The following is a 72089-nucleotide window of genomic DNA, read 5'->3' on the forward strand; positions in this document are numbered from 1 at the left end:
ACCTCATCACCTGGGTACATGGTAGATAAGTAAATAATGGTCTGCACCCCAGACGCAGCAAATCAGAAACTTGGAGGGCAGAGCTCTGCAAGCTGTGATTGAACAAGCCTCCCAAGTGAGTTTCATGCACACTGAAGGCTGAAACTCAATGAGAACCATTGTTTTAACCAATTAAAATACAATCTTCAGGTGGTTCATATACACTGCCAAAATTGAGAAAGCTTGAGAATCACTGAATAGTAATAATTATTTTCAGATAGTACTCGACAAATTTACAAAAACTGCAAACATGCAAGACCCGCCCAGCCATCCGCACATCCACTGGGATCCACTCCCATGATCACCCTCGAGGGAAATGAGACCCTCCTCCGTATCTTGCGGAGGCCTTGCAAGGTTAGAACGGGAGCTCACTTTCAAAATATGCTCTGTCTGAGCGACCGCAGCCACGACTTGCGAATCGACCTCCTTCCTATCTATTAAATCTCTAATGAGGTTCCAATAAGAGAAAACGGTCACAGGAATTTTTTCTGGCCCAAAAGTATTATAATAGTCCTGAAGACAATCCCCTACTCTACGCCATATTTTGATATCAATAGTTCCTTCCTGTGGGAACCAAGGGCAAATATCTTTTACAAAATCAAAAAATTTAAACAAGTCATTACCTTTAACCTTTACTCCTCGTATCTTTAAAGCCTCTTTTAATTGTCCTACATATATTTGATGCTGACTTAATTCTTGTCCCATTTCGGACGCCTCACTTACCTTCGATCCTGACGCGGCAGGTTCCCGCGGTGATCAGTTTAATTCCTTTTGTCTTTGTTAGCGGTCGACCATCCTTTGGCGTCCTCTTCCTCACAGTGTCCCTCGTTTCCAGGTCCCTGTTCGGGCGCCACGTCTCCCGGCCCGCGGGATAGTCGAAGCAGGCCCTGGAGGAGGGGGTGGGAATTTGGGGAACAAGAGATACGAGAAATGGAGACAAGACAGTGCTCTGATCAAGTCTCTCTCTTTTAATGGCGGTAATGCAGTGCCTTATATACACTTGGAGGGAAAAGGGTTGGGCCAAGGCGAAAATGATCTCATAGTGGAGGCGTGGCCAGATAGGTATTGGTTTCTCTGGTCGAACGTCATGTTGCACCTGCGCTGTCAGGTAGTAATTTTCACGGGCGCGGGAAAAATAGGTGAAGAAGAAGCAGGAAGAGCGCCATCTTTTATGAGGTATTAATACAGGGAGAAAAGGCAAAGATAGGGAGAAGGCGTGGGGTGGAAATGAATAGAGCTCAGGCGTTCCCAATCGTCAGCTATCATTCGCTATGGCCGGGGCGTGCAGCTCCGGACATCTTTCATCTGTCTATATTTACCTTTTACTCTTTGCATCTTTTGAAAAAATCAATGACAGATCAACAGAAATAGAAATAAAAATGCTGGGTCTTTTAAAGCCTTGGAATTATTGAACACGTAGTATCGACTCACAGGGTGTTATTAGGATTAAACCACATAATGTGCTATCACAGTGCTCTGTAACATCCTATTGAGCACATAGTACCTGCTTAATAAACATTGCATTAGTACATGTGCACATGTTGTTTTCCAAATGCAGACTTACTCAGAAATTGCTACCTTCTGTTTTCTCTGTAATCTTTAGAGTCAGCAAAGAATATAATACTTTAGAATGAAGAATGATTGTCTTCATTTGTACCAGAAGTATTTGTGTTGTGACAAGAGTGCTGGGTTATCAGCCCAGGCTTCTAATGAGTGTCACCTGGCCATTTTGCAGAACTCTCTTTACTTGTGCCCTGTCCGTGGATTCTGTTTATTGTTCTGGTGGAAGCCACCATGTTATTTTAATTAAGTGGTTCATGTGACTCTAAGGTGAGGTCAGAATCAAGTTTGAGGAATTCAAAATACATTCATGACAGTTAAGTTCCATCTTTGCATTAAAGGGTGATTCAAAAACCCGTTCTGTTTGGATTTGGTAGGGACAGGACAGCGTTGCCCGTATTTCCAGTACTGTAGTGGAAATTGCTGGTGCCTGTGTCAGGGGATGGCTCCTGAGGACAAAATAAAAGTGTATTTTTATCTCTGTGGAGCTACTCATTGTTTCTCAATCTCTTCTCCTATGAAGGACAGAAATGGGTGGAGTTTCTCTGTCTTGGTTCTTCTGCCTGTCGATGTGGTGACAGCAGGTAGACCTGTGGTGCTGACACTTTTAAAGGCATGTTCTCAAGATGCAGGTATAATTTGCCCAGAGAATTTTATCTGAGAAATAATCCTAGAGAAGGAGGAGAAAGAGGAAAAAATGGCCTTTTTTTTTTTTTTTTTTTTCAGCTAAATATGTCTCAGATCAAGATCTGTGTCCACTCTGCTTCCTCCAGGAAACAAGTTTGGTACTTGCAAACCTGTACTTCTCTACTTGTGTTTTTCCTCCCTAATGAGTTTGTCTTAACTACTTTAAAAAATTCTTACAATAATCAAAGTCTCTGAAAAATATATTTTTCTATATACCAGAGCCTTCTCTACATTATGGCTTCTTATATGCCATGCAGAAATCTCACTATGAATTTATAATCTGCAATATTAAAAATGTCCCTTTGTGGCTGTTGAACATGGGAAGGTGTAGATACTCCAAATTCCTGTTGGGGAAAACCTGGGGTTTTTAGTGAAGACAGAGAACATGTAATGTTGAGGTTTCATCTGTGTTCTTTATTATGTCTATGCAGTATAGGATTAAGAAAATACCCATTGAAGCAGTATGGTATTTATTACCCAGAAAATTATAAAAAATTTGATAGGAGATAACTGCTCTTTACAGTGCTAAAGAAAGACTATTTAAAATCACTATTAAAAATTACAGAACATGGGAGATACCTGTATCTTGAACTTTCCATAAAACTAATGTTTCCTTATGGTTAAATTCAGACTATAATTTACCTTTCAGGGGGCAGTGTCTCAGCAGTAATGCTGTGTCCTTCTGGGTGCATCAGGACATTATAAAAGTTTGTTCTAGTGTAGTTGATGTTAATAAATCACTTAGTTGATAAGCTCTCTGATACATGTTTTACTATAGAATTAATTATTTTTCTCTTCATTGTTAAGTATCTTTATGCAGCTGATGTGAACAAACCACCACATTTAATCTGGCAGCTGCCCTTCTTTCTTAGGTTTCCTTTGCATTTGTCTGTTTTTGGAAAATGAAGGCTCTCATCTTTATTTACAAACCAGAAAAACACAGGGTCATTCAATTACTGGATATTTGACAAAATAGTCTTTTTGGGCCAAAAACATTGGCATACTGATGAGCTTGTTAAAAATTCAGCAACTCAGACTTTATCCCTGATCTTCTGAAAAAAAAAAAAAAAAATCTGCAATAACAGGATCTCCAGCTTATTGTACACATAAAAATTTGAGTGATAGCTTCTAACTCAACATGTCTATTCCATCTGAATAATATACAAAAGTATGTCCATCTGAAAAATACACACAATTAATTCTTTTTTTTTTTTTTTTGGAGATAGAGTTTCACTCTTGTTGTCCAGGCTGGAGGGCAATGGTGCGATCTCAGCTCACCGCAACCTCCGCCTCCTGGATTCAAACGATTTTCCTGCCTCAGCCTCCCAAGTAGCTAGAATTACAAGCACAAAGCACCATGCCCAGCTAATTTTGTGTTTTTAGTAGGGATGGGGTTTCTCCATGTTGGTCAGACTGGTCTCAAACTCCCGACGTCAGGTGATCTGCCTGCCTCTGCCTCCCAAAGTGCTGGGATTACAGGTGTGAGCTACCATGCCCGGCACACGATTAATTCTGTATGATGTAAATGTAGCACTCAAAATTGTACATGTTAATGTTTATGCCCTCAATTTTATACTTTATTGTCCAGAAAAATACACTATATACACTGGTGTTATGGATCTTATAACACTTTGTTTTCTCAGAGTTAGAGAATACATTAGAGAATATTTCTAGTTGAAAACTATTTTATTGAATTATTTCAGTCACTCTTAGAAGTCAGAACCAGCTCTGTTTACTCTCTCCATTTTACGTTGAGTCAAATTAAAAATTATGCCCATGACCACTTGGTAAATAAGTGTGTTTGTGTGTGTTTTCCAGGGATCATTGACATTTCGGGATGTGGCCATAGAATTCTCTGTGGAGGAGTGGCAATGCCTGGACACTGCACAGCGGAATTTATATAGGAATGTGATGTTAGAGAACTACAGAAACCTGGTCTTCCTGGGTGAGAATAACTTTAATATGCAATTCCTAGTATACGCGATAGGTTTCATTTTGCTGCGGACTTTATTGGCCTGAACAAAGGAGGTTGAATGCAGGAATAAAGACAAAGACGGCACCAGGGGACTCCTTGCTTCTAGTGAACAAGGGCCGTGAACTTCTATAGCTCTTCATATTTATTGAGTAAAGGAGATAGGGAGAAGGGGGAGGTTGTGGTCAGCTGCTTGACTTAGTGACTGTATTCTTTGAACAGTACTCTCCAGATGTTCCAGTAGTTAACCTCAAGGAGGTAGTTAACCCAGTAGTTAACCCAGGGAGTGACTGTCCTCAGTGTACCTTCTGGCGGCATGAGCAGAAGCAAGTTTGCCCACATTCTGCATTCATGATAAACAATTTGCCTTTTGATTCATTCAAGTCCAGTGGAATGCTGAGTTGGTCACAGCCCTCAGGCTTTCAGCTCCCAACAGCATTGCTCTTTTTTTTTTTTTTTTTTTTTTTGAGACGGAGTCTGACTCTGTCGCCCAGCCTGGAGTGCAGTGGATGGATCTCAGCTCACTGCAAGCTGCGTCTCCCGGGTTCACGCCATTCTCCTGCCTCAGCCTCCCGAGTAGCTGGGACTACAGGCGCCACCACCTCGCCCGGCTAATTTTTTGTATTTTTTTAGTAGAGACGGGGTTTCACCGGGTTAGCCAGGATGGTCTCGATCTCCTGACCTCGTGATCCGCCCGTCTCGGCCTCCCAAAGTGCTGAGATTACAGGTTTGAGCCACCGCGCCCGGCCAGCATTGCTCTTTTGTATAATTTCTTTTTGGTAATTTATGCTTCAGATTTCTGTTTTCAAGAAAATCACAGGGAGTTTTCCATAGAGAAAAAAATTTCAAGATGTTTCATCTTGACCTGAACTTACCACATTCTTGAGCTCCTCTCTGTCCTTCACTTTAGATTAATGGTAATTTCAAAATTTTACTGGCATAAAATATTATTGCTCACACTTTAAAATCTAATTACCACCACCAGTTTTTAATTCAGTAGTACCAGGTGATAAAAGTAAGAACCCACAAAATTAGAGTATTTTCTAAATATTTAGAAATTTCTGTTGTAATTTAGTATTTTGGGATAAATGTATTAGAATATTGTGTTAAATCCTCTTTACTGAGCACATTATTAAGTTTTTAATTGGAGAATATGAGCAAGAGGCATGTTACTTATTTTTAATAAAACAGGTATTGCTGTCCCTAAGCCAGACCTGATCATTTTTCTGGAGCAAGGAAAAGAGCCCTGGAATATGAAGAGACATGAGATGGCGGAAGAACCCTCAGGTAGGTGAGAGTGAATACAACAGACAACGTGGATGACAGGTCCAAAGTGAAGAAGAAAGCAAGTCCCTAAAGTGATATGGGAAGCAGTGTTCCAAAAGAAATAGTTTCTGGAAAGCCTAATTTTTATTTTTATTTTTAAATTTTCTCTCACACAGGGGCATCTTCTCTCTTTTGCTTTTAAAATATCTAAGAATTCTTCTTTCCCTTCAGTAATCTTCCTTCAAGTTTACAGTGACAGCCAAAGTACTGTTCATGGCATACAAGAGAGTGTGCAATCTGAGTTTTTTCGTTTTTGTTTTTGTGGACACACAGATGTTTGCATAATTTTAAGACACTCCACGTTAGACTATCTTTTAAGTTCTCTTTTTCCATCATCTCTGAAATGTGTGAGAGTAGTGATTTCTGTATTATTGGGTGTTTTTTGTTCATTTTTCTGCACATTTCATCCTGTTTTTATTATAGTCTTGAAATATAGTTTGAAATTATAAAGTATGATGTCCTTCTGCTTTTTTCTTTTTCTTCAAGATTGCTTTGGCTATTCACAGTTTCTTGTAGTTTCATGTAAATTTTATGATTGTATTTTTCATTACTGTGAAAAAAAACCACTGGAATATTGATAGAAAGTTTATTGAATCTAGAGATCACTTTGGATAATATGGTGTTTTAGCGTTTATTCTTTGAATCGATAGAGAAAATGTATTTAAATTTATTTGTGTTTTCTTATTTTTCATTGATAAATCTTTCACTTGAAAAGTTTTTCAGTTCCTCGGTTAAATTTGTCCTCAGATATTTATTATTTTAGTGCTATTTTAAATAAGATTGTTTTCTTCCTCTATTTTATCAGATAGTTTAAGTGTATGGAATCATAACTTGTATGTTAATTTTATATTTTGCTAATTTACTGAGTGTATTTATTTGTTTTAAAAGGTTTTAATGTACTGTTTATGGATTTTTTATAGAGAACATTGCATGATCTACAAGCAGCAATGTTTTACTTGCCTTCAATTTCATTGACTTTAAAAATTTTTTGACTAATTTTTCTTCCACATACATGAAGTGCTGTGTTAAAATAGAAGCTTTGACGATGGGCACAATATACTTTTGCGTTGGTGTCTCAATTTGAAGGAGCAAACACCTCAAAGTTTTGATAAACTGGTTTCAGAGGGTAAAAATCTTCCTTTCTTGGGCCCCCAGGGTGATAGAATGCCCTCTGGGTTTGTAGTAGAGCGGGGTTGTAGCTTGGTCACAAGGCTGCTGGCTCTGCACTAGGGTCGGCTTATCATAAAGGACTTGGGTAGTTGTAATTCCCATTTTACTTTTGGACACAGTAAATATCCTTCAGGACTTTGCTCAGTAGGATAGATGCTAGGGCAGGTTTCTGCAGTCAGGTCTGCATATGGTGGGCTTTATATTAGGATGTGGATTAGTATGGCTTGTACTGAGTACCAGAGAGGATTTCTGAGGTCACTGTGGGTTTCTACATAGGCAGAACTGGCGATGAACTGTGGCTTAGGAAGCTGGAACTGAGTCATGGAACTGTTATTGGGACCAAGGTCTGCAGGCCTGCCAGCTTGGCTCTAAATGGGTATCTCTCCAGGCTTCTGGAAGACCAAGACCTCTCACAGACTGTGGCTGGGAGAAGTTTGGGATGCTTACAGAGTAAGTTCAAAATTCTCAGTGGGATGGAGTTGGGTGGGACATTTTCTGGTCTGTAGTCAAGAGCAGGGGTCCTGTAGTTTGCCACCTAAATGAAAGCTTGCCTTCTGAAAAGGGTGCTCCTCAATCTTGGGCTCAGCAAAGTTTCACAATTCCCTCCCTGGATCTCAAAGCTCTCTTAAAGGCACTTATTTCCGAGATGGGGTCTCACTGCATAACCCAGGTTGGTCGTAATATTTTGGCCTGAAGCAGTTCTCCAACCTTACTGTACCATGTAGCTGTCATTACAGATACTAACCATGATGCCTGGTTCTCTCATTAAGACATTTTTGTCATGGATGACTGACAAACTTTCTTGCTGTTGGGGGTTAAGCAAATAGGGCACCTTTTTCTTTTTATCTGCTTCTAGGAGTGTAAATGCTTTCTATCTATCTATCTCTTACAATCTTTGTCTTTTTGTGGCTGACATTTCATTTTGCATAACGTTATCAAGATTTATCTTTATAATTGGTAGACTGTTTTCTGGTTTTTGAAAACTGAGTGATATTCCAGTATTTTTATATTTCAAATTGTATTTACTGAATGATTTGGTGACGGAAATTTGCATTGCCTTTACCTGTTAGCTTACAGTAATAATTATTGCTATGCAAATGACTCCTCATATGACCATACATGTTAAAGTATATATATATATGGGTTGCATTCTATTTCATTAGTTTAATTTTCATCCTTATACCAGATTGTTTTAATTCTGTAGCTTTGTAATGTCTTTTCAAATCAGGAACTTTAATGCCTGCAGCATTCCTTTATTATTATTATTATTTTAAGATTGATGGGAACTTTATTGCCTTTGGGGTTCGATATAGTTTTGGGTTGCTGTTTCTGTTTCTTCAAAAATACAATGAGAAATTTGAAAAACATTTCATTAAATTTGTAGATTACATTGACCAGGATTGACCAGGATGAACATCTTTACAATATTAACTATTACAACCTTTACATAAGAGCGTGCTCGAGTGTTTTGTTAAATTCCCATGTGTGTGTGTATATATATATATGGTTTTGTTTTTTTTTTTTTTTTTTGAGACGGAGTCTTGCTCTATCTCCAGGCTGGAGTGCAGTGGCACGATCTCGGCTCACTGCAACCTCTGCCTCCTGGGTTCAAGCGATTCCTTTGCCTCAGCCTCCTGAGTAGCTGGGACTACAGATGTGTGCCACCAAGCCTGGCTAGTTTTTCGCATTTTAGTAGAGACAGGGTTTCACTATGTTGGTCAGAATGGTCTTGATCTCCTGACCTCATGATCCACCTGCCTCGGCCTCCCAAAGTGCTGGGATAACAGACGTGAGCCACCATGCCTCACATTTGTTTTTTTTTTTTTTTTTCCAGTTTCTGTCTATTATTGTTGTATACTTGCATTTGAGTTTAGTCATAGAAAATAATTCATAAAATTTCAGTTTTAAAAAATTTGGTAAGACTTCTTTTTTGGCCTAAGAGGTTGTCTATCAAGAAATATGTTGTATGAGCTATTGAGAAGGGTGTGTAACCTGATGTTGAGGAGTGCTCTCCATACCTCTGTGAGAAATATTTGTTTTATACCACCTTTAAGTAGTCTGTTTCCTTATTAATATTCTGTTTTGATTTTTTTAAAATTATACTTTAAATTCTGGGGTACATGTGCAGAGCGTACAGGTTTGTTACATAGGTATGCACGTGCTGTGGTGGTTTGCTGTACCTATCAACCTGTTATCTACATTAGGTATTTTTCCTAATGTTATTCATCCACTAGCCTCCCACCCCACCACAGGCCCCGGTGTGTGATGTTCCCCTTCCTGTGTCCCTGTGTTGTCGTTGTTCAACTCCCACTTATGAGTGAGAACATGCTGTGTTTGGTTTTCTGTTCTTGTGTTAGTTTGCTGAGAATGATGGTTTCCAGCTTTATCCATGTCTCTGCAAAGGACATGAACTCATCCTTTTTTATGGCTGCATACTGTTACGTGGTGTGTATGTGCCACATTTTCTTTATCCAGTCTATTACTAATGGGCATTTGGGTGGGTTCCAAATCTTTGCTATTGTGAATAGTGCTGCAATAAACGTATGTGTGCATGTGTCTTTATAGTAGAATGATTTATAATTTTTTGGGTACCCAGTAATAGAATTGCTGAGTCAAATGGTATTTCTAGTTTTGGATCCTTGAGGAATTGCCACATTGTCTTCCACAATCGCTGAACTAATTTACACTCCAACCAACAGTGTAAAAGCATTTGTACTTCTCCACATCTTCTCGAGCATCTGTTATTTCCTGACTTTTTAATGATCACCATTCTAACTGGGATGAAATGGTATCTCATTGTGGTTTTCATTTGCATTTGTCTAATGACCCGTGATGATGAGCTTTTTTTCATATGTTTGTTGGCCACATAAATATCTTTTTTTGAGAAGTATCTGTTCATATCCTTTGCCCACTTTTTGATGTTTTTTTTTTTTTTTTTTTGAGACGGAGTCTCGCTCTGTAGCCCAGGCTGGAGTGCAGTGGCCGGATCTCAGCTCACTGCAAGCTCCGCCTCCCGGGTTCACGCCATTCTCCGGCCTCAGCCTCCCGAGTAGCTGGGACTACAGGCGCCCGCCACCTCGCCCGGCTAGTTTTTTTTTTTTTTTTGTATTTCTTAGTAGAGACGGGGTTTCACCGTGTTATCCAGGATGGTCTCGATCTCCTGACCTCGTAATCCACCCGTCTCGGCCTCCCAAAGTGCTGGGATTACAGGCTTTAGCCACCGCGCCCAGCCTTTTTTTTTTCCTTGTAAATTTGTTTAAGTTCTTTATAGATCCTGGATATTAGCCCTTTGTCAGATGGATATATTGGAAAATTTTTCTCCCATTCTGTAGGTTGCCTGTTCACTCTGATAGTTTCTTTTGCTGTGCAGAAGCTCTTTAGTTTAATTAGGTCCCATTTGTCAATTTGGCTTTTGTTGCCATTGCTTTTGGTGTTTTAGTTATGAAGTCTTTGCCCATGCCTGTGTCCTGAATGGCGTTGTCTAGGTTTTCTTTTAGGGTTTTTATGGTTTGAGGTGTTACATTTAAGTCTGTAATCCATCTTGAGTTAATTTTTCTATAAGGTATAAGGAAGGGGTCCAGTTTCAGGTTTCTGAATATGGCTAGCCAGTTTTTTCAACACGATTTATTAAATAGGGAATTCTTTCCCCATTGCTTGTTTTTTTCAGGTTTGTCAAAGATCAGATGGTTGTAGATGTGTGATGTTATTTCTGAGGCCTCTGTTCTGTTCCATTGATCTGTATATCTGTTTTGATACCAGTACCATACTGTTTTGGTTACTGTAGCCTTGTAATATAGTTTGAAGTCAGGTAGCATGATGCCTCCAGCTTTGTTCTTTTTGCTTAGGATTGTCTTGGCTATATGAACTTTTTTTCTGGTTCCATATTAAATTCAGTTTTTTCAAAATCTGTGAAGAAAGTTAGTGGTAGCTTGATGGGGATAGCATTGAATCTAGAAATCACTTTGGGCAGTATGGCCATTTTCACGATATCAGTTCTTCCTATCCATGAGCATGGAATGGTCTTCCATTTGTTTGTGTCCTCTCTTACTTTCTTGAGCAGTGGTTTGTAGTTGTCCCTGAAGAGGTCCCTCACATCCCTTGGTGGTTGTATTTCTAGGTATTGTATTCTCTTTGTAGCAATTGTGAATGGGAGCTCAGTCATGATTTGACTCTCTATTTGACTCAGGCTCTCTCTCTATTATTGGTGTATAGGAATGCTTGTGATTTTTGCACATTGATTTTATATCCTGAGAGTTTGCTGAAGTTGCTTATCAGCTTAAAGAGATTTTGGGCTGAGACAATGGGGTTTTCTAAATATACAATCATGTCATTTGCAAACAGAGAGAATTTGGCTTCCTCTTTTCCTATTTGAATACCCATTATTTCTTTTTCTTGCCTGATTGCCCTCATGAGAACTTCTAATACTATGCTGAATGGGAGTGGTGAGATTTAATTTAACATCCAAGTTAAATTAATCCTCCTCACCACGGATACCCCCCTCACTTAGGTGTCCCTTGTTCACCATCCTCCATGAAATCAATATCCCGCACAAGAGTGCTACTCTCCTCGCTCCGGGCCCATAAATCGTGGGGGTAGCTATAATGAACTGTATCCGGCATCTGGTTCTTTACCTCAGGGCCATATAACTAAGATCACCCACACGTTCCCCTTAAATAAGACATCTCGATGGATCACGGGTCTATCACCCTATTAACCAGTCACGGGAGCTCTCCATGCATTTGGTATCTTTTATCTCTGGTCTGCACGCGACCCCATCGCAGAAAGCTGGTCCCACCACAACACGTCCCGCAGAACCTGTCTTTGATTCCTAGTCCATGCCATTATTAATCGCACCTACGTTCAATATCCTAGCCCCACATAAGTTTTACAAGGTGTTATTTAATTCATGCTTGTAGGACATACCAATAATTACCATGTAATCCATTTTCAATCACACTGCAAATAACGCAGGAAACTATCAACAAAGCCCCCCACCCCCATCTCTGACTTCTTCTCCAAAAATTTACTCTTGCCAAACCCCAAAAACAAAAGCTTTCACACACCTAGCCAGAGATCGCGTTTTCATCTTTTAGGTGTGCACAACTTCAACTGCCATTTCCTCAACTAACACAAAATTACTTCACTTTACCCCTCTTAACTTCATCCCACTCCTTCTCTTTCCTACTTCCTTGCTCTCATGCACTTGTTCACTACTAAATATGGGCCCTCAGTGTCACAACCCGAAAGACAGCACCTCACAACTATACTTCTCTCCGTGCTTATGTAGCTTAATTCACCTAAAGCAAGACACTGAAAATGTCTAGACGGACTTGCACACCCCATGAGCAAATAGGTTTGGTCTTGGCCTTTCTATTAGCTCTTAGCAAGATTACACATGCAAGCATCCCTGCCCCAGTGAAGACACCCGATAAATCACTACGATCATATGGAGTAAGTATCAAGCACGCACAATGCAGCTCAAGACACTTTGCTCAGCCACACCCCCACGGGAGACAGCAGTGACAAACCTTTAGCAATAAATGAAAGTTTAACTAAGTTATGCTACAATCTAGGGTTGGTCAATTTCGTGCCAGCCACCAGGGCCATATGATTAACCCAAGCTAATAAAAACTGGCGTAAAGGGTGTTTTAGATCTAGTCAAATAAAGCTAAACTCCATCTAAATTGTAAAACCTTAGCTGATGTAAAATAAACTACGAAAGTGGCTTTAAAATTTCTGAACACACAATAGCTAAGACTCAAACTGGGATTAGAGACCCCACTATGCTTAGCCCTAAACTTCAATAGTTAGAACAACAAAAGATTTATGGGTAGAGGTGACAAGCCTACCAAGCCTGGTGATAGCTGGTTATCCAAGATAGAATTTTAGTTCAACCTTAAGTTTACCTGTAGAACTACCCAATCCCCCTGTAAACTTAATTGTTAGTCTAAAGAGGGACAGCTCTTCAGACATCAGGAAAAAACCTTGTATAGAGAGTAAAAAATCTGACCTCCATAGTTGGCCCAAAAGCAGCCATCAATTAAGAAAGCGTTCAAGCTCAACATCAATTATATAAAAATTCCAAACACACCACTAAACTCCTTATTCCACATTGGATTAATCTATCATTTCATAGAAGCAACAATGCTAATATAAGTAACATGAACATTTTCTCCGCCGCATAAGCCTAAATCAGACTGAAAAACTTCACCGATGCTTAACAGCCTAACACTAACAAACAGAAACAAGTCAGTATTACTCACACTGTTAACCCGACACAGGCATGCTTTAAGGAAAGTTTAAAAAAAGTAAAAGGAACTCAGCAAACTTAACCCCGCCTGTTTACCAAAAACATCACCTCTAGCATTACCAGTATTAGAGGCACTGCCTGCCCGGTGACACGTACTCAACGGCCGTGGTACCCTGACCGTGCAAAGGTAACATAATCACTTGTTCCTTAAATGGGGACTCGCATGAATGGCATCACGAGGGTTCAATTGTCTCTTACTTTCAACCAGTGAAATTGACCTGTCCGTGCAGAGGCGGACATGAAACAATAAGACGAGAAGACCCTATGGAGCTTTAATTTATTAATGCAATCAAAACTATACAAATCCACGGACCCTTACACCACCGCACCTGCATTAAAAATTTTGGTTGGGGTGACCTCGGAGCATAACTAAACCTCCGAACAGCCTACGCTAAGACTACACAAGCCAAAGCAAACCAGCACCTGTAATTGACCCAGTGACTTGATCAACGGAACAAGTTACCCTAGGGAAAACAGCGCAATCCTATTCCAGAGTCCATATCGACAATAGGGTTTACGACCTCGATGTTGGATCAGGACATCCTAATGGTGCAGCAGCTATCAAGGGTTCGTTTGTTCAACGATTAAAGTCCTACGTGATCTGAGTTCAGACCGGAGTAATCCAGGTTGGTTTCTATCTATTCTATATTTCTCCCTGTACGAAAGGACAAGAGAAATAAGGCCCACTTCATAAAGTGCCCTCATTCCATAGATGACCTAATCTCAATCTAACAAAATAACACCAACCCAACCCCAAAACAGGGTTTGTTAAGATGGCAGAGCCCGGCAATTGCATAAAACTTAAAACTTTACAATCAGAGGTTCAACTCCTCTTCTTAACACCATGTCAACAACAAATCTCCTACTCCTTATTATATCCGTAGTGGCCGCCATAGCATTCCTCACACTCATTGAACGAAAATTACTGGGCCACATACAACTACGCAAAGGACCAAACACCATTGGCCCCTACGGGTTGCTACAACCTTTTGCTGACGCCATAAAACTCTTCACGGAAGAACCCTTAAAACCTTCAACATCTACCACCATTCTCTACATTACCGCACCAGCCTTGGCCTTTTCCATTGCTCTTCTCCTATGAACTCCCCTTCCCATACCCCATCCACTAATTGACTTCAATCTAGGACTTTTATTTATTCTAGCCACATCTAGTCTAACTGTCTACTCCATTTTATGGGCATCAAACTCAAACTATGCACTAATCGGAGCACTATGAGTTGTCGCCCAAACAATCTCATATGAAGTCACTCTTGCTATTATTCTCTTATCAGTCTTACTAATAAGCGGCTCATTTAATCTTCTCATACTTATCACAACACAAGAACACCTCTGACTCCTCCTACCATCATGACCCCTAGCCATAATATGATTCACCTCCACATTAGCTGAAACAAACCGAGCTCCTTTCGACCTCATAGAAGGCAAATCGGAACTAGTCTCAGGCTTTAACATTGAATATGCCGCAGGCCCATTTACCCTGTTCTTCATGGCTGAGTACATAAATATCATTATAATAAATGCCCTAATAACCACAATCTTTCTAGGCACATTATACTCTATTAATTCCCCAGAACTATTTACAACGTGCTTTACCACCAAAACACTTCTTCTAACCTCATTATTTTTATGAATCCGAACAGCATATCCTCGATTCCGCCATGATCAACTTATACACTTACTATGAAAAAAATTTCCTCCCACTTACACTATCTCTTCTCATATGACATATCTCAACACCTGTTGCAATCTCCAGTATTCCTCTGCAAACCTAGAAATATGTCTGACAAAAGAGTTACTTTGATAGAGTAAATGATAGAGGCCTTAATCCTCTTATTTCTAGGATTATAGGTATCGAACCTACCCCTGAGAACCCAACTTTCTCCATGCTACCTACCACACTCCATCCTAAGTAAGGTCAGCTAAATAAGCTATTGGGCCCATACCCCGAAAATGTTGGTTATACCCTTCCCTTACTAATTAACCCACTAGCCCAACTTATTGTCTACCTCACCATAATCACAGGCACTCTCATTACAACGCTAAGCTCACACTGATTCCTCACCTGAGCAGGCCTAGAAATAAATATACTAGCTTTCATCCCAATTCTAATCAAAAAAACAAACCCCCGTTCTACAGAAGCCGCTATTAAATATTTCCTAATACAATCCACCGCATCTATAATCCTCATAATAGCAATTATCTCCAACAACCTACTCTCCAGATGCTGAACCACAACAGACAACATCAACCAACTTTCATCTCTAGCCATAACAACAGCCCTAGCCATAAAATTAGGAATAGCCCCCTTCCACTTTTGAATCCCAGAAGTCACCCAAGGGACATCTTTAATTTCTGGCCTGCTCCTCCTCACATGACAAAAACTAGCTCCCATCTCAATTATATACCAAATACATTCTTCAACCAATACAGATATTCTCCTGACCCTCTCTACTCTATCTGTTATAATGGGCAGCTGAGGAGGCCTTAAAAAAACACAACTACGCAAAATCATGGCATATTCTTCAATTACTCACACAGGCTGAATAATAACACTAACCTACAACCCAAATATCACAATCTATTACCTAACCATATACACTATTATGACAACTACCGCATTCCTAACTCTCAACCTAAACTCAAATACCACAACTCTTATACTATCCTGCACTTGAAACAAACTAACCTGACTAATACCATTAATATCAACCACCCTCCTATCCATGGGAGGCTTACCCCCACTAATCTGTTTCCTACCCAAATGAATTACCATTCAAGAACTTACAAAAAGCAATAACTTCATCATCCCCTCCATTATAATTACCATAACCCTACTCAACTTATACTTTTATATACGCCTAATTTATACCACCTCCATAACAATACTCCCTACATCCAACAATACAAAAATAAAATGACAATTCAAAAATACAAAACCCATACTCCTCATCCCCCCACTCATTATCCTCACCACCCTCCTCTTACCAATTTCTCCACTAACCCTAGTCATCCTCTAGAAATTTAGGTGAAGTAAGACCAAGGACCTTCAAAGCCCTCAGTAAATTAAACCACGCTTAATTTCTGAAATATATAAGGACTGCAGATTCTATTCCACATCAAATGAATGCAAATCAATTACTTTAATTAAGCTAAGCCCTTACTAGATTAATGGGACTCAAATCCATAAAATTTTAGTTAACAGCTAAATACTCTAACCACTGGCTTTAATCTACTTCTCCCGCCGCAGGGAAAAAAGGCGGGAGAAGCCCCGGCAGAAATTAACTGCTCCCTTGAATTTGCAATTCAACATGAAAATCACCTCGGAGCTGGTAAAAAGAGAACTTTAATCTCTGTCTTTAGGTTTACAGCCTAATGCTTACTCAGGCATTCTAACCCCCTCCCCCACCTATGTTCGCCTACCGTTGGCTGTTCTCAACAAACCACAAAGATATTGGAACCCTTTACCTACTGTTCGGCACATGGGCTGGGATCATAGGCACAGCTCGAAGCCTTCTTGTTCGAGCTGAACTGGGTCAACCAGGCAGCCTATTAGGCAACGACCATATCTACAATGTTATCGTTACAGCCCATGCGTTTGTCATAATTATCTTTATAGTTATACCCATCATAATCGGAGGTTTCGGAAACTGATTAGTACCACTAATAATTGGTGCCCCTGACATGGCTTTCCTCCGCCTAAACAATATGAGTTTTTGACTTCTCCCCCCTTCCTTTCTACTGTTACTGGCATCTGCGGCAGTAGAAGCCAGTGCTGGGACAGGTTGAAGAGTTTATCCTCCTTTAGCAGGAAATTTCTCCCACCCAGGAGCTTCCGTAGATCTAACTATCTTCTCACTTCACCTAGCAGGCATCTCCTCCATCCTAGGGGCTATAAACTTCATTACCACTATTATCAACATAAAAGCCCCTGCAATATCTCAATATCAAACCCCCTTATTCATCTGGTCAGTGTTAATCACAGCCATCCTTTTACTCCTCTCTCTACCAGTACTAGCTGCCGGCATTACTATATTACTAACAGACCGTAATCTAAATACCACTTTCTTTGATCCTGCCGGAGGGGGGGATCCTATCTTGTATCAACATCTATTCTGATTTTTCGGCCACCCCGAAGTCTATATCCTCATTCTACCTGGATTTGGGATAATCTCTCATATTGTGACATATTACTCCAGAAAAAAAGAGCCATTTGGCTACATAGGTATAGTTTGAGTTATAATGTCAATCGGGTTTTTAGGCTTTATTGTATGAGCCCATCATATATTTGCAGTAGGAATAGGTAGACACACGAGCCTACTTCACTTCCGCCACTATAATTATTGCAATTCCCACTGGCATTAAAGTCTTCAGCTGACTTGCCACGCTTCACGGAGGCAATATCAAATGATCTCCCGCAATACTTTGAGCTCTAGGCTTTATTTTTCTCTTTACCATAGGGGGCTTAACCGGTATCATGTTAGCAAACTCATCATTAGACATTGTACTACACGATACGTACTATGTTGTTGCACACTTTCACTATGTACTATCCATAGGAGCTGTATTTGCTATCATAGGAGGCTTCATTCATTGATTCCCCTTATTTTCAGGCTATACTCTAGACCAAACTTATGCCAAAGCCCACTTCACCATCATATCTGTAGGTGTAAATTTAACCACCTTCCCACAACATTTCCTCGCCTTATCCGGAATACCCCGACGCTACTCTGACTACCCCGATGCCTATACCAGATGAAATATCTCATCCATAGGCTCCTTCATTTCCCTAGTAGCAGTAATACTAATAATCTACATAACCTGAGAAGCCTTCGCCTCAAAACGTAAAGTCTCATTAATTGAACAGCCCTCTACCAACCTAGAGTGACTGCATGGTTGCCCTCCACCCTACCATACATTTGAAGAACCAACCTACATTAAACTAAACAAAAAAGGAAAGAATTGAACCTCCTAAACTGGTTTCAAGCCAGCCCTGTGACCTCCACAACTTTTTCAATAAGACATTAGAAAAACTATTTCATAGCTTTGTCAAAGCTAGATCATAGGTTAAACCCTATATATCTTATATGGCTCACTCAGTTCAACTAGGCCTACAAGATGCTATATCCCCTATCATAGAAGAATTAATTGCTTTTTATGACCACACTTTTATAATTGTATCCTTAATTAGCTTTCTCGTCCTATATGCCCTGTCTTCAGCTCTCACAACAAAACTAACCAACACCAATATCACGGACGCCCAAGAAATAGAAACCATTTGAACCATCTTACCCGCAATCATTTTAATCTTAATTGCTCTTCCATCCCTGCACATCCTATATCTAACAGACGAGATCAACAACCCCTCTTTTACTATTAAATCAATTGGACACCAATGATACTGAACCTACGAATACACAGATTACGGAGGATTAATCTTTAACTCTTATATTCTCCCCCCATTGTTCTTAAACCCAAGAGACCTTCGACTTCTAGAAGTTGATAACCGAGTAGTAGTTCTCCCAATTGAAGCCCCTGTCCGAATAATAATCACATCTCAAGACGTCCTACACTCATGAACAATTCCTACTCTAGGCCTAAAAACAGATGCAGTTCCTGGACGCCTGAATCAAACCACATTCACCGCTACACGACCAGGTGTATACTACGGACAATGCTCAGAAATCTGCGGTGCTAACCACAGCTTCATACCCATTGTCACAGAATTGATTCCACTAAAAATTTTTGAGATAGGGCCTGTATTTACCCTATAGACCCCCCCCCCCACATCTCACTCCATAACTCTCTGCAAAATATTCTTATAATACACTGTACAGCTATCCTAGCATTAACCTTTTAAGTTAAAGATCGAGAGAAATACCCTCTCTGCAGTGAAATGCCTCAACTAGATACATCCATATGGTTTACTATCATCATAACTATACTCCCCACACTATTTCTTATTTTACAATTAAAACTACTAAACACAAACTACTACCCACCTCCCCTACAAAAGAATCCCAATACACAAACCTACAATAACCCCTGACAATTGAAATGAACGAAAATCTATTTGCCCCATTTACCTCTCCAACAATCCTAGGCCAACCTGCTGCAGTACTCATCATTTTACTCCCCGTACTATTTCCAACCTCCAAACACCTTATTAATAATCGACTAATTACCATCCAACAAAACCTAATCCAACTAACCCTAAAACAAATAATAATATCCCATAATACCAAAGGACAAACCTGGTCCCTAATACTAACATCTTTAATTATTTTTATCTCAATAACCAATCTTCTCGGACTTCTACCCTACTCATTTACACTCACCACCCAACTATCTATAAACCTAGCCATAGCAATTCCCCTATGAGCAGGGACAGTAATCATAGGCCTTCACTTCAAAACTAAAAGCTCTCTGGCCCACTTCCTACCACAAGGCACACCCACTCCCCTTATTCCTATACTAGTAATTATTGAAACAATCAGTCTATTTATGCAACCAGTTGCCCTAGCCGTACGCTTAACTGCCAGTATCACAGCTGGCCATCTACTAATGCACCTAATAGGAAGTGCTGCACTAACATTATCAACCATCAACCTCCCTATCACCTCACTAATCTATGCACTTCTAGTACTATTGACCATTCTAGAAATCGCAGTGGCCCTAATCCAAGCCTATGTCTTCACACTATTAATCATCCTTTATCTACGTGATAACACTTAATGACCCACCAATCTCATGCCTATCACATAGTTAAACCTAGCCCCTGACCACTAACAGGGGCGCTCTCAGCCCTGTTAACAACATCAGGCTTAATTATATGATTTCACTTTTACTCCACCACTCTACTAATGCTAGGCCTACTAACCAACGTGTTAGCCATATACCAATGATGGCGTGACATTATTCGAGAAAGCACCTACCAAGGCCACCATACAATACCTGTCCAAAAAAGCCTTCGTTATGGAATAGTCCTTTTTATCATCTCAGAAATCCTCTTCTTCACCGGTTTCTTCTGAGCATTCTACCACTCGAGCCTTGCTCCCACCCCACACCTAGGAGGACGCTGACCACCAACAGGAATTACTCCCCTAAATCCCCTAGAAATGCCCCTTTTAAACACCTCTGTACTACTTGCATCAGGAGTTACAATCACCTGGGCCCACCACAGCCTAATAGAAAGTAATCGAAAACAAACAATCCAAGCTTTACTCATTACAATCCTACTAGGCATCTACTTCACCCTACTACAAATTTCAGAGTACTTTGAAGCGCCCTTCACTATTTCCGATGGTATCTATGGCTCAGCATTCTTTATCACCACAGGCTTCCACGGACTTCACGTCATCATCGGATCTACATTCCTTATTACCTGCCTTATCTGTCAACTATTATACCACTTCACATCAAACCACCATTTTGGATTCGAAGCCGCTGCTTGATATTGACACTTTGTAGATGTGGTCTGATTATTCCTTTATATCTCTATCTACTGATGAGGATCCTACTCTTTTAGTATAATTAGTACAGTTGACTTCCAATCAACTAGTTTCGATACTATTCGAAAAAGAGTAATTAACCTAGCATTAGCACTGACAATTAATACCCTTCTGACCCTCCTACTAATAATTATCATATTCTGACTACCCCAGCTGAACTCTTATGCAGTAAAAACTGATCCTTACGAATGTGGCTTTGACCCACTAAACCCTGCCCGCATTCCCTTCTCCATAAAATTTTTCTTAGTCGCCATTACCTTCCTACTATTTGACCTAGAAATTGCCCTACTACTACCCCTACCATGAGCTCTCCAAACAACAGATCTTCCAACCATGCTTAAATCATCAGTTACACTAATTATTGTCCTAACCCTAAGCCTAGCCTACGAATGAACTCAAAAAGGACTGGACTGAACTGAATTGGTAAGTAGTTTAAACAAAACAAATGATTTCGACTCATTAGATTATGATAACCATACTAACCAAATGCCTTTCATCTATATAAGTGTTACACTAGCATTTATAATCTCACTCCTAGGTATGTTAACCTATCGCTCACATCTAATATCCTCCCTATTATGCCTAGAAGGAATATTATCATCACTGTTTATTATAAGTACTCTTATAGCTTTAAACATGCACTCCTTACTAGCTAACATTATACCCATCGCCTTACTAGTATTTGCTGCTTGCGAAGCAGCAGTCGGTCTTGCCCTACTAATCTCAATCTCTAACACATATGGTCTAGACTATATCCACAACCTAAATTTACTTCATTGTTAAAAATAGTTATCCCCACAATTATACTACTACCAACAACGTGATTTTCCAAAAATAGCATAATCTGAATTAACCTTACCGTACATAGCCTAACCATCAGTATTATCCCCTTATTATTTTTCAACCAAACCAGCAACAATCTCTTCAACTACTCAATCCATTTATCTTCCGACCCTCTAACGACACCTCTTCTAATATTAACTGCCTGACTCCTGCCCCTTATGATTACAGCAAGCCAATATCACTTACATAATGAATCCCCCTCACGAAAAAATTCTCTCTCTCCATGTTAATTTTCCTACAAATCTCTCTAATTCTAACATTCATAGCCACAGAACTATTCATATTTTATATTCCTTTCGAAACCAGTCTCATTCCTACCCTAATCATCATCATCCGATGAGGCAGCCAAGCAGAACGCCTTAACGCAGGCACATATTTCCTATTCTATACACTAACTGGCTCTCTCCCCCTACTCATTATGTTAATCTATACCTATAATAGTTTGGGTTCACTAAACATCATGCTACTCACGCTCATGGCTCAAAAACTAACAACCACTTGATCCCACAATCTTACCTGACTAGCATGCATAATAGCCTTCATAGTAAAAATACCCCTGTACGGCTTACACTTATGACTCCCCAAAGCCCATGTTGAAGCCCCCATTGCTGGATCAATAGTCCTTGCTGCAGTACTCCTAAAACTAGGTGGCTACGGCATGATACGACTCATCTCTATCCTTAAGCCTACAACAGAACATATAACCTACCCCTTCCTTATACTATCCCTATGGGGCATAATCATAACAAGCTCTACCTGTCTTTGACAGACAGACCTAAAATCACTCATCGCATACTCCTCCATAAGCCACATAGCCCTAGTAATCATAGCCTCCCTCATTCAAACCCCCTGAAGCTTCATTGGTGCAACTGTTCTTATAATCACCCACGGACTCACCTCATCCATATTATTTTGCCTAGCAAACTCAACTATGAACGAACCCACAGCCGCATTTTACTACTTTCCCGAGGACTCCAAATACTATTTCCATTAATAACGTTTTGATGATTTGCAGCAAACCTTACCAACATCGCCCTACCCCCTACTATTAACCTAGTAGGAGAGCTCCTTGTAATAATAACCTCATTCTCCTGATCATACATCACCATTACGCTTACAGGACTTAATATGCTAATTACAGCCCTCTACTCCCTCTATATATTTACCACAACACAACGAGGAATACTTACATATCACACTACTAATATAAAACCTTCCTTTACACGAGAAAACATACTAATATTCATACACCTTTCCCCTATTATACTCCTGTCCCTTAACCCTAATGTTATTCTAGTTTTCACCTCCTGTAAATATAGTTTAGCCAAAACATTAGATTGTGGATCTAACCATAGAGGCCTGCCACTTCTTATTTACCGAGAAAGCTAGCAAGGGCTGCTAACCCATGTCTCCGTTTTTAATAAATACGGCTTTCCCAACTTTTAAAGGATTACAGTTATCCATTGGCCTTAGGAACCAAAAACATCGGTGCAACTCCAAATAAAAGTAACAACCATGTACACCTCCATTACCATAACAATCCTAACCACTCTAATTCTACCAATTGCTATTACCTTTATTAATCCCAACAAAAAGCACCTATACCCATACTACGTAAAAACAACTATGATATATTCTTTCACCATTAGCCATCTCCCCATAATCTTGTATATTCTCCTGGACCAAGAAGCAATTATCTCAAACTGACATTGAATAACAATCCAAACATTAGAATTAACATTAAGCTTCAAATCTGATTACTTCTCCATAATATTTATCCCAATTGCACTATTCATTACTTGATCTATTATAGAATTCTCACTATGATATATAAGTTCAGACCCAAACATTAATCAATTCTTTAAGTACCTTCTCACATTTCTCATCACCATACTAATTTTAATCACTGCCAACAACCTCTTTCAACTTTTCATTGGCTGAGAAGGCATAGGAATTATATCCTTCTTATTAATTAGCTGATGGTATGCTCGAATAGAAGCCAACACAGCAGCCACTCAGGCAATGTTATACAACCGTATTGGCGATATCGGCTTTATCCTAAGCATAACATGGTTCATCCTACATTACAACTCATGAGACTTTCAACAAATGTTTATCCTAAACCCCAACCCAAGTCTTCTCCCACTAATAGGTATTCTCCTGGCAGCAACAGGAAAATCAGCCCAATTTGGTCTTCACTCTTGACTACCTTCCACCATAGAAGGCCCAACACCAGTCTCAGCTCTACTCCACTCCAGCACGATAGTTGTCGCCGGAGTATTCCTGCTCATCCGTTCCACCCTCTAATAGAAAATAATACATTAATCCAAAGCCTTACATTGTGCCTAGGAGCCATTACCACCATATTCATAGCAGTTTGCGCCCTAACACAAAACGATATTAAAAAAATCGTAGCCTTTTCCACCTCAAGCCAACTGGGCCTCATAATAGTTGCTATCGGCATCAACCAACCATACCTAGCGTTTCTACATATCTGCACCCATGCCTTCTTCAAAGCTATATTATTCATCTGCTCTGGATCCATTATTCATAACCTAAACAATGAACAAGACATTCGAAAAATAGGAGGGTTATTTAAAACAATACCCCTTACTTCAACCTCCCTATTTATTGGCAACTTAGCACTTGCAGGCATACCCTACCTCACAGGCTTCTACTCCAAAGACCTCATCATCAAAACCGCAAACATGTCGTATACCAACGCCTGAGCCCTATCTATCACTCTCATTGCCCATCCCTAACTAGCTTACAGCACCCGAACTATCTTTATAACCCTAACAGGACAACCCCGCTTCCCAACCTCAATCTATATTAACGACAACGACCCCACCTTATTAAAACCAATCAAACGCCTCACTATTGGCAATATACTAGCAGGATTTCTTATCACCAACAATATCTCCCCTACTTCACTCCCCCAACCAACAATACCTCACCATCTAAAACTCTCAGCCCTGTATCTAACCACCCTGGGCTTTCTAGTAGCCCTAGACCTTGCCCTTATAACCAACAAACTTAAAATAAACATGCCATCACACACATTTAAATTCTCCAACATATTAGGATATTACCCTATCACAATTCACCATATAACCTCCTACCAAAATCTACTTATAAGCCAAAACCTATCCTTCCTCTTACTAGACTTAACCTGACTGGAAAAATCTATAACCAAAACAATTTCACATATCCACACTACCATCTCCACCATCACAACCACCCAAAAAGGCATAATCAAACTTTACTCCCTCTCCTTTCTTATTCCCCTCATTCTAACTTTATTCCTAATAACATAATCTATTACCCCGAGTAATCTCAATAATAATGTATACACCAACAAACAACGTTCAACCAGTAACCACTACCAATCAACGTCCATAGTCATACAAAGCACCTGCACCAATAGAATCCCCTCGAACTAACCCCGACCCCTCACCCTCAAAAATCACCCAATCCCCCATACTATTAAAGTTAACCACCACCACTAAATCATCAAAATCTATAACTCATAAAATTAAACCCACCTCCATCGCTAATCCTACCAGAAAACTCACAAAAACCTCAAGCCCTGATCCCCATGTTTCAGGATACTCCTTAATAGCCATCGCCATAGTATACCCCAAAACAACTATCATACCCCCCAAATAAACTAAAAACATCATTAAACCCATATACGCTCCCCCACAATTCAAAATAATCACACAACCAACTATACCACTAACAATTAATGCCAACCCTCCATAAATAGGAGAGGGTTTAGAAGAAAACCCCACAAACCCCATAACTAATGATACGTTTAACAAAAATAAAATATATGTCATTGTTCTCACGTGGACTCCAACCATGACCAATGATATGAAAAACCATCGTTGTACTTCAACTACAAAAACATTAATGACCCCAATACGCAAATCCCACCCAATCCTAAAAATAATTAACCACACCTTCATTGACCTACCCACCCCACCTAACATTTCTATATGATGAAACTTCGGCTCACTTCTTGCAACCGGCCTAATTCTACAAATTATTACAGGACTTTTCCTAGCAATACACTACTCAGCAGACACTTCCTCTGCCTTCTCCTCAGTCGCACACATCGTCCGAGTGGTAAATAACGGCTGAATCCTTCGCTACCTCCACACGCCAACTGTGCCTCCATACTCTTCATCTGCCTTTTTCTACATGTAGGCCGAGGCCTCTACTACGGCTCCTTTCTTCTCACAGAAACTTGAAACACTGGCATCACACTTCTACTCATAACCATAGCAACAGCCTTCATGGGCTATGTACTCCCATGAGGCCAAATATCATTCTGAGGCACCACCGTAATTACAAACCTACTATCAGCAATCCCATACATTGGAACCAATCTCGTCCAATGAGTTTGAGGTGGATATTCTATTGAAAACCCCACCCTCACACGATTCTTTACCCTTCACTTTATCCTACCTTTCATTATCACAGCCTTGACTACTCTACACCTATTATTTCTACACGAAACAGAATCAAATAATCCCTGCGGAATTTCCTCTCACTCCGATAAAATCGACTTCCACCCCTACTACACAATTAAGGACATCCTAGGCCTAGCCCTCTTTTTCACAACCTTAATAACATTAGTATTATTCACGCCTGACCTTCTAAGCGATCCAAACAACTACATCCCCGCCAACCCCCTAAGCACGCCTCCACACATTAAACCAGAATGATACTTCTTATTCGCATATGCAATTCTATGATCCATTCCTAATAAACTAGGAGGGGTGTTAGCACTCCTCCTATCAATCCTTATCTTATTATTCATACCCACTCTCCACAAATCCAAACAACAAAGTATGGCATTCTGCCCACTCAGCCAGTTCCTATTTTGACTCCTAATCACAATTCTAACTCTTACCTGAATCGGAAGTCAACCAATAAGCCAACCCTTTATGACTATTGGACAAGTAGCATCCGTAATACATTTCACCACAATTCTAGTCTTAATACCACTTGCCTCCCTAATTGAAAACAACCTGCTCAAATGAACCTGCCCCCGTAGTATAAATAAATACACCAGTCTTGTAAACTGAAAATGGAAAACTTCTCCCTAGGGCAACTCAGAAAGAAAGTACTTAACTTCACCACCAACACCCAAAACTGGCATTCTAACTTGAACTACTTTCTGTCTTTTATGGTATGCAAGCTTTAAATGCAACTTAAGTATTAAACATTTCAATAAACTTTTATGTAAATCGTGCATTACTGTTAGCCAACATGAATACTATATAGTACTATATATGTTTAACTGTACATAGCACATATTCTTACATACTTACTAAACACAGTCCCACAACATGCTTACAAGCAAGCACTCTAATAGATCAATCAACTGTAACACATAACAACAAGACTGAAAGCTCAAGCATCACAACCCGAATATCAACTAACCTATTGTTCATTTACAGTACATAGTACATTAAATCGTTCACCGGACATAGCACTTCCAAGTTAAATTAATCCTCCTCACCTCCTTGTCTTGTGCAGGTTTTCAAAGGGAATGCTTCTGGTTTTTGCCCATTCGGTATGATATTGTCTGTGGGTTTGTCATAAATAGCCCTTATTATTTTGAGATACGTTCCATCAATACCTAGTTTATTGAGTTTTTAGGACGAATGGGGTGTTGAAATTTATCGAAGGCCTTTTCTGCATCTATTGAGATAATGTGGTTTTTGTCATTGGTTCTGTTTATGTGATGGATTATGTTTATTGATTTGCTTATGTTGAACCACCCTTGCATCTCAGGGATGAAGCCATCTTGATCATGGTAGATAAGCTTTTTGATGTGCTGCTGTATTCAGTTTGCCAGTATTTTATTGAGGATTTTTACATCCATGTTCATCAGGGATATTGGCTTGAAATTTTTTTGCTGTTGTTGTGTCTCTGCCAGGTTTTTGTATCAGGATGATGCTGGCCTCATAAAATGAGTTAGGGAGGCTTCCCTCCTTTTCTATTGTTTGGAATAGTTTCAGAAAGAATAGGTCAGCTCGTCTTTGTACCTCTGGCAGAGTTCAGCTGTGAATCCATCAGGTTCTGGACATTTTCTATTGGTAGGCTAATAATTACTGCCTCAGTTTCAGAACTTGTTATTGGCCTCTTCAGGATTTATTTTATTTTTATTTTTTGAGGGTTTTTTTTTTTTTTTTTTTTTGTCGCTCTCTCCTTCTGTTCTGCTCTTAGTTATTTGTTATCTTCTGCTAGGGTTTGAATTTGTTTGTTCTTGCTTCTCTAGTTCTTTTAATTGTGATTTTAGCATGTCTATTTTAGATCTTTCTTGCTTTCTCTTGTGGGCATTTAGTGCTGTAAATTTTCCTCTAGACATTGCTTTGTCATAGTCCCAGAGATTCTGGTATTTTGTGTCTTTGTTCTCATTGGTTTCAAAGAACTTTTTAAGTTCTACTTTCATTTAATTATTGACCCTGTAGTCATTCAGGAGCAGGTTGTTCAGTTTCCATGTAGTTGTGCGATTTTTAGTGAGTTTCTTAATCCTGAGTTCTAATTTGATTGCAGTGGTCTGAGAGACTGTTATGATTTCCATTCTTTTACATTTGCTGAGGAGTGTTTTGCTTCCAATTATGTGGTCAGTTTTAGAATAAGTGCGATGTGGTGCTGAGAAGAATGTGTATTCTGTTGATTTGTGGCAAAGAGTTCTGTAGATGTCTATTAGGTCTGCTTGGTCCAGAGTTGAGTTCACCTCCTGAATATCCTTGTTAGTTTTCTGTCTCATTGATCAGGCTAATATTGACAGTGGGATGTTAAAGTCTCCCACTGTTATAGTGTGGGAATCTATGTCTCTTTGTAGGTCCCTAAGAACTTGCTTTATGATTCTAGGTGCTCCTGTATTGGGTGCATATATATTTAGGATAGTTATCTCTTGTTGTTGCATTGACCCCTTTACCATTATGTAATGCCCATCTTTGTCTCTTTTGATCTTTATTGGTTTAACGTGTGTTTTATCAGAGACTGGGATTGCAACCCCGGATTTTTTTCTTTTTTTTCTTTCCATTTGCTTGGTAAATATTCCTCCATCCATTTCTTTTGAGTCTATATGTGTCTTTGCACATATAGACTGAAATACAGCACTTAGATGGATCTTGACTCTTTATTCAATTTGCCAGTCTGTGTCTTTTAATTGGAGCATTTAGCCCTTGTATTTAAGGTTAATATTGTTATGTCATTATGATGCTAGCTGGTTATTTTGCCCATTAGTTGATACAGTTTCTTCATAGTATCGATGGTCTTTACAATTTGGTATGTTTTTGCAGGGGCTGGTACCAGTTGTTCCTTTGTGTGTTTAGTGCTTCCTTCAGGAGTTGTTGTAAGGCAGGCCTGGTGGTGACAAAGTCTCTCAGCCTTTGCTTGTCTGTAAAGGATTTTATTTCTCCTTCACTTATGAAACTTAGTTTGACTGGATATGAAATTCTGGGTTGAAAATTCCTTTCTTTAAGAATGCTGAATATTGGCTCCCCACTCTCTTCTGGCTTGTAGGGTTTCTACAGAGAGATCCACTGTTAGTCTGATGGGCTTCCATTTGTGGATAACCCGACCTTTCTCTCTGGCTGCCCTCAACATTTTTTTCATTTCAACCTTGGTGAATCTGGCAATTATGTGCCTTGGGGTTGCTCTTCTCAAGGAGTATCTTTGTGGTGTTCTCTGTATTTCCTGAATTTGAATGTTGGCCTTCTTGCTAGGTTGGGGACATTCTCCTGGATGATATTTTGAAGAGTGTTTTCCAACTTGATTCCATTCTCCCTGTCACTTTCAGGTACCCTAATCAAACGTAGATTTGGTCTTTTCACATAGTCCCATATTTCTTGGAGGCTTTGTTCATTTCTTTTTATTCTTTTTTCTCTAATCTTGTCTTCTTGCTTTATTTCATTCAGTTGATCTTCAATCTCTGATCTCCTTTCTTCTGCTTTATCGATTCAGCTATTGATACTTGTGCATGCTTCACGAAGTTCTCATGCTGTGTTTTTCATCTCCATCAGGTCATTTATGTTCTTCTCTAAACTGGTTCCTCCTGTTAGCAATTCGTCTAACCATGTCATAAGACTCTTTGCAAATCACTTTTATCTTGCAGCTCCCAAAATTCTCTTTTTGTCTGTAACTATTGAAATTGTGATTATAAATATGTTTTTGTTATAAATGTATTTGTGTGTATCGTAATTTGCTTTTTGAGCTTTTTTATTTTTACATAGTTTTTCTTAATTTTAGAATCTTTCATTTATTTATTTTTGTATTTTTATCACCACAATTTAGATATTTTTGTTCTTATGCTCATTTTTCTAACTTTTTATAGTCTTTTGTGTTCCTGTTTCATGCATTATTATTCCATTTTAAAAATTAGTATATAAATTTTTAGTGGTTTCTTTCTGAAATTTTAATAATATTTTTGGTGGGATTATGTTGCCCTATTTTGTATAGATTGTATGTAATCTTTGAGATTTGGACATTTAAAAAGGTTACCTGTCACAAAATTTATTAATGTAGCTTTGTCCTGGCATAGTCAGAAAGCAATGGTCTTGACTAGAGATTGTGTGGGTCTGTCAAACATGTTCTTCAGATTTGTGTTGTCTGAAATTTTGTGCTTACTTTTAGTTTAAAGAGATTATGTTTCTCCTGAAAAGTAATTACCTGGTACACCTGTTCTGTCTCTGCAGCACTGCAGTGCTCTGCTGCAGTGTATTTACCTTTGGTCTCAGCAGACTCAAAATGAAAGTATACCATTATTTATTTCAGCAATTTATGTCATGGGAGACGGAAACCAGTGTGTGGAAAGGCCAGTAGAAGACAGAAATTAAATTGTACATGCCAATATTTTACTTTCCTTTAAAGAAAAGCCAGAAGTTACAATTTACTTCTGAAGGGACTAGGTAATACTGAGGAGCAGAAAGAGTTGTAATGGGTAAATGTAACAAACTTTTCTTTTTTTCTATGTGGTTCTTTGCATTGGGTTTAATTCAGACACTGTACACACTTAACTCATGTATAAATTATCCACATATGTATTTTGGTCTGTATGTTTTCATTACATTTATATGTCTGTGAAGAATTAGGGCCTGTGTCATATTGCAATGTAATCTTACTTATGTAGTTTGAATAATTTTATAGGTTAGATTTGGAAACTGTATTTATCTGAGTCTAATAAGTGGACTAATTTGTTATTTTTATTTCTTTTCAGTTATATGTTCTCATTTTGCTCAACACCTTTGTCCAGAGCAGGGCATAGAAGATTCTCTCCGAAAAGTGATATTGAGAAGATGTGAAAAATGTGGACCTGAGAATTTACAGTTAAAAATTGGTTGTACCAATGTGGATGAGTGTAAGGTGCACAAAAAAGGTTATAATAAGCTTAAGCAGAGTTTGACAACTACACAGAGCAAAGTATTTCAATGTGGCAAATATGTAAACGTCTTTCATAGATGTTCAAATTCAAAAAGACATAAGATAAGGCATACTAGAAAGAAGCTTTTGAAATGTAAGGAATATGTCAGATCATTTTGCATGCGTTCACACCTATGTCGACATAAAAGAATTTATACCAGAGAAAATTCCTACAAATGTGAAGAAGATGGCAAAGCCTTTAACTGCTCCTCAACCCTTGCTTATTATAAGAGAATTCATACTGGAGAGAAACCTTACAAATGTGAAGAATGTGGCAAAGCCTTTAGTAAGGCCTCTACCCTTACCAAGCATAAGGTAATTCATGCTGGAGAGAAACCCTACAAATGTGAACAATGTGGCAAAGCTTTCAACTGGTCCTCAGATCTTGTGACACATAAGAGAATTCATACTGGAGAGAAACCCTACAAATGTGAAGAATGTGGTAAAGCTTTCAACCGGTCCTCAAGTCTTACGGTACATAAGAGAATTCATACTGGAGAGAAACCCTACAAATGTGAAGAATGTGGCAAAGCCTATGGTAACTTCTCAACCCTTACTAAACATAAGGTAATTCATACTGGAGAGAAACCCTACAAATGTGAAGAATGTGGAAAAGCCTTCAGCTGGCCCTCAAGCCTTATTGAACATAAGAGAAGTCATGCTGGAGAGAAACCCTACAAATGTGAAGAATGTGGCAAAGGTTTCAACCGGTCCTCAAAACTTAGTGAACATAAGAGAATTCATACTGGAGAGAAACCCTACAAATGTGAAGAATGTGGCAAAGCTTTCTACGGGTCCTCAAAACTTACGGAACATAAGAGAATTCATACTGGAGAGAAACCCTACAAATGTGAAGAATGTGGCAAAGCCTATGGTAACTTCTCAACCCTTACTAAACATAAGGTAATTCATACTGGAGAGAAACCCTACAAATGTGAAGAATGTAGAAAAGCCTTCAGCTGTCCCTCAAGCCTTATTGAACATAAGAGAATTCATGCTGGAGAGAAACCCTACAAATGTGAAGAATGTGGCAAAGCTTTCAACCGGTCCGCAAACCTGACGGTACATAAGAGAATTCATACTGGAGAGAAACCCTACAAATGTGAAGAATGTGGAAAAGCCTTCAGCTGGCCCTCAAACCTTATTGAACATAAGAGAATTCATGCTGCAGAGAAACCCTACAAATGTGAAGAATGTGGCAAAGGTTTCAACCTGTCCTCAAGACTTAGTGAACATAAGAGAATTCATACTGGAGAGAAACCCTACAAATGTGCAGAATGTGGCAAAGCTTTCTACCGGTGCTCAAACCTTACGGAACATAAGAGAATTCATACTAGAGAGAAACCCTACAAATGTGAAGAATGTGGAAAAGCCTTCAGCTGTCCCTCAAGCCTTATTGAACATAAGAGAATTCATGCTGGAGAGAAACCCTACAAATGTGAAGAATGTGGCAAAGCCTTCATCTGGTCCTGAAGACTTAGTGAACATAAGAGAATTCATACTGGAGAGAAACCCTACAAATGTGAAGAATGTGGCACAGCCTATGTTAACTTCTCAGCCCTTACTAAACATAAGATAATTCATACTGGAGAGAAACCCTACAAATGTGAAGAATGTGGCAAAGCCTTTAGTAAGGCCTCAACCCTTACTGCACACAAGACAATTCATACTGGAGAGAAACCCTACAAATGTGAAGAATGTGGCAAAGCCTATGGTAATTTCTCAAACCTTACTAAACATAAGGTAATTCATACTGGAGAGAAACCCTACAAATGTGAAGAATGTGGAACAGCCTTCAGCTGGCCCTCAAGCCTTAGTGAACACAAGAGAATTCATGCTGGAGAGAAACCCTACAAATGTGAAGAATGTGGCAAAGCCTTTAGCTGGGTCTCAGTCTTCAATAAACATAACAAAATTCATACTGGAAAGAAATTCTACAAATGTGAAGAATGTGGTAAAGAGTTCAACCAATCCTCACACCTTACTACTCATAAGAGAATTCATACGAGAGGAAAAACCCTACAAATGTGAAAAATGTGGCAAAGCTTTCAATTAGTTCTCAACCCTTACTGAACATAAGGGAATTTATACAGAAGGGAAACCCTACAAATGTGAAGAACGTGGCAGATTTTTTAACTCTTCCTCAATCCTTACTAAACATAAGGTAATTCATACTGGAGGGAATTCCTACAATTGTGTGGAATGTGGCAAAGCCTTTAACCAGTCCTTAAGGCTTACCACATATAAGACAACTCATACTGGACAGAAACCATACACATGTGAAGAATGTGGGAAAGCCTCTAACAGATCCTCAATTCTTAACAGACACAGGCTAATTCATACTAGAGAGAAACTACAAACCTGAAAGATGTGACAATGCTTTTGGCAACACCTGAAACTTTTCTGAGTATAAAAGAAATCATACTGGTGAGAAATCCTAGAAATGTGAAGAATGTGACAAAGCCTTTAAATGGCTGTCACACTTGATTGTAGGTAAGATAACTCATATTGGAGAAAACTAGTGTGAACAATGTGGCAAAACATTTAACCAATGCTCATGCCTTTTTGCAAAGGAAAGCATTTATACTAGCCTGGGCAACAGAGGGAAACTCTGTCTGGAAAAAAAAAATCATTAATATCTTCTCACATCTTAGTCAATATCAGAGAGTTCATACTAAATAAAAGCGTTAAAAGTGCAATTGGTGTCAATAGATCTTTCAGAAAATATAAGCCCTTAAATTACAGAAGAATATTTATTTTGAGGAAACACATTACAAATATAAAGAGGATTGTAGTACCTTTACTTGTATCACAGGTTTTATTGTACACATTTTGTACTACAGGAAAACCCTGAGGTAGTTGTTCCAACTTTGCTCAACATCAGGGAATTTATATTGAAGAATAACCCTGCAAATTTAATGAATTTGGAAAAACATTTTTAAAAAAACTACAGATTATAAAACACAAAAGTTTATACTAAAATATATTTTTGCAGATACAGTAAATATTTTAAAAATTTAATCCAAAATTAAGTAAAGAGAATCCACAGTAGAAATACCTGTCTCTCAAACTTCAGACATTACACTTACTCAGATTGCTGAGTATAGGAAAAAATTCAAAACTAAAGTTGGTGAAAAGAAAAATTATTTGTAAGTAACTTTAAAAGAAGTAGATCTTTGAAGAGTTATAATCTCATTTAAAGTATACTTTTGTCCTGAAACTGTAGATTTTTTTTTTGCCAGACACAGTGGCTTACACCTGTAAGGCCAACACTTTGGGATGCTGAGGTGGGCAGATCACCTGAGTTGAAGACCAGCCTGGCCAACATGGTGAAATCCCATGTCTACTAAAAAGAAATACAAATATTAGCGAAGCATGGTAGTGCACACCTGTAGTCCCAGCTACTTGGGAGGCTGAGGCATGAGAATCACTTGAACCTGGGAGCCAGAGGTTGCAGTGAGCTGAGATGTTGCCACTGCATTGCAGCCTGGGTGACAGAGCGAGACTCTGTCTCAAAAGACAAAAAAAAAAAGCTTATTTGGAAACTGAATACTGATGGAATTCAACTCTTTAATTACTTCATGCTATTTCTTCGTTTCTGTTGTTTTCACATGTAAAAGCCTCTGATCAATTCTTTCTGCATCAAAGATTTGGGAGACTTTTATTAGGTGGTCATTATTTATTACCTTTCTTATGGATGACTGAGGACATTAAAGTGTAAGATTCATGATGAAAATCTAAGTTGAAAAGCTATTTGTGGTTAACTTATAGAATTGAGTGATGTATGAGGTAGGCGTTCAGAGTAATATTCTTTTTTTTTTTTTTTTTTTTGAGAGGGAATCTCGTTCTGTTGGCCCAGGCTGGAGTGCAGTGGCATAATCTCGGCTCATTATAAGCTCCTCCTCCCAGGTTCAAGCTATGCTCCTCTCTCTGCCTACCAAGTAGCTGAGATTACACGTGCCCATGACCACATCCAACTAATTTTTGTGTTTTAGTAAAGGAAGGTTTCACCATGTTGACCAGGCTGGTCTTGAACTTTTGACCTCAAGTGATCTGCCTGCTTTGGCTTCCCAAAGTGCTGTGATTATAGGTGTTAGCCACTGCACCCAGCCCTAAGTAATATTCTAATACATTATTATGAGAGAAAATCGTTCCTATAGTTTTTTTTTTTTTTTTTTTGAGACGGAGTCTCACTCTGTGGACCAGGCTGGAGTGCAGTGGCCGGATCTCAGCTCACTGCAAGCTCCGCCTCCCGGGTTTACGCCATTCTCCTGCCTCAGCCTCCCGAGTAGCTGAGACTACAGGCGCCCGCCACCTCGCCCGGCTAGTTTTTTGTATTTTTTAGTAGAGACGGAGTTTCACCGTGTTAGCCAGGATGGTCTCGATCTCCTGACCTCGTGATCCGCCCGTCTCGGCCTCCCAAAGTGCTGGGATTACAGGCTTGAGGCACCGCACCCGGCCATTACTTATAGTTAAAATTAAATCAAAATAATTAGTATGTCATTTTACTAATTGTAGTTTTATGTGATAAAACTACAGTTTTAAAGTTTTAAATTGTGTGTTAATTTTTTAATTGAACATTGATGACATGTTAAACACTGTTATACATTCAGCAAAGTGTTATTATGCCACTAATTTTAACCTATTCCACCTTACTCAAGGGTGTATTTAAAAGATGGTAACAATACACTATTTGGTAACATAACAGACTAACATTTCTAGTATTCTTCTTTTTCAGTGGCTTTAAACTGCAAATAAGTGAAAGAATATGGTTCCTGTGGGTTAATTTTTTTTATATTTAAATTTATTTTTCTTAGTTTTTGTGTGTACATAATATGTGTATATATTTATGTCATATATGGTATATTTTGGTACAGTCATACAATGTATAATAATCACATTGTGATAAGGTACCTATAACCTCTGGCTTTTATGCTTTGTATTACAAACAATTCAATTCTACAGTCTTAGTTACTCTAAATTGTACAGTTAAATTGTTATTGACTACATGGTTGTTTTTATGGTATCATAAAAATTATATATAAACATAAATAAAATCAATATATTTCTGAGTCCTGAATAATTTTCAAAACTTTATTATGTATTTTTTGAACATGTGGCCTCTGCCTGAGAGCACATAATGGAGTTTTAGTTTTGACTTACATACAGTTAAACATACACATCTATTAGTCTAAAGATATAACTTAGGTTTAAGGAGCAAGGGTGTTTAAGTTTGTAACTGTTTTCAGAAGAAAAGGGCAATATTGAAACAAAGCAAAGCATTTTAACAAGATGTCTAATTTACTAGAAAACAAAAATCCTCAAAAATGCTAAAAGCAAATGTATACTCTGCTTTGTATTCAGTTTATTACACTATCTTATAGCTTATGATTTAGAATCTTTCCATACAAATTTTCTGTTTTTACTTGCATGATACTCATTCTAGACCCATAATCTTTTTTTTTTTTTTTTTTTCTGAGACCAAGTTTCCTTCTTGTTGCCCAGGCTCGAGTGCGATAGCATGGTCTTGGCTCACTGCAACCTCCGCCTCCTGGGATCAAATGATTCTCCTGCCTCAGCCTCCCGAGTAACTTGGATTACAGGCATGTGCCACCACGCCTGGCTAATTTTTTCATTTTGCGTAGAGATTGGGTTTCACCATGTTGGCCAGGTTTGTCTCGAACTCCTGACCTCAGGTGATCCAGCCATCTCAGCCTCCCAAAGTGCTGGGATTACAGGTGTGAGCCACCATGCCCGGCCTAGACCCATAATCTTTTTGTTTCCTGTTTTTTTTTTTTTTATAGTTTATGAAGTATTTATTATCTGAGCTCATTTGTAGTTATAAGAATAATTTTTATAAAATTTCATCATGCACACAAAATTATTTTTAGAAGTAATTCCACAATTTGTGTATTATTACATTTTATTTAGTTAAAACATTCCATTAGCTTCTAGAACCCTATATAAGCTTACTTTTCTTTAATTATTCCCTTAACTTTTTATAAGTGACATAAGTAAATTTTCTTTATTGAGTCAATTTGTTTCAGTAAGTACTAGGGAAGCTTCATAAGTCATGTGGATGCTTTTATATATAAATGTAGTAAACAAACATGATGGTGTTCAGTGTATAACAGATGCTCCATAATTAGTCATAAATATTCCTGCTAAAGTTAGTTTGTAACTTCAAGTCAGAGATGGAAAATACCAATTGCAAAGAAATAACATTTATTCTTCATGTGAGAACATTTTTTCCAGGCTGCAAAGCTGAATCTTGCTGAATTTAAAGAGAAATGCTTCATTCATGTCCTAATTATCTAAGTTTTATCCTTTTATGTGCATTCAAAACGTATATGCATCACAGACCTTCTTTTTCTGTGTTACGACTACAGTTTTCTCACTGTTGTTTTCCTGCCATGTGGTTTCACACGGTATGTTGTAGGTTTTAAGGAGGATATTGGTATTTTTTAATGTACTGAAAAATTGGTTTTGACTGGAAAGTTTGCTTATAAATATAACTTTAAGATTGGCTAATTAACATAAAAGACATACATTGTCTTCCGAAGAGAGGATTAAATCATCATGGTGTTTCTTTCTAAAAGAAAAATGTCAGGCTTTTATACAAAGTGTGGCAAATATGTAATTTGCTAGAACATACATATAAAAATTAAATTTTTAAGAGAATTAATAGTGAGCAATTTTACATTTAGTTATTTAGGATGTACTTACAGAACAACTTACATTTCCATGCAAAATCCTCTATTTAAAGTGTGAATGTTAAAGACTGCAAAACAATAAAATAACTGCTGTAAATTTGGAATAATACTTATTTTCTATATTGATACTACAATTTGGAGAAATTTATCACTCATTTTTTAAAGAAATGTTTTAGTGGTTGAAGTTTAGTCTACAGTTTATATTCTTAGTCACCTAACTGTAGTGATCTCCTAGATGATTTTCTCTGAAAACGTTTGGAGATAATGGCAGCTTTTGGATTAAAACATTTCCTGTTAGTTTGCATGCAAACCAGTTTACTGTGATCACACAGTGGCCAATCATGTGAGCATAAGCAAGCCTGCCCTTTTCGTGTCTTTCATACTATTCCCATAAGCACCAATAACTTCAGGTGCCCCAAGCTTAAAATAAAAGTCCTAAAGTCTTTGACTTCTCCCATGTACTGTGCTGGGTTCAGAACATACTGTTAAACATCAAAGTTCCTGTGGTTATGACTGACAAATGAGAAAACAGCAAAGAGACAGACAGTATTTGAAACATTGTTATTCTTAACTTGACAAATAAAATGTGTATTTCATTCAACAACATTTTGAAGTATATATATACATTGTCAAATGCTTAGAACTAGGTAATTAATACTTTATCTTATATTGTTAACATTTTTATGGTTAGACAACATGAAATTTTAAACATTTTTCAAAAATACAAATACATTATGAACTATAGTCATCATGCTGTACAATAAGTCTCTTGAAATTATTTCTTTTATCCAAGTATAATTATGTATTATTTGACAGGCATCTTTCAATCCCCCCATTTCTTCTAAATACCTTGGCATTTGGTGGTCACCAGTTTACTCTACATCGATGAGATTAACTTTTTTAGAATCCATGTGTAAGTGAAATCATGAGACATTAATCTTTCTGTGCTTCCCTTATTTCAACTAATATAATGTCCTCCAGGGTAATCCATGTGATTGAAAATAATAGAATTTTTGTTGTTTAAAGATGAATATTATTCCATTGTGTATATCTACCACATTGCCTTTATTTACTCATTAGATGTTGAACTGTTGATTTTATATATTTTACACGTGAAGAGTGCTGCAAACAACCTAGAAGTGCAAATGTTTCTTCATTCTAATTTCATTTGTTTTGGATATACAGTGGTGCAATTGTTATATGGTAGTTTGATTTTTAAGTTTTTTAAGAAAACTATTTTGTTTTTCATAATGACTGTCCTCACTTACATTCAAACAAATAGTGTGCAAGCATTTTCTTCTCTTCAGAATTCTACCAACACTTTTTCTTCTTAGAGTCCTTCTAACAGAAGTGAGTTGGTATCTCATAGTTCTTTTTTTTGCTTGCCTTTCCCTGATAATAATTGACGTTGAGCATGTTTTTAATATATCTGTTGGCCATATGTATGTCTTTTTCTGAAAAATATTTAAGCCTTTTTCTCATTTTTAATAGTTATTTGTTTTTTGTTGTATAGTCATTTGATTTTGTTATATAGTTTTGATATTAATCCCTTATCACATTTATGATTTGCAAACATTTTCTTCCATTTTTTGGTTTCCTCATCCTGTTGATTGTATTATATTCCGTGCAGCAGTTTTTAAATTTAAAATAATCTGATTAATCTATGTTTTCAATTTGCTCCTTGGGATTTGAAGTCAAATTTTAAAAGTCACTGCCCAACCAGTGTTACAGGGCTTTCAATCTATGTTGTTTATAGTAGTTTCAGAGTTTTAGATCTTATATTTAAGTATCTAATTTATTTTGTGTTTTTATTTTAAGTATCTGATTTATTTTGTGTTTTTATTTTATTTAAGTATCTAATTTATTTATATATGGTATTAGTTGAGGGTCTTATTATATTCTTGTATATGTGGATATAAAGTTTCTCAACACCATTTATTGAAGATGCTGCCTTTTCCCTAAGAAATTGCCACCATTATTTAAAAATCAGATGGCTGTAAATACATCAATATATTTCTGGTTTCCTTTTTCTTCTCTACTCGCTTGTGTGTTTTAATTCAGGTACCACACACTTTTTTTTTTTTTTTTTTTTTTACTATAGCTTTTTAGTATATCTCAAAGTCAGATACCTTCACTTTTTCTATTGCTTGATTACTTTGGCTATTCAGGGCCTTTTGTGGTACCCTATAAATTTTAGATGTATTTTTAAAAATTTGTTAATTATGTCACTGGTATTTCGGTAGAGGTTGCATTATAGCTGTACATCATTTTGTATAATACAGATGTTTAACAATATTAGTAACGCCAATTTATGATTAATATTTTTCCAATTGTGTTTAATTTCTTTAATTTCATTTAATGATAGTTGTCAATGTATAGAAATTCTACTGACACTTGTATGTTGCTTTTGTATTCTGCAAGTTTAATACATTTATTAGTCCTACTAATTTTTAGTAATGTCTTAGGCTTTCATTTACTTAAAATTATATATAGAAATAAAAATTACACCAGAATAATTTAACATTTTTTCTAATCTCAGTGCTTTGATTTTTATTTTCTAATTTTTCTTTCTTGGATAGTTAGTACTATGTTTAATAAGACTGAAGAAAGTGGGCATTTTTGTCTGCTCTTAGAGTAAAAGCTTACAAGATTTCCCTGTTTAGTATGTTATTAGCTGTGCTTTTTGTGTGTATGTGTGTGTTATATGTGGCAATTATTGGCTTGAGGTTCATTTGTCCTATACCTCCTTTTTTCAGAAATTTATGAAGAAATGTCGAATTTTGTTAAACTCTTATTCGGCATTTATTTAAATGTTAGAGATGAGAAATCACATCTGATTATACATAGATTTAAAAATATCTTCAGAGACTTCTGTGAACATGCATGCAAAGTAGAAAATTTAGAGAAAATAGATAACCTCCTGGATATACAAAACTTCCCAATATTGACAGAAAATAACAGAAGTCTTTAACAGAGCAAAAATGTAAAATGTGTAATGACGTTGAATAAGTAATAATAAAACTACTAACCATAAAAAGCCCTGGATCATATGAAACCACAGCCATATTTTACTACATATACAAAGATAAGCTGGTCCTAATCCTACTGAGTATTCCAAAAAATCAAGGTGGCATTTCAACCTAATGGCATGAAATCAATGAATTATGTGAAACTAAAATCTAGTGAAAACATAACGAAGGAAACTACAGGTCAATATTCTGGGTGAACATTGGAACAATAATCCTCCATGAAATACTAGCAAACTGAATTCAAAAGCAAATCAAAGTTATTTTGCTACTATCATGTGAGCTTTATTCCATAAATACAAAGATGTTTCATCATATGCAAGTCAGTAAGTGTGATTCACCATGTAAAGATAATTAAAAGAAAAAATATTTAATTAACACAGTAGGGGCAGAGAAAGCATTCAAGAAAATCCAATATTGACTCAAAAATGTTCTCAACACACTAGAGATTGATGAGACATACCTCAAAAGAATGAGAGTCATCTATGACAAATCCTTAGCAAACATACTAAAAAAGCAAAAAGTAGATGCATTCTCCATAAGAATAAAAATAAGATGAGAATATCCATCCTAAACAGTCCTACTGAACATAGTAATGGAGTCCTAGCCAGAAAAATAAAAGGAATCCAAATAGCAAAGGAAGTCAAATTATCTTTATTGATGATATATTTCTCTACCTAGAATACTTTAAGGATTTCACCAAAAGACTCCTAAGCCTAAAGACTTCAAAAAAATCTCAGAATACAAAATCAACACAAATACATAGAATTTTATACGCCAATAATAAACTGAGAACAACATTAAAAAAAGAGCTCTATTTACAATAGCCACACACAAAAAAATTACCTAGAAATACATTAAGTCAAGGGGGTAAAATATCTCTACAAAGAACTGCAATGCTGAAAGAAATGAGAGAGAATGCAAATAAATAGAAAAATACTGGATGCTCATGGATTCAAATAATATAGTTAAAATGGTCATTCTGCCTAAAGCAACCTACAGATTAAGTGCTGTTTTTATCAAGACTATCCATGACGCTTTTTTATAGAATTAGAAAAACTATTCTAAATATATATACAAAAGAATTAAAGAGTTCAAATAGCCAAGACAACTTCAGACTAAAAGAATAAATCTGGGCCAAGTGTGGTGGCTCACGCCTGTCATCTCAGTCCTTTGGGAGGCTGAAGAGGATGGATCACCTGAGGTCAGGAGTTTGAGACCAACCTGGCCAACAAGGTGAAACCATTGTCTACTAAATACAAAAAATCAACCAGGTTTATCACCGAAACAAGTGCTCTTCGTCATCATCAAAGTAAGAAGAGCATTGCCTGCTTTCTTGGAAGCAGCTGACCTGTTTTCTACTGATACAAAGTGGAGAAGGCATTGAAATAGTGAAAGAGGATGATATAAATTGAATACTTATATGAAATACAGTTTATAATAAAAAATAGCATTTGGTGTTGTACAACTGTAGATGAGACTATTAACATGAGGTAATATTCTTATTTCTATTGACAAATTACCTTCATTTACAATATTCTTGTTTCAGAAGTATTCTTTTTTCTGCTCTATATTTGCTAGCTTTTGGTAAAATCTTATCTGAACTCAATAGCAATAAAATAAATCCATTCTACCACAAGCATTTTATTATTGCTGCATATGCTTATTTTGCTTAAAATACGTTAGCTTTTGTTGAAAGATTTATAGTTTTGTTTCCGAGTGTTGTTTATTTCTGAGAAGTTGCTTTCATGATAGAAAACTGCTATTCTCAGCTCAAATCACCTTGACTAATAGCAAGTGAAAGTGATGTGTGGATGAGAAGAAAATGTGTCTTCTCTGCATCTCTTTTTTAATCAATTGGCTGAAGAAAGAGAAGGCAGATAGAAGGTGAACGAAAATATAATCCCTGAAAGACCATGAAAAAGTCCTCTTAATCAGAAAAAAAAAAAAAAGGAAATGGTGATTTGAGCAGAATATATATTATTTTGCAAAGCCTCTGAAATTTCAGTATACAACCTTCATTGCTTTAATAAATATGTTATTCTTTCAGTTGTAATTCTTCAGGAAATAATTCAATTCCCTGGTGATTTAAAAAAAGAGAAGAATAACTTATTTGTTAAGGTAAGAGATGTAGCAAAGACTCATTACTTTTGACCAACATCTTCTCCACCTCCAGCTTCAGGCAATCATCATTCTACTCTTTGCTTTTATGAGTTTGAGTTTTTTTTATTTTCCAATTTAAAACTTTTAGTTAAGAAGTAGACTTTAATGTCGAAAATACAAACTTGGGGAGGGCAGAAAGATCACACACAAGGCCGCCACTTCACACCTGGAGTGAGTTTGAATTTTTTAATACTCTACATAGAAATGAGATAATTTTTTATTATTTTGTGTGTGTGCTGGCTTATTTCACTTAACCTAATGTCTTCCAGGTTCATCAATGTTGTTGAAAATAAAAAGACTTTTTAAAACAATTTTTCTTCTTTGAAATATATTTTTTAAATGACCAAATAGTCTAAGTGAATTAAGTATAGCTCCTAGCATAACTCACAGTTAATTTTAATTGACTGTCGTCTCTGTAGAAATATTTTTTATCAGCATTTTTTAACATACAACTAGAACTCAACTAACAGTCATTATGTGTCACAAAAATGAATCAGTTTAGAAGCTATGTTAATAATGAGACAATTGACTTCTGGTACCCAATTCAGAACAACTACAAAAGGAGTGGAGAACAGATTTCAACTGTGATGCACAATCTTATTCATTGGCTTGGTAGCTGAGTGCAGTGTTAAGGATTGTAAAGTCACTATTAAGTGGAAGTAGATCATCATAAAAGTCTTCATTCTCATCATCATCTCACTGAGTAAGGTTGCTTTCTTTTCTGCAATTGTGTTTAAAACTGTCCAAAGAGACTTTCCAAATGCTTGGTTTCTGTCTGGAAGTTTCAAATGAGGCTTTTGGGTGTGCATCTTTTTCTAGTTTTGCACAGCTACAGAGGCTTCAGGAAACTTCCCATCGTGGTGGAAGGCAAAGGGGAAGCAAAGACTTTCTGGTTGTGGCTGGAGAAAGAGCTACAATATGCTAACTGGTCTCACTCGGGATGTTCCTCACTTTCAGGATAGGTGGGGTGACCCAGCAATCATATGGACACTATTCTTTGCAGTGTCCCTCAAACTTTGGTTGCATCAGAATATCTGCAAGGCTTGCTAAGGCACAGACTGCTGAGCCCACCTCCAAGACTTCTTTCTTTTTAAGAAATGAATAGCATTCCCTTGTGTAAATATATCACTTTTTAAAATTCATTCACCTGTTGATGGACACTTAGGTTGATTTCATACCTTAGCTATTGTGAGTAATCCACTTTTTTTCTTTTCTTATTTATTTATATATCTCTTTTTTTATTTCTAGAAACATTTTAATTTTATACTATATAAGTTTTTAAAAATTTTTTTGGATCAAGGCCATTACTTTGTTATTAACATAATTTGAGACAAAATAACAATAAAAATCAACATTGATTAGTGAAAACAATTTTGTAGCCCTTAGTAATCATTTTCTCTCCCAGCTGACGTAAAAGTTGAATCTTTGTGTCATTTCTCACAGTTGTAACAAAGTAGCTTCTGATTAAATTGGTCTGCATATAATTTTGTAAAATTTTACTTTTTTAATCTAAAAATTAAACTTCTCTATTACCAGAAAAGTTATTTTTAATAGGTATTATTTCACTCTATTATATTTACATATGTGTACATGTGCCATGTTGGTGTGCTGCACCCATTAACTCATCATTTACATTAGGTATGTCTCCTAATGCTATCCCTCCCCCCTCTCCCCACCCCACGACAGGCCCTGGTGTGTGATGTTCCCCTTCCTGTGTCCAAGTGTTCTCATTGTTCAATTCCCATCTATGAGTGAGAACATGCAGTGTTTGGTTTTCTGTTCTTGTGATAGTTTGCTGAGAATGATGGTTTCCAACTGCATCCATGTCTTTACAAAGGAATGAACTCATTCTTTTTTATGGCTACATAGTATTCCATAGTGTATATGTGCCACATTTTCTTAATCCAGTCTGTCATTGATGGACATTTGTGTTGGTTCCAAGTCTTGCCATTGTGAATAGTGCTGCAATAAACATACGTGTGCATGTGTCTTTATAGCAGCATGATTTATAATCCTTTGTGTATATACCCGGTAATGGGATGGCTGGGTCAAATGGTATTTCTAGTTCTAGATCCTTGAGGAATCACCACACTGTCTTCCCCAATGGTTGAACTAGTTTACAGTCCCACCGACAGTGAAAAAGTGTTCCTATTTCTCCACATCCTCTCCAGCACCTGTTGTTTCCTGACTTTTTAATGATTGTCATTCTAACTGGTGTGAGATGGTATCTCTTTGTGATTTTGATTTCCTTTTCTCTGATGGCTAGGGATGATGAGCATTTTGTCATGTGTCTGTTGGCCGCATAAATGTCTTCTTTTGAGAAGTGTCTGCTCATATCCTTTGCCCACTTTTTTATGGGGTTGTTTGTTTTTTTCTTGTAAATTTGTTTGAATTCTTTGTAGGTTCTGGATATTATCCCTTTGTCAGATGAGTAGATTGCAAAATTTTTCTCCTATTCTGTAGGTTGCCTGTTCACTCTGATGGTAGTTGGGTTTTTTTTGTTTTTTGTTTTTTGTTTTTTTTTGCTGTGCAGAAGCTCTTTAATTAGATCCCATTTGTCAATTGTGGCTTTTGTTGCCATTGCTTTTGGTGTTTTAGACATGAAGTCCTTGCCCATGCCTATGTCCTGAATGGTATTACCTAGGTTTTCTTCTAGGCTTTTTATGGTTTTAGGTCTAACATTGAAGTCTCCAGTCCATCTTGAATTAATTTTTGTATAAGGCATAAGGAAGGGATCCAGTATCAGCTTTCTACTTATGGCTAGCCAGTTTTCCCAGCACCATTTATTAAATAGGGAATCCTTTCCCCATTTCTTGTTTTTGTCAGGTTTGTCAAAGATCAGATGGTTGTAGATGTGTGGTATTATTTCTGAGTGTTCTGTTCTGTTCCACTGTTCTATGTCTCTGTTTTGGTAGCAGCACCATGCTGTTTTGGTTCCAGTAGCCTTGTAGTATAGTTTGAAGTCAGGTATTGTGATACTTCCAGCTTTGTTCTTTTGGCTTAGGATTGTCTTGGCAATACGGGCTCTTTTTTGGTTCCATATGAACTTTAAAGTAGTTTTTTCCAATTCTGTGAAGAAAATCATTTGTAGCTTAATGGGGATGGCATTGAATCTATAAATTACCGTGGGCAGTATGGCCATTTTCATGATATTGATACATGAGCATGGAATATTCTTCCATTTGTTTGTGTCTTCTTTTATTTCATTGAGCAGTGGTTTGTAGTTCTCCTTGAAGAGGTCCTTCACATCCCTTGTAAATTGGATTCCTAGGTATTTTATTCTATTTGAAGCAATTGTGAATGGGAGTTCACTCATGACTTGGCTCTGTTTCTCTGATACTAGTCTGTAAGAAAGCTTGCAATTTTTGCACATTGATTTTGTATCCTGATACTCTGCTGACGTTGCTTATCAGCTTAAGGAGATTTTGGGCTGAGACGATGGGGTTTTCTAAATATACAATCATGTCATCTGCAAACAGGGACAATTTGACTTCCTCTTTTCCTAACTGAATACTCCTTTTTTTTTTTTCCTGGCTGATTGCCCTGGCCAGAACTTCCAACACTATGTTGAATAGGAGTGCTGAGAGGGCATCCCTGTCTTGTGACAGTTTTCAAAGGGAATGCTTCCAGTTTTTGCCCATTGAGTATGATATTGGCTGTAGGTTTGTCATAAATAGCTCTTATTATTTTGAAATACGTTACATCAATGTCAAATTTATTGAGAGTTTTTAGCATGAAGGGCTGTTGAATTTTGTCAAAGGCCTTTTCTGCATCTATTGAGATAATCATGTGGTTTTTGTCTTTGGTTCTGTTTATATGCTGGATTACGTTTACTGATTTGCGTATATTGAACTAGCCTTACATTTCAGGGATGGATGAAGCCCACTTGATCATGGTGGATAAGACTTCTGATGTGCTGCTGGGTTCGGTTTGCCAGTATTTTATTGAGGATTTTTGTATCGATGTTCATCAGGGATATTGGTCTAAAATTCTCTTTTTTTATTGTGCCTCTGCCAGGCTTTGGTATCAGGATGATGTTGGCCTCATAAAATGAGTTAGGGAGGATTCCCTCTTTTTCTATTGATTGGAATAGTTTCAGAAGGAATGGTACCATTTTGTACCTCTGGTAGAATTTGGCTGTGAATCCGTCTGGTCCTGGACTTTTTTTGATTGGTAGGCTATTAATTACTGCCTCAATTTCAGAGCCTGTTATTGGTCTTTTCAGGGATTCAACTTCTTCCTGGTTTAGTCTTTGGAGAGTGTATGTGTCCAGGAATTTATCCATTTCTTCTAGGTTTTCTAGTTTGTTTGCTTAGGCGTGTTTATAGTATTGTCTGATGGTAGTTTGTATTTCCATGGGATTGGTGGTGATATCCCCTTTATCATTTTTTATTGCATCTATTTGATTCTTCTCTCTTTTCTTTCTTATTAGTCTGCTAGTGGTCTATCAATTTTGTTGATCTTTTCAAAAAACCAGCTCCTGGATTCATTGACTTTTTTTGAAGGATTTTTATGTCTCTATCTCCTTCAGTTCTGCTCTGATCTTAGTTATTTCTTGCCTTCTGCTAGCTTTGGAATGTGTTTGCTCTTGCTTCTCTAATTCTTTTAATTGTGGTGTTAGTGTGTCAATTTTAGATCTTTCCAGCTTTCTCTTATGGGAATTTGTGCTATAAATTTCCCTCTACACACTGCTTTAAATGTGTCCCAGAGATTCTGGTATGTTGTATCTTTGTTCTCATTGGTTTCAAAGAACATCTTTATTTCTGCCTTCATTTCGTTATGTACCCAGTAGTCATTCAGGAGCAGGTTGTTCAGTTTCCATGTAGTTGAGTGGTTTTTTTTTAATTTCTTAATCCTGAGTTCTAGTTTGATTGCACTGTGGTCTGAGAGACAGTTTGTTATAATTTCTGTTCTTGTACATTTGCTGAGGAGTGCTTTACTTCCAACTATGTGGTCAATTTTGGAATAAGTGTGATATGGTGCTGAGAAGAGTGTATATTCTGTTGATTTGGGGTGGAGAGTTCTGTAGATGTCTATTAGGTCCACTTGGTGCAGAGCTGAGTTCAATTCTTGGATATCCTTGTTAACTTTCTGTCTCATTGATCTGTCTAATGTTGACAGTGGGATGTTAAATTCTCCCATTATTATTGTGTCGGAGTCTAAGTCTCTTTGTAAGTCTCTAAGGACTTGCTTTATGAATCTGGGTGCTCCTGTATTGGGTGCATATATATTTAGGATAATTCGCTCTTCTTGTTGAATTGATCCCTTTACCATTATGTAATGGCCTTCTTTGTCTCTTTTGATCTTTGTTGGTTTAAAGTCTGTTTTATCAGAGACTAGGATTGCAACCCCTGCCTTTTTTTTGTTTTCCATTTGCTTGGTAGATCTTCCTCTATCCCTTTATTTTGAACCTATGTGTGTCTCTGCAGGTAACATGGGTTCCTGAGTACAGCAAACTGAGGGTCTTGACTCTTTATCTAATTTGCCAGTCTGTGTATTTTAATTGAAGCATTTAGCCCATTTACATTTAATGTTAATATTGTTATGTGTTAACTTGATCCTGTCATTATGATATTAGCTGGTTATTTTGCTCATTAGGTGATGCAGTTTCTTCCTAGCATCAATGGTCTTTACATTTTGGCATGTTTTTGCAGTGGTTGGTACCTGTTGTTCTTTTCCATGTTTAGTGCTTCCTTCAGGATCTCTTGTAGGGCAGGCCTGGTGGTGACAAAATCTCTCAGCATTTGCTTGTCTGTAAAGGATTTTATTTCTCCTTCACTTATGAAACTTAGTTTGGCTGGTTATGAAATTCTGGGTTGAAAATTCTTTTCTTTAAGAATGTTGAATATTGGCCCCCACTCTCTTCTGGCTTGGAGAGTTTCTGCTGAGAGATCTGCTGTTAGTCTGATGGGCTTCCCTTTGTGGGTAACCTGACCTTTCTCTCTGGCTGCTCTTAACATTTTTTCCTTCATTTAGACTTTGGTGAATCTGACAATTATGTGTCTGGAGTTGCTCTTATCGAGGAGTATCTTTGTGGTGTTCTCTGTATTTCCTGAATTTGAATGTTGGCCTGCTTTACTAGGTTGGGGAAGTTCTCGTGGATAATATCCTGCAGTGTTTTCCAACTTGGTTCCATTCTCCCCGTCACTTTCAGGTACACCAATCAGACGTAGATTTGGTCTTTTCACATAGTCTCATATTTCTTGGAGGCTTTGCTCATTTCCTTTTACTCTTTTTTCTCTACACTTCTCGTTTCATTTCATTCATTTGATCCTCAATCACCGATACCATTTCTTCCAGTCAATAGAATCGGTTACTGAAGCTTGTGCATTTGTCACATACTGAAGCTTGTGCATTTGTGACATGGCTTTCAGCTCTATCTGATCATTTAAGGAGTTCTCTACATTGGTTATTCTAGTTAGCCATTCATCAAATCTTTTTTCCAGGTTTTTAGCTTCTTTCAGATGGGTTGAAACTTCGTCCTGTAGCTCGGAGAAGTTTGATTGTCTGAAGCCTTCTTCTCTCAACTCGTCAAAGTCATTCTCCATCCAGCTTTGTTCTGTTGCTGGCGAGGAGCTGCATTCCTTTGGAGGGGGAGAAGCACTCATGATTTTCAGAATTTCCAGCTTTTCTGCTCTGTTTTTTCCCCATCTTTGTGGTTTTATCTACCTTTGGTCTTTGATTATGGTGATGTGCAGATGGGGTTTTGGTGTGGATGTCCTTTCTGTTTGTTAGTTTTCCTTCTAACATTCAGGACCCTCAGCTGCAGGTCTCTTGGAGTTTGGTGGAGCTCCACTCCAGACCCTGTTTGCCTGGGTATCAGCAGCGGAGACTGCAGAAGAGTGAATATTGCTGAGCAGTAAATGTTGCTGCCTGATTGTTCCTCTGGAAGCTTCATCTTAGGGGGTACCTGGCCATGTGAGGTGTCAGGTGTCTGTCTGCCTGTGGTGGGGGTTGTCTCCCAATTAGGCTACTTGGGGGTCAGGGACCCACTTGAGGAGGCAGTCTGTCTGTTCTCAGATCTCATACTCCATGCTGGGAGAACCACTACTCTCTTCAAAGCTGTCAGACAGGGACATTTAAATCTTCAGATGTTTCTGATGCCTTTTGTTTGGCTATGACCTGTCCCCAGAGGTAGAGTCTACAGAGGCAGGCAGGCCTCCTTGAGATGCAGTGGGCTCCACCCAGTTCGAGCTCCCAGGCTGCTTTGTTTACCTACGCAAGCCTCAGCAATGGCGGGTACCCCTCCCCCAGCCTCGCTGCCACTTTGCAGTTAGATCTCAGACTGCTGTGCTAGCAATGAGGGAGGTTCTGTGGGCGTGGGACCCTCTGAACCAAGCACAGGATATAATCTCCTGGTGTGCCATTTGCTAAGACTCTTGGTAAAGTGTAGTATTAGGGTGGGAGTGACCTGATTTTCCAGGTGTTGTGTGTCACAGTTTCCTTTGGCCAGGAAGGAAATTCCCTTCCCCCTTGCACTTCCTGGGTGAGACGATGCCTCACCCTGCTTTGGCTCTCGCTTGGTGGGCTGCACCCACTGTCCTGCACCCACTGTCCAACACGCCCCAGTGAGATGAACCCAGTACCTCAGTTGGAAATGCAGAAATCACCTGTCTTCTGTGTCACTCACGCTAGGAGCTGGAGGCTAGAGCTGTTCCTATTCGGCCATCTTGGAACCCCATTTTATATTTTAAGTTGTAGACCATGCAATGTAATCTTCAAACAATTGACAAATGTTTTTCCGTTTATGACTCTCTGCTTAATCCGCAGTCACTTTATTTTCACTCCTCGAAGGCATTTTTACTGCCTGAAAAGCAAAGGGATCGTTCAAGTGAGTGTGTTGAGCTAATCTTCTCCAGTGTCAGTCTATTCAGATTCAGAAAAGTATTCTGGTGAAAGAGGGTGCATTTCAACAGTATTATAACAGCAATGCAGAAAAGATGTAATAGAATAAAATGTGAATCACAACCTTCTAAGAAAATAAGTTAACTTTTCTTATTCTTTGTATGTGAGTATGTGCTAGCTCTAAGGTAGGGAATTGAGACTAAAGTGAGAGAGAAGAACTCTTCACATGAGTAGGACAAGAAGGTCCTATGCCACCTTCTTGTTTGTCAAACATACCCAGAATAATTCTATGAAGAATTATTTGTTGTTTTCATCAATTATTAGACTCTGATGATCATTTTTTACTTTATAAATTTAAATATCCCTTATCATCATTCAATGTCCTGTCCTTGATGCTTAAGTATTCAGACATAAAACAATTAAAATATTGATAAAAGGTGATTTTTTTTTCTTGAGACTGACTTTCACTCTGTTACCCAGGGTGGAGTGCAATGGTGTGATCTCAGTTCACTGCAACCTCCACCTCCGAGGGTCAAGCAATTCTCATGCTTCCTGAGTCACTGGGATTGCAGGTGTGTGCCATTATGCCTGACTTGGTGGGTATGTGATTATGAGGCACTGACTCATGGGTTAGGGGTTCTCCAGGGACCCTTCCCTTGCTGTCTACCTTAGGCTAGCTAGCTAATCCCTCTCAGTCCCCTCTCAGGAGTGGAGACCCTAACTGCTGTTAGGGAGAATAGGCATTGATATCTTTGGCTATGCCTCGGTGGAGAGTGGTGCTGTGTAGAAAACAACAGTTAGAATTTCTTCTAGGGCTGGTTTAAGTGTCTCAGAAGAAACATGTGTTTATGCGTCATTCCATTTGCATTACCACTTGGAGCTTGGTAGTTTTTAGGGAAAAAGAAACAATCTGATTTACCAGAGGACATACATTGAAATGAAACAAGGAGGGTAGGAAAAGCCTAAAAATGTTGAGACTGCTGACACACCCCGATAACTGGTAGCTATACTTATGTTTGCTAAGATTTGGGTGCATAAGGCTTGGCTTTGGTTAGCTCCTTTTATCTTACTTTCTGATAAAAGAAGCCTCTGGGTTATTGGCACCTTATTTATTTTCATCACCCAGCAGGATTTGCAGAATAATTGATTAGAACTAGAATATTGATTTAGATTTTCACATTACCCATCCCTTTCTATTTTTTCTGAGTTGCAGGCAGAGATCACTGGTTGGCTTATAGAAATAAGCAGGGTTAGTTTAAAATATCATCAAAAACTTTAAAACAATGAATGAGACTAGAAGTTCATAAGAAATGTATGGTAAGATTTGAAAGATAATTTTTTTTTTTTTAAGATTTTGTTTTGTTAAAAACAACTCAGAATAGACTGAATTGTTTGCAAAATAGACTTTAGCATTATACTTGGCCTGACTATTTGATCATAGTACAGCAAGAATAACTACCTCTACATAGGCCTTTTTGATAGGCTTTGGTGAAACTCTGTTCCAAAAGAAATCTTAGATAGGACTTTTTAAACCTGGGCCAAGCCATGGATAAATACCTGAGTTGGGTAACCTTCTGTGTTTTTTGAGGTTCCAAGAGCATAGTGTTTCTGAGTCTGTTAGAAAGTGACATGTTTTACTCACCACAGGCCAGGAACTCTGTATGAGGACTGTGTAGACAAGGTATGAGACCAGCTTTCCCAAGAGACTGTTACTGGCTTTGCAACTTCAACTTGATTTCTTAAAGGAAAACACACCCTTCCAGTTAAAGCCTTGGTAAAACAACTAGCATTTTTCTATTGTGTTTCATTGTGTAAGAAAATGGATTTTTTAGCTGGGCGTGGTGGCTCATGCCTGTCATCCCAGCACTCTCGGAGACTGAGGTGGGATAATCAGGAAGTCAAGAGATTCAGACCATCCTGGCCAACATGGTGAAACACCATCTATACTAAAAATATAACAATTAGCTGGCCGTGGTGTTGCACGCCTGTAGTCCCAGCTACTCAGAAGACTGAAGCAGGAGACTCACTTGAACCCAGGAGACAAGGTTGCAGTGAGCTGAGATTTTGCCACTGCATGCCAGCCACAGACAGAGCGAGACTATGTCTCAAAAAAAAAAAAAAAAAAAGGAAAGAAAAGAAAATTGATTTTTGTTTCACTGCTGCAAATAACTATATTGTAAGTTAAGAATACTTAGAACTAGTTTTTGATTTTTAGCAGAACCAGGCAAAGAGAAACAGACAGGGTCCAAAGTATGTTTACAGCAGTACACCTTGCTCAATTGTTTAAAACTTTTGAGAGAGTTCTGACTCTGAAAAACAAAATTAGAATTAGCAATGTTTTAAGTGACAGTTAAAAACATTGCTTTAGTTTTCTATTAACTAAATCTATTCTATTAACTTTGTTCTGCTTGATATCCATAAACATTTTCATTTTTTATGAGTTCTGTACTTTTATCTCTTATCAGAAGCCCGCATTTGAGAGCACCTGTTAAAGTTCCACAGCTGATTAGAAGCCATTTTTTAAGAGGATTAAAACAAGAAAATTGTCTGCCAATGACAAAATGTCCAGGGTTACAGTGAGAAACATGATTGACAAAAAAATTTGGTTATCTGCAGTTTACAATGACCCAACATAACAACGTTAATTTTGATTGAAGCACATATTTAGACATTAGAACCTTGGACACCCCGTATGGTTTTGGAACAAATGTTAATATTATACACTCAAATATAAACTGAAAAAAAAAAGACATCATTTTGACAATCCCATGTTCCTAAACATATTAAGTAATTCTGTTTGCCTTTCTTTTTAATGCTTTAGGGACTCTTTGTAGCAGCAAAAAGTCAGTAATCAGAAAAGACAACCTTGAGACTGAAGTTTGACTTTGGGGAGCTTGTTAAAGATGTTAGAGGTCTAAAACAGTTAATCTTATGGAATAGAATTTCAGATTACCACAAGTTATTTGTTTTTCCAACATGAAGAATTAAAAATTTGAAAAAGCAAAAACCTTTTATTAGCCCTTACTATTACATAGAAATCCTGTTAAAAAGAGAAAGCCAAATTTTACCCTTGTATTAGTTTACTATTAATGTTAACCCCAATTTTAATGAAATTATAGACAATTATATTTAATCTTAACCAGTTTGACCACGAAGTGAGATTTTTACACATCTTTATTATTATTATTATTATTATTATTATACTTTAGGGTACATGTGCACAACATGCAGGTTTGATACATAGGTGTACATGTGACATGTTGGTTTGCTGCACCTGCCAACTCGTCATTTACATTAGGTATTTCTCCTAATGCTCTCTCTTCCCCAGGGCCCCACCCCCCAACAGGCCTCAGTGTGTGATGTTCCCCACCCTGTGTCCAAGTGTTCTCATTGTTCAGGTCCCACCTATGAGTGAGAACATGTGGAGTTTGGTTTTCTGTGTTTGTGCTAGTTTGCTGAGAATGATAGTTTCCAGCTTCATCCATGTCCCTGCAAAGAACACGAACTCATCCTTTTTTATGGCTGGATAGTATTCCATGGTATATATGTGCCATATTTTATTAATCCAGTCTATCATTGATGGACATTTAGGTTGGTTCCCAGTCTTTGTTATTGTGAATAATGCCACAATAAACATGTGTGTGCATGTGTCTTTATATTAGCATGATTTATAATCCTTTGAGTACAAACCCAGTAATGGGATTGCTGGGTCAAATGGTATTTCTAGTTCTAGATCCTTGGGGAAACACCACAATGTCTTCCACAATGGTTGAACTAATTTACACTCCCACCAACAGTGTAAAAGTATTTCTATTTCTCCACATCCTCTGCAGCATTTGTTGTTTCCTGACTTTTTAATGATCACCATTCTAGTTGGCATGAGATGGTATCTCATTGTGGTTTTGATTTGCATTTCTTTGATGACAAGTGATGATGAGCATTTTTTCATGTGTCTGTTGGCTACATAAATATCTTCTTTTGAGAAATGTCTGTTCATATCCTCTGCTCACTTTTTGATGGGGTTGTTTTTTTTCTTGTAAATTTGTTAGAGTTCTTTGAAGATTCTGGATATTAGCCCTTTGTCAGATGGGTAGATTGCCAACATTTTCTCCCATTCTGTAGGTTGCCTTTTCACTCTGATGATAGTTTCTTTTGCCATGCAGAAGCTCTTTAGTTTATTAGATCCCATTTTTCCATTTTGGCTTTTGCTGCCATTGCTTTTGGTGTTTTAGTCATGAAGTCCTTGACCATGCCTATGTCCTGAATGGTATTGCCAAGGTTTTCTTCTAGGGTTTTTATGGTTTTAGGTCTAACATTTAAGTCCTTAATTCACCTTGAGTTAATTTTTATGTAAGGTGTAAGGAAGGGATCTGCTTTCAGCTTTCTACATGTGGCTAGCCAGTTTTCCCAACACAATTTATTAAAGAAGGAATCCTTTCCCCATTTCTTGTTTTTGTCAGGTTTGTCAAAGATCAGATGATTGTAGATGTGTGGTGTTATTTCTGAGGCCTCTGTTCTGCTCCATTGGTCTATATATCTGTTTGGTACCAGTGCCATGCTGTTTCGGTTATTGTAGCCTTGTAGTATAGTTTGAAGTCAGGTAGCGTGATACCTCCAGCTTTCTTCTTTTTGGTTAGGTGCAGGGGCCTTTGAAAACAGTATGCTAAGAATAGATAGGGCTCAAGGACAGTCTCTCCAATTGAACTTTTAATGAACTCCCGTAGGCGCCAAGAAGGCGGGCAGATAAAGAAGAGCATAAAGACAAGGAACTGAGTAAAAGGTTACATCTGGGTAAAGAAAGTTTGTTTTGCATTGTGTTCTTTCTGCTGACGTGAGGTTTATGGAATATAAATAAAGTGAGGCAGAGGCTCTGAGTGCGGCCGCCATGTTCTCTGTTTGTCTTTGTCTTTTGTGTCTGTTCATTCTCCACCACCCCCGGCACAGACCCCAACAAGTGGCGCAGCGAGCAGGGTTCGCACGGGTGAGTAGGGGAGAACAAGAAGGGGAACCCCCTAGGACCGGGTAAAGCCCGGATATTGTTAAGGGGAACCTTCTTAAGCTTTCATTATGGGGAATTCCAGTTCCTTGGCCTCAGAATATTTAAGATTATTACAAGGGCTTTTCCTTTCAATTGGAGTTGATACCAAAGAGAGAACTTTATGGAAATTGTTTGCTCATGTGGAACAACATTGCTATTGGTTTCAATATCAAACTAAAGTGCAATTAAATAAACGAGTTTGGCAACAGGTTGTTAAGACCCTTCGTCAAGCGCATCAGCACGGCGATGTAATGTCGGCACCTTTGTGGGCCCTCTGTGCCTCTATTACTCAGGCTTTGGAGCTCTTAGAGACAGACTCTGAAAAAGGGGAAGGTGGAGATGAGGAATCTTTGAAGTCTCCAATAGCCATTTCCTCTCCTTTAGATAATCCTGTAACTGATGGGGAAGGTTCTTTGTATAATGATGTGTCTCAGGAAAGGGAATCAGGAATTCAAAAGGAGCTTCAGCCCGTTGTTCAATTGTTACAACAAATTTTAAAATTGCAGTTATCTCCCCCTTACCCTTCTCCTACACCCACTCCTGTTTTTACTTTTCCCATGGCTCATCCACCCCCATCAGCACCCAAGGCAGAGGAGGAGGATAGTTTTCCACCACCACCACCGCCGGTGGAAATGCTGCCTCGTTCAGGCACGGTTTTTACTGTCCCTGCTTCTACTGCTAAAGCTGTAATTGAGGTATTGGATTCTCAAGAGGATGAGGATCCACTACAATTGTTTCCCATTACTAGGCAACCTTTTGGCCTTAATGATCAATTTCCTCAAGGAGGTGTGAATGTGCAGTATAATGTCCTTCAATTTAAGTTCCTTAAAGAAATGAAGGCAGCTGTTGCTAATTATGGCCCTCAATCTCCTTTTGTCATGGGGCTTTTAGATTCTTTCTCCTCTGAGAATTTGTTTTTGCCTCTTGATTGGGAGACTTTGGGGAAAGCTGTTTTGGACCGCTCTCAGTGGCTCCAGTTACGCAGTTGGTGGCTGGAAGATGCCAAAGAACAGGCCCGCCGCAATGCCACTAAAAATCCTCCAGGACCAACAGAGGAGCAATGAACAGGTACTGGTCAGTTTGCTACCGTAGCGGCTCAATCTGGGCTCGATGACATAGCATTATCACAAGTTAAAGGACTTTTTTTTAAAAGCTTGGTGTAAAGTAGAACCATTGGGAAAAACTGCTTTGTCTTTCGTTAAGATTTTGCAGGGTGCTAATGAACCTTATCCTGATTTTGTTGCTCGGCTCCAAGATGCTGTAATGAAGACTGTGGGTAATGGGGCAGCAGGCAAAATCCTGATAACCACATTAGCTTTCGAGAATGCTAATCAAGAATGTCAAAGGTTGTTGTACCCTCTAAAGGCTGCTGGAAACTTACAAATAGAAGATTTTATTAGAGCCTGTGCCGGAGTGGGAGGGGCTGCCTATAACACACAATTGTTTGCTGGAGCTCTATCTAAGGCACTCATGGGAAAAAAGGGGGTTTGCTTTCAATGTGGAAAGACTGGTCATTTTAAAAAGGATTGTCGTAAGTTATCTAGTAAGAATGACTCCCCCAAAATAGGATCTAAAAGGCTTCCCACTGAGCCCTGTCGTTGTTGCGGCAAAGGGCGACACTGGACTAATCAATGTCACTCTAAAGTGGACAAATATGGTAACCCTCTAACCTCCGGATCGGGAACCTTGCAGAGGGGCCCTTCAGCTTGGGGCCTCAGCAACAATACAAGCCCTCTTCATTTGCAATTTCCAATCAGCTCGGGGGTCCAGCATCAGCAGGCCAATCAGTCAATGTTAACCCCCAATTTTCACTAACTCAACTTTTCTCTGCTACTTCTGGTAGCACCGCTGCTGATGTGTCAATTTTGCAGACCGTCGAATTCACCCCAGAAATGGGAGTTGTTAAATTGCCTACAGGTGTTTTTGGGCCATTACCTCCACATACTGTTGGATTGCTTATAAGACATAGTAGTAGTATTCTAAAGGGTTTACAAATTCATTTGGGTGTTATAGATTCTGATTATAAAGGGGAAATTCAAATTACGGCACAGGCTCATAAACCCATATCCCTTAAAGAGGGGCAACGGATTGCACAACTCCTTTTACTACCCTATTTTCAGTTTCCTTCACGGAGGCAAGAAAGAACTGGAGGTTTTGGAAGCACGGGTAAACATATTTTTTGGGAAACTTTAGTAACCCAACAAAAACCCTTGTTTCCTCTCGAAGTAGAGGACAAATTTTTCAGGGCTTGGTTGATACAGGAGCTAACGTTTCCATTATTGCCTCCGACCAATGGCCTTTACAATGCCGCCTCAGAGGTGTATCAAAGTTCTCAATCCTTGAGTTGTCGAGGGCCGGATGGTCAAATGGCACAAGTTCAATTTTATATTGTTCCTATTGCCCTAAATTTATGGGGGCGAGATTTATTGCAACAATTTGGAGCTTTTGTTTCTATTCCTCATGTTTCTAATTCTGCCAAGAATATGATGTTCCACATGGGCTACAATCCCCTTAAAAAGTCTTTAAACATGTAGCCACTGTTCAGCAGCCTCAAGCCCTTCCCTTAAAGTGGAAAACTAATATTCCTGTATGGGTTGAACAGTGGCCTTTAACACGTGAGAAGCTTGAGGCCTTGGAAAACTTAGTTCAGGAACAATTATCCTTAGGTCATCTAGAGCCTAGTACTTCTCCATGGAACTCCCCTGTTTTTGTGATAAAGAAAAAGAACGGTAAATGGAGATTATTAACAGATCTTCGTGCTATTAATGCATGTATTCAACCCATGGGATCCTTACAACCTGGCCTTCCTAATCCTTCTATAATTCCTCAAGATTGGGGGCTCATGGTTATTGATTTAAAGGATTGTTTTTTTTTCTATTCCTTTAGATCAAAAGGATTGTGAGCGTTTTGCCTTCTCTGTCCCTGTTTTTAATAATTCTCAGCCACTTTCTCAATACCAATGGAAAGTTTTACCTCAAGGTATGTTAAACAGCCCTACCTTGTGTCAAAAATTTGTCCATCGGGCCTTGGATCCTGTTCAAAAGCGTCATCCTTCTGTTCTTTTATATCATTATATAGATGACATTCTTCTTGCTGCACCCACCAGAGGAAAGCAGCAAGATGCTTTTGCATCATTACAAACTCAGCTTTCTTTCTACTCACTTAATATTGCCCCAGAAAAAATTCAAGTAGATTTTCCTATTCAATATTTAGGTTATACCTTGAAAGCATGAAATATTCGACCCCCAAAAGTTCAAATTCGACGTGATCATTTAAAAACATTAAATGATTTTCAAAAGCTTTTAGGAGACATTAATTGGATGTGTCCTGTTTTAGGAATGCCAACATATCAGTTACAGCATCTTTTTTCTATTCTAGAAGGAGACAGTCACTTGGACAGCTCACGTCATTTAACTCATTTGGCTTTACAGGAACTCCAGCTTGTAGAAGAGCAACTTCAAAAGGCCCATTTACATTATATCCTTCCCGACGTTCCCCTTTCCCTTTGTTTATTTCATACTTTACATTCTCCTACAGGAATGATTCATCAAACCAATCGGCCGCTAGAATGGATCTTTTTGTCCAATAAAACATCTAAAGGCTTGACTACTTATATCGAACGTTTAGCTGAACTGATCATCAAAGGACGACATCGTTGTCGACAACTTTGGGGAGGAGATCCTTCCTTAATTATTTCTCAATTCACTCATAGTCAGATCACTTATCTTCTTGCAACTTCTGATTCTTGGCAAGTTGCTTGCGCTTCCTTTGTTGGACAATTTTCTACCCAATATCCTAAGTCTCTGATCTTTTCATTTTTTAGGCAACATTCTGTGTTGCCTTTCTCACCAATTTCTGTATATCCTGTTCAAGGTCCTACCTTTTTTACTGATGCTAATAGCAATGGTAAGGCTGGATATTGGAGTGTTCATCAATCTCGAGTTACAGTTTATCCTTATCCCATAGTGCAACAGGGAGAATTGTTTGCTATTCTCATGGTCTTACTTGATTTCCCTACTACTAGTTGTAATATTGTTAGTGATTCTCAACACGCCGTTTATGTTACTTCTTATATTTCTCAGGCCACTTTACCTCTTTGTGCTACTTCTTCTCTTCAAAAACTCTTTTCTTTGTTATCCTCTACTTTGAGCCAACGTCGAGCTCCTTTATTCATCACTCATCTTCATTCTCATTCTCAACTTCCTAGACCATTAGTTCATGGTAATACTCAAATTGATTCGCTTTTAATTGGCCACCTGCAGGCTGCAGAACAAGAACATGCTCTACATCACACTAATAGTTCTGGCCTTCAACGACGGTTTCATTTAACTCGTAAACAAACTCGTTCTCTTATTCGAGCTTGTCCTTCCTGTGCTCCTTTGAGCATTCCATCCTTCCATTCTGGGGTTAATCCACGAGATACTCAAATTAATCAGATTTGGCAAATGGATGTCACACATGTCCCTTCTTTTAGACAATTAAAGTATGTTCATCATACCATTAATACCTTTTCTCATTTTCAATGGGCCACTCCGTTGCCATCTGAGAAAGCTGATTCTGTTATTACACATCTCTTAGCTTGTTTCGCCATCATGGGCATTCCTCTTATACTTAAAACTGATAATGCCCCTGCCTATGTCTCTCATAAATTGCAAGTTTTCTTACAGCAATACAATATTCAACATATCACCGGTATCCCGGGCAACAGTCAAGGTCAAGCCATCATTGCGCGCAAATTTAACCTTAAAAACTCAACTGCAAAAACAAAAAGGGGGAAATGAGTCCCCCAGAAACCAGATTCTGAAGGTTCTTTTTACCTTAAATTTTTTGAATCAATGGAGACAATTGCAAAACTCCGCTGCCGTAACCCATCTTTCCTCACCTCCCTCGGTGATAGTCCCCGCTGACAATTTAAGGGTTTGGTATCCTAATGAAGAAGGTAAGTATGTTCAAGGGCAAGTTCTAAAACAGGGATGGGGCTATGCTCTTGTCCTTACGGGGAGCGGGCCTGAGTGGTTTCCTACAAGACGATTCAAACCCTGTTGAAAAGAAAACTGGATTCAGCATGCATTTCTTCCTTTGTTGGATGTGCCTCGGCGGGGGACTTATTTCCCTTAGTGAGGCTTTGTATGAATATTGGACTTATATTCCCTTTCCACCCTTGTATCAGGGAGTCGCCTGGGGAGAGGCGGAAATTAAGGTTTTCACCAATGACACTACTTGGATGCCATCCCCCTATATAGACAAGGACAACACAGAATGGGAAACGGGAATCATAAACAACACATACCAATTTGGAGTGGAAGGACTTGCAATATGCATGGAAAATAGTCCTCATTGTCTCCGAAAATCGCATGAAGCCTGGGCTGTTCGCTATAATCATAGTCATGTGGCTGCTAATACTGTTATTATTGTAACTAGAAGCTTTCAGTATAATCATACTGTATATAGTAATGAGAGTATTCCTAGTTCTTTACCTTTTTGTCCTAACCCAGATGTTTCCCCTAATATTGAGGTGCTGGAGTGGCAACAATGTTGGGAAACTAAACCCCAGATTTTATTAGAATACAATGGGATGCAAATAACTGATTGGAGTGTGCACAGTGATTTTCAAACAAAATTTAGTCACATACCTTTGAAATGGCACCAGGTAAATAAAAGTATTGCCGCTGATGGTAATGAAACCTTGGTATGGCGTGAAGGAGGCCTGTCGCCACCTATGCCTCATCTTAGACACTCTTTACAAGTACAGAGTCATCTTTGGAAGTTGTTAGGTGCAGGCGATGCCATTAGCACTTTTGTGTGGGGAATATGTCCCTTAATCTTTCTAACCCAAATAACTCCTTTCATATTCAGTTATATTGGAATACCTCCTGATATATTATTGCTTGTGTCCATAAGCCCTACCTATTATTAGCGGAGAATTTGACATGAGATAATAATATGGAGATTGTTAATTATACAGATACGTGTACATTTTTGTCTTGCCTCAATCATTCCTGGTGACACAACTTTACTAGAGATATTTATATCCTCAGGGCTCGTAAAGAAATTTGGCTACCTGTTAACCTTATGCGACCGTGGAGGGCATCACCTCTTGAGCCTTATATTTGGACTTCTCTCCAGTGAGCCCGACGTGCCCTTGGACTTATAATTGCCTCGGTGATGAGCCTTGTCGCCATCGCCTCCACTGCGGCCGTAGCAGGGCTCGCTCTTCATCAAAACATACAAAATGCTGAAATTGTGCAGCAATGGCACGAACAATCTCACGGGTTATGGCTTCAACAACGAAACATTGATTCTCAACTTGCTGAAAGATTAGACAACATGGAGCAAGCATTGACATGGCTTGGAGATCAGCTCACTGTCCTCAGTACTCGGATAACATTACAATGTGATTGGAACTCCACTCAATTTTGTATAACGCCTGTGCCTTTTAATATCTCTCAGAATTGGACCAAAATCCGAAAATTATTAATAGGCCATAAAAATATTAGTTTAGACATCCAAGAGCTCACTCAGAACATTTCCGAAGCATTTCAACAACAATTACATGTGTTGTCCGGAACCACAACCCTACAGGAGCTGGGTCAACGCCTTGCTGCCTTTAACCCATGGAACCCAGTATCAGGATGATACTGGCCTCATAAAATGAGTTAAAACATGGATTTCTACAATCTCTGAAAGTATATTGCTTTGGACACTCGGATTGGGTCTACTTCTCTTGGTGATTCGATGCTCCCTCTGTCGCCTCCAAAAACAAAAAAAACACAGAAACAAATATGGGCTACCTTTTTAGGATTGAGGCAAAACAAAAAGGGGGAAATGCAGGGGCCTTTGAAAACAGTATGCTAAGAATAGATAGGGCTCAAGGACAGTCTCTCCAATTGAACTTTTAATGAACTCCCATAGGCGCCAAGAAGGCGGGCAGATAAAGAAGAGCATAAAGACAAGGAACTGAGTAAATGTTACATCTGGGTAAAGAAAGTTTGTTTTGCATAGTGTTCTTTCTGCTGACGTGAGGTTTATGGAATATAAATAAAGTGAGGCAGAGGCTCTGAGTGCGGCCGCCATGTTCTCTGTTTGTCTTTGTCTTTTGTGTCTGTTCATTCTCCACCACCCCCAGCACGGACCCCAATAGTTAGGATTGTCTTGGCAATATGGGCTCTTTTTTTGGTTCCATATGAACTTTAAAGTAGTTTTTTTCAATTCTCTGAAGAAAGTCAATGGTAGGTTGATTGGGATGGCATTGAATCTATAAATTACCTTGAGCAGTATGGCCATTTTCACAATATTGATTCTTCCTATCCATGAGCATGGAATGTTCTTCCATTTGTTTGTGTCCTCTTTTGTTTTGTTGAGCAGTAGTTTGTAGTTATCCTTGAAGAGCTCCTTCACATTCCTTGGCAGTTGTATTCCTGGGTATTTTATTCTATTTGTAGCAATTGTGAATGGGAGTTTACTGATGATTTGGGTTCCTGTTTGTTCGTTATTGGTGTATAGGAATGCTTGTGATTTTGCACATTGATTTTGTATCCTGAGACTTTGCTGAAGTTGCTTATCAGCTTAAGGAGATTTTGGGCTGGGACGATGGGGTTTTCTAAATATACAATCGTGTCATCTGTGAACAGGGACAATTTGACTTCCTCTTTTCTTAACTGAATACACTTTATTTCTTTCTCTTTCCTGATTGACCTGGCCAGAACGTTCAACATTATGTTGAATAGGAGTGGTGAGAGAGGGCATCCCTGTCTTGTGCCAGTTTTCAAAGGGAATGCTTCCAGTTTTTGCCCATTCAGTATGATATTGGCTGCGGGTTTGTCATAAATGGCTCTTATTATTTTGAGAAACATTCAATCAATACCTAGTTTACTGAGAGCTTTTAGGATGAAGCAGTGTTGAATTTTTTTGAAGGCCTTTGCTGCATCTATTGAGATAATCGTGTGGTTTTTGTCATTTTTGTCGATAATCATGTGGTTTATGTGTTTATGTGATGGATTACGTTTATTGATTTACATATGTTGAACCAGCCTTGCATCCCATGGATGAAGCCGACTTGATTGTGGTGGATAAGCTATTTGATGTGCTGCTGGATTTGGTTTGCCAGTGTTTTATTGAGTATTTTTGCATCAATGTTTATCAGGGTTATTGTTGAAAATTCTCTTTTTGTGTGTGTGTGTCTCTGCCAAGCTTTGGTATCAGGATGATACTGGCCTCATAAAATGAGTTAGGGAGGCTTCCCTCTTTTTCTATTGATTGGAATAGTTTCAGAAGGAATGGTACCATCTCCTCTTTGTATCTCTGGTAGATTTCAGCTGTGCATCCATCTGGTCCTGGACTTTTTTTGGTTGGTAGGCTATTATTGCCTCAATTTCAGAACGTGTTATTGGTCTACTCAGAGATTCTACTTCTTCCTGGTTTAGTCTTGGGAGGGTGTATATGTCCAGGAATTTATCCATTTCTTCTAGATTTCTAGTTTATTTACATAGAAGAGTTTATAGTGTTCTCTGATGGTAGTTTTTATTTCTGTGGGATTGGTGGTGATATCCCCTTTATCAATTTTTATTGCATCTGTTTTATTCTTCTCTCCTTTTTTCTTTATAGATCTATAAATTTTATTGATCTTTTCAAAACACAGCTCCTGGATTCACTGATTTTTTGAAGGTTTTTTTGTGTCTCCATCTCTTTCAGCTGTGCTCTGGTCTTAGTTATTTCTCACCTCTGCTAGTTTTTGAATTTGCTTGCTCTTACTTCTCTAGTTCTTTTAATTTTGATTGTAGGATGTCAATTTTAGATCTTTCCTGCTTTCTCCGTGGGTGTATAGTGCTACAAATTTCTCTCTACATACTGCTTTAAATATGTCCCAGAGATTCTGGTATGTTGTGTCTTTGTTCTCATTGGTTTCAAATAAAATCTTTATTTCTGCCTTCATTTTGTTATTTACCCAGCAGTCATTCAGGAGCAGGTTGTTCAGTTTCCATATCTTGTGGTTTTGAGTGAGTTTCTTAATCCTGAATTCTAATTTGATTGCACTGTGGTCTGAGAGATAGTTTGTTTTGATTTCTGTTCTTTTACATTTACTGAGGAGTGCTTTACTTCCAATTATGTGGTCAGTTTTAGAATAAGTGCAACGTGAGAAGAATGTATATTCTGTTGATTTGGGGTGGAGAGTTCTGTAGATGTCTATTAGGTCCACTTGATGCAGAGCTAAGTTCAAGTCATGGATATCCTTGTTAACTTTCTGTCTCATTGATCTGTCTGATGTTGACGGTGGGGTGTTAAAGTCTCCCATTATTATTGTATGGGAGTCTAAGTCTCTTTGAAGGTCTCTGATGACTTGCTTTATGAATCTGTGTGCTCCCATATTTCTTGGAGGCTTTATTTGTTTCTTTTTAGTCTTTTTTCTCTAACCTTGTCTTCTCACTTTATTTCATTAATTTGATCTTCAATCAGTGATACCCTTTCTTCCACTTGATCGAATCAGCTACTGAAGCTTGTGCATGCATCACGAAGTTCTCATGCCATGGTTTTCAGCTCCGTCAGGTCACTTGAGGTCTTTTTTCAAGGTTTTCAGCTTCTTTGTGATGGGTTTGAGCATGCTCTTTTAGCTCTGAGAACTTTGTTATTACCAACCTTCTGAAGCCGACTTCTATCAACTCATCAGAGTCATTCTCCATTCGGCTTTGTTCCATTGCTGGTGAGGAGCTGTGATCCTTTGGAGGAGAAGAGGCGCCCTGGTTTTTAGAATTTTCAGCTTTTCTGCTCTAGTTTCTCCCCATCTTTGTGGTTTTATCTACCTTTAGTCTTTGATGTTGGTGACCTACAGAAGGGGTTTTGGTGTATATGTCCTTTTTGTTCATGTTGCTTCTATTCCTTTCTGTTTGTTAGTTTTCTTTCTAACAGTCAGGTCCTTCAGTTGCAGGTCTGTTGGAATTTGCTGGAGATCCACTCCACACCCTATTTGCCTGGGTATCACCAGTGGAAGCTGCAGAATGGCAATCATGGCAGAACAGCAAATATTGCTGCTCGATCCTTCCTCTGGAAGCTTCATCCCAGAGGAGCACCCACCTATATGAGATGTCTGTCAGCCGCTACTGGGAAGTGTCTCCCAGTTAGGCTACAAGGGTATCAGGGATCAACTTGAGGAGGCAGTCTGTCCACTCTCAGAGCTCAAATGCCATCCTTGGAGAAGCACTGCTCTCTTCATAGCTATCAGGCAGGCATGTTTAAGTCTGCAGAAGCTGTCTGCTGCCTTTTGTTTATCTATGCCCTGACCACAAATGTGAAGTCTATAGAGGCAGTAGGTCTTGCTGAGCTACAGTGGGCTCTGCCTGGTTCGAGCTTCCCAGCCACTTTCTTTAGCTACTCAAGCCTCAGCAATGGTGGACACACCTCCCCCAACCAGGCTGCCAGCTTGCCGTTTGATCTCAGACTCCTGTGCTAGCAGTGGGCAAGGCTTTGTGGGCATGGGACCCACCGAGCCAGGCATGGGAGAGAATCTCATTGTCTGCTGGTTGCTAAGACCTTGAGAAAAGCACAGTATTTGGGCAGGAGTGTCCTGTTTTTCCAAGTACAGTCTGTCCCGGTTTCCCCTGGCTAGGAAAGGGAAATTCCCCAACCCCTTGTGCTTCCTGGGTGAAGCGACACCCTGCCCTGCTTTGGCTTGCCCTCCATGGGCTGCTCCCACTGTCCAACAAGTCCCAATTAGATCAGCCAGGTACCTCAGCTGGAAATGCAGAAATCACCCGTCTTCTGCCTCAATCACGCTGGGAGCTGCAGACCAGAGTTTTTCCTATTCGGCCATCTTGGAATGGATTTCTGATTTTTACAAATCTTTTATAATCTTCTAGAATTTTTGATATAGAGCAGATTAGCATCTTAAGAAAACCTTGTTGTGCTTTCATTTAAACCCTTAAAGAAAAATCATATGATATTCCTTTGAATTTAGCTAATATGTTTACACAGAGTTTTCTTTCACAAAATTAATTTATATGGTATTTTTAAAATTTGCTTAAAAATTTCACTTTATTTAATTTAAGACAATCTTTTATTCCTAGGGAAAAATGTAGAATTTTGTACCTTATAATTTTTTATTAAAAAATTTTACTGTTTTTACACACATTGCTTGCAAATACATTTTTAGTAGTCTCAATTACATGTTATAATGGTAGCTTTTCATAATTTTAACATTAATGTAAAATCTGGTAAGTTGTTTTAATTATGTGCTAGGAGCAGATAAAGTCTGACTTCTACCAGTACAGTTAGAGGCATGGTTAGTTTCATATGTCACCAGGCCTTACTAATTGTGAAACTGGCAGGTTGACAGTTCTTAAAGGCTAAAGAAGCAGTTTACAACATTAAAACATTTAGTAAACCTACTATTTGACCTGCATAATTTAGACCACCTATTTACATTTGTAAGATATTTGTATTCTACAAGAATGTTTTTATTTCTTAAAGTTACATGAACCAAGAGGCATTAGAGCCTTTAATTTTGTCTTAATATTTTATCTAAGTGCTTATTTGTAGACCGATTAATTAGAGGGGTTTTTAATAGACATCACATAAAACACGTATATAACCATCTAGACGGACAGAAGAAGATCAGTAACTATAAGATTTTTTGTTTGCCAATTTTCTAATTGGATTATTGGTCTCTGGTTGAGGACCTTTATGAACAGGGCTAGGGGCCAGGTATGGTGGCTCATGCCTGTAATCCCAGCACTTTGGGAGGCCGAGGCGGGTGGGTCGCGAGGTCAGGAGATCGAGACCATCCTGGCTAACATGGTGAAACCCCATCTCTACTAAAAATACAAAAAAAAAAAAAAAAATTAGCTGGGCATGGTGGCAGATGCCTGTAATCCCAGCTACTTGGGAGGCTGAGGCAGAAGAATTGCTTGAACCCAGGAGGCAGAGGTTGCAGTTAGCCAAGATTGCACCATTGCACTCCAGCCTCGGTGACAGAGTGAGACTCTGCCCCAATTAAAAAAAAAAAAAAAAAGAACAGGGCTAGGAATACGGTTTCCAGGGCCTAATAAGCAAGCATACCTAGAAGAAAAAGACATATTTTGAGAGGACTTATTTACTTTTAATTCTAGGGCTTTCATAAAAAAAAAAAAAAAAAAAAAAAAAGCCGAATTTCTTTTAAAATGTAATTTGTGGTGGCTTTTTTGTTTTCTTGAGGAGTCCCAGGCCTCCAGACGTTATTTTAGGGCCTTCTATGCTTGCATCAACAGTGACAAATAAAAGTGGAGAAAAGTAATTAAGTGAGAAAAAAAATCCTCTTCCAGGAAAACAGGTTTTTTAAAGATAAAAATAGAAAGGCTTTTTGAATATATTGATAGGTTGGATATTCACTTTTCATTTAGGCAAGTGCACTTGAAAAAAGATTTTTTTAATTAATCAAAACTTTACAGAGTATATAAACAGTGATTCTTATTATTTCCTTTACCAGTTTATACCACTACCTGTTTACAATCCTGTTTAGGCTTCTTAGTTTCCTCTGGGAGAAAGTGTCTGAGTTCAGGCAAGGGCAGGTTTTCAACTGGAATGCAGATAACTTTAGCAACAAAGCTTGATATTTGAAGAGGTGATTATTAGCCAGAGGCTTCCCTTAGAGGACAGCAGTCCAATGTGGGAATGCAAACAGTTATTTCCTATTGTTAGCTTCATGGCCTTTGGTACCAACAAGCCACCACTAAAACTGCTCAGAGGCAGGCTGGCCATCTTCTATCCATCAAGTCAAGTTTCTTGCTTAGATAACCCATTGGTTGTTTAGCTGGACCTTGAGCCTTAGTTAAAACTCCCATGGTCATTCACTTCGTTTTTGATACATAGAGATTAAATTCCTTTGTTATGAAAGAACTGAGGGTTGGTGCTTTAAGTAAGACTGGCTTCAGTTGGTTAAAGGCTTTTTAGTATTAGGTTCCCAAGTTAGCAAGTGAGTTTTAGGTGCTTCAGGGTTTTTTTAATATGATGGTAGAACAGATTAGCTATTTCACCATTTCTAGGTGCCCAGAGTTTGCAAAAACCAGTAATGTCTAAGACCCCTCCAACTGTTTAAGAGTTTTGGGAAAGGCAATGGAGAAAATGAGTTTAATTCTTTCCTTACCTGGTGTGAGTTTAATTCTTTCCTTACCTGGTGTTCTGGTACCTTCTGACTACACCTATCTACTTTACTGCATTTTGACAGAGCTGAGCTTTAAATTTTGAGAGCCTATATTTCCTTTCAGCTAAAAAATTGAGGAAAACCTTAGTGCCTTCCTGAGACCTCCTCAGTTGGGGCACAGAGAACAGTGTTATTTAAATACTGCAAAGTTTCAACTTGAGGATAAGAAAACCTAGAAAGATGTTTGAACAGGGCCTGTTTTAGCAACTTCCTTCTGATATTAGAGTCTGCCTAAGTAATAAACCTTTTTTATTGAATTAGAACACAGGGAGGTGTGTTTTCCTAAAGTTTTTCTCAGTCTTTTCAAAATGTCCTTGGGATTTTTATCTGGTTTCTGATTTAACAAGGACAGGTTAGAGTAATTAACATGCTTGATTATGGTTCTTTGCAAGCTTTCTAATATGCACATCAGACAGTCTTTTATTTTCCACTTCTCTATAGGATCACAAAGGCTCCAATTAGGATATTTAAGGGGCTTTGTTTTTATTCTTATTGCAAATGGGGATTCTGTCACTTTATTTTCCCCTTTCAACTGAGTTTCTTTTCTGACTGGCTATAGGAAAACTACTGTTTGTTTTTCAGTTTTTTTTGCTGCCCGTAAGCCTGCCTGTTTCTTAACAGTTAGGGTTTGGCTTAAAAGCAGCATAGCATCTCTCCACGTAACATTAAACACTTGGGTTAAATTTTGGAAAGACTCTATATATGTATCGGGGTTATCACAGAACTTGCCTGGGGCTCATTTTATTTTTTTAAGGTCCTGCAATGAGAAGGAAACTTGAATCCTAGTAACACCATGTCTATTGGGCATTTTCTGTAGGGGAAACAGTGATGTTGTGGGTTTCTTGAGTGGCATTACCAGAGGAGCTGATGATATATGGGTATTGAGGGTCCAAAATATGGGAGGCTGGTAGGGCACCCAGAAGTTGCATTTGAGTGTTCCCCAAGGGTTTGTACCTCAACTTCTGGGAATTATATTTTGTAGGCTTGTCTGATATGGCTGCCAAGAGGGCAGATTTAATTTTACGATGCTTACAAAGATCTGGGTTTTCTCACAGAGCAAAGAAAGATCTATTTGTTGGATAGTGTTGAAATTAATGTTTCCTGGCCGGGCGCGGTGGCTCAAGCCTGTAATCCCAGCACTTTGGGAGGCCGAGACGGGCGGATCACGAGGCCAGGAGATCGAGAGACGATCCCGGCTAACACGGTGAAACCCCGTCTCTACTAAAAAATACAAAAAAACTAGCCGGGCGAGGTGGCGGGCGCCTGTAGTCCCAGCTACTCGGGAGGCTGAGGCAGGAGAACGGCGTAAACCCGGGAGGCGGAGCTTGCAGTGAGCTGAGATCCGGCCACTGCACTCCAGCCTGGGTGACAGAGCGAGACTCCGTCTCAAAAAAAAAAAAAAAAAAAAAAAAAAATTAATGTTTCCTATAGAAAGCCAGGCCTCCTGTCTCTAAGATGGTCATGGATTTGTGCAATAGAATATAAGCCATTTTTTCTTTCGAGTTTCAGGGTTAAAGAAGTTCCAGTGTTTCAGAATGCACTAGAGGGGAATGCGGACTGTAGATGGTTTGTTACCTATCTAGAGAAATAGGGGAGACAAGGCATTCCTCAGTCCCCTTTCTCTTTTCAGTGTGGCCTATGGTGGATGGAAATAGAAAAAGGGCATACCATTTCTCAACTTTCCTTTTACTCCTCTGGGTCCCAGCAACCATCATAGACGTTACCCACATATGCAAGCGTGACCTTCACCCAAGGGTCCGGAGGAGTTCGTCGGCAGGACACGTTATGTTCACCTTCTCACCTAGCTTTCCATGCTGCTGGTTTTCTAGGCCCACTCAGCCCAAAAGGCTCTCAAGGTACTCCAGTGGCTGAGGAGAGATTATGCAGTTGTTGGATTTGGGCACTATACTTTTATAGAGGGAATGCCCTAATACCATTTTTGGCTTCCCTTGCTATGGCCCCAGGAAAACATCAGAATCCCAGAGAGTGGGACCGATTTACTTTCAAACATAAAATTCCTTTTCTGTTTAAATTCGAATGTAGTTTGATGAGGAACAGGTGCCTTAAAAATCTGCGAAAATTGAAGATTTGTTTTGCTAGCATGGCTTTCTTCCATCTGTTGAAAGTTGACTTTTTCTGTTTACAAATAGGGCATGAGGCCTTATTACTGATAAAGGGATGTAAAAGGGAAAATAATTGGGGAACTGTAAGTTTTGGACAGAGCATTGACAAGGCTTCCCATGGAGAATAATCCCATTCCACTAGGGATGCTGTAAAATTAGAAATGCTAGGTAAAAACTCCAACTTTATATTTTTAGGCAAAAGTTAGAATGAGGATGGGTTTTGATAGGCTGTTCCTACAGCATAAGCTCCAGAACAAAAAAAATGAACTTGTCTCATAAAGGAACTGTTTAGATTCATTGGACAGTGCTGAGCTTTCACATGGAGAGAAAAAACAAACCAAATGCAAAGAAGGGTATTTACTCAGGGTGAAATATTATTTCATACAGTGCCATGAATATTTATTACTTGGGGACAGGAAGGCCCTTATTAAGTAAAAATTTAAAGGGATTTTGAAATCTCCCTGTTGCTAGGAAATTACAAAAAATAACTCTGAGTTACATATCTGATTACCAAGACACTGACTGACTTTAGTCAGCTTGATTATATTCATAGGCTGTAAAAATGTTCACAACATTGCATACAAAGAATGGATAGGAGAAATGATATCCACACAAAAAAAGAAGAATAAAATGAAATGGAAAAAAAAGACTAGAAGTTCTTGTGCCAACACCCTCATTGGCTATTGGGGACTGGAGTCAGTCCAAGGGCTTTTAGATAACACTGAGGTATAGACTCAGCCAGCAACCTTCAGTTGCCCTAAGACCTCCTTTCAATTCCAAACAATGGGTAGGCCCTTCGTGAAAGGAACTGAATTAGAACAGAGTCAATGTTTCCAAGGTTTTTTTTGAGAGAAAAAAAACTTAGGACAAGAAACCTCAGAAAGTAATCGAGGACAAGGAGCCTGACTCCTAATCACCCTTTTGATGAATTCCTTTCTCCCTGGCCAACACACCAAAATATGTTGTAGTTTTACCAGTGCACCAAGATGTAACAACCTCTGTTGTTTGAGATAATACCCAGAATTCTTTGTGCTACATTCAAGAAGATTAAGGAGTGTGGACACAAGGGTGACGTTGGAGCAAAAGTTTAATATGCAAAGAGAAGAAAGCCCTACTCCAGCAGAGAGGGA

At 38.5% G+C, this 72089-nt stretch overlaps 1 protein-coding gene across 1 annotated transcript; it reads left to right on the forward strand.

The window, feature by feature from the left end:
* Positions 1-2007: 2007 nt before the first annotated feature.
* Positions 2008-33582, forward strand: LOC135968529 (uncharacterized). The gene is given in 7 exon segments (XM_074025078.1): positions 2008-2231; positions 2326-2379; positions 4105-4231; positions 5450-5545; positions 7031-7204; positions 30681-32887; positions 32889-33582. Coding segments are annotated over 7 exon segments (2715 nt in total). The 5' UTR covers positions 2008-2225; the 3' UTR covers positions 32940-33582.
* The last annotated feature ends 38507 nt before the right edge of the window (positions 33583-72089 follow it).

The sequence above is a fragment of the Macaca fascicularis genome, chromosome 19 (assembly GCF_037993035.2).
Source record: "Macaca fascicularis isolate 582-1 chromosome 19, T2T-MFA8v1.1".
Taxonomy (NCBI): domain Eukaryota; kingdom Metazoa; phylum Chordata; class Mammalia; order Primates; family Cercopithecidae; genus Macaca; species Macaca fascicularis.